A 72,089-nucleotide genomic window follows, 5' to 3' on the forward strand; every position below is an offset into this window, starting at 1 on the left:
CATCCACATAAGAGTCACAGCAAAATATTTTGTATGATCTCTTATACACTATTTTAGGCCCATCTTTCGGAACTTTGGCTTTCCTGGATACAGTACCCAATGGGTACGGATACAGCTTTAGAACAAAGTTCTACAGTATAAGTAAAAATGTGATCGATACATGTGGATGATCTTGTTCCTGTAGTGATTGTAAACACCCTGGTAGGTTAATAACCTGAACCAGATCACAGGCACTGGTTACAGTGAGAATCTTCCTCTTGAGCAGACAGCTTGATGAAAACCAGTCAATATTCAGGTCCCCAAGAAGGTAGACCTCTGTTTACATCACATACACTATCAAGCATTTCACACATATTATTTATATACTGACTGTTAGCACTTAGTAGCCTATAGCAACACCCCAAAAGAAAAGGCTTTAGATGTGCCAAGTGAACTTGCAACCACAACACTTTAATAACACTTGACATAAGATATTCTCTAAGCATTACAGGGACATGGCTCTGAATATATACAGCAACACCTCCCCCATAAGCATTTCTGTCTCTTCTATAGATGTTATATCCTTGTATTGCTACTGCTGTATCATCAAATGAATTATCTAAGTGAGTCTCAGAAATAGTTAATATATAAATGTTATCTGATGTTAGCAAGTTATTGATTTCATGAACCTTATTTATAAGGCTACATTTATTAATATGGGCTGTTTTCAGCCCTTTTCTTGGTAGCTTATCAGAGATAGACATAATATGGAAAATAACAAACGAAGCTAAATAAAAATATATACATTCAGCAGTCCATTAATCAGTTGGTGTGTGTGTGTGTGCTGCGGGGTTGAATCTACGAACCCATAGGCTTGGCTCTCTCATCCCTTCCATGCTTTTGAGAGGAAGGGTGGACAATGAGCCTGTCATAGCGGATGTAAGCAATGTCCCCACGTGCTCTGGCAGCTTTCATGGCTGGGCTAAGTTCTTTCCTCTTCTGGCGCACAGCTTCAGGATAGTCCTCATTGAGGAAGATATACTGTATGTTCCTCTCAAGTTCTTGGCTCTTTCCAGAACAGCTACCTTGTCCTTGAACCTCAGGAACTTGACCACTATCGGCCTGGGCCTGTCACCTGGGCCGGTGTTGGGTTTTACAGTTCTGTGGGCGCGCTCCACCTCAATCTTCCTGTGGTCCATCTTCAGTTTCTCCGAGATAATTTCTCTCACTTTGTCCTCAGACTCCGTCCAGGTCTCATGTGGAGATTCTGCAATTCCGCCCACAACCATGTTGTTCCGCCTTGATTGTCCCTCGAGATTATCGGATTTCTCCGTCATTGTTATCATGGATTCACACACAGAACTGATATCCTTTCTCAATGACTTACAGATTGCTGTCATTGTCAGACTGGGGTGATGTGTATGCGGCAGTGAAGTCAGGCGCAGGACACAGAGGATCAGGAATGACTACTTTACTTCCAGCAATACGCACAAAAACAAAAGTCTCCAACACTAGAGGAGTAACACGCGGAGTGCGTAAAATAACGAGCTAGCAATGCCAAACATACGACAGGACAAAAGGACAATAACACACAAAGGCAAACATAACACAAGGGAACTTATATGTTACATAATCAATACAAAATAAGAAACAGGTGTACAAACTAGGCAACACAAGACACACACCGAAACATCGATCGGCAGTAGCTAGTACTCCGGGGACGACGAACGCCGAAGCCTGCCCGAGCAAGGAGGAGGAGCAGCCTCGGCGGCATCCGTGACAGTCATCTTGCCGTTCTCCTGTTTAAACTCATCGAGCTGACCCTGGGAGAACTGCAAACAGTTCTTCAGGTCCTGGTCCATTCTTTTATTAGTTGACTCCACCAGTATTTGGACAAAACACTTGAAGCTATTTTCTTGTTGTAGTAACAACTGCTTGTAGAACTTGTTTTGTTATTTTAAAAGATCCTTCACCTGTGACAGAGAGACACCACTGTCTTCAACGGTACTCCCGCCGGCTTTGGTCTTTGTCATGGTAGCTAGCAACATAGGTTACGCTGTAATTCCTTGCAGTTCCAGACAGGGCAGGTCGCAGGGAAGATTGAAAACAACAACAAACAGCAGGGATCTAGACAGCCACAAGCCCGGGACAATGTCAAGGGCTGATGTGGATGTGGTGTTGGAGTCAGGCGCAGGACACAGAAGCTTAGTCCAACAGACTTTACTTGTTAGCTACACGACAATTCAAAGTAACAGGCCTCAACAACAACGGAGGCGAGCGATTACGCATACTGTGCGCAAATACACAAAATACAAAAGAATACGCAAATAGTGTGTCCGTACTCTAAATACACCAGAGTAAAATACACAGCACCGACGGACGGCGGACAATTACACACAACTAACTACCAACAAAACGAGAAACTTATAGGGGACATAATGAACACTAAATGGAAACAGGTGTACAAGGAAGACAAAACCAAACAAACATCGATAACATTCAACGGTGGCAGCTAGTACTCTGGGGACGACGAACGCCGAAGCCTGCCCGAGCAAGGAGGAGGAGCAGCCTTGGCCGAATCCGTGACAGTACCCCCCCTTGACGCGCGGCTCCAGCCGTGCGCCGACCCCGGCCTCGGGGACGACCAGGAGGACGCGGAGCAGGGCGCGTGGGATGACCACTGTGGAACTCAGTCAGGAGAGATGGATCTAAGATGTCCCTCCTGGGCACCCAGCACCGTTCCTCCGGGCCGTACCCCTCCCACTCCACAAGATATTGGAGACCCCCCATCCGATGTCTCGAATCCAAGATGGACCGAACTGTGTACGCCGGAGCCCCCCCGATGTCCAGTGGGGGCGGAGGAGTCTCTCTTATCTCATCGTCCTGGAGTGGACCAGCTACCACCGGCCTGAGAAGAGACACATGGAACGAGGGGTTAATGTGATAATCAATAGGCAGTTTTAACCTGTAACACACCCCGTTCAATCTCCTCAGGACTTTAAATGGCCCCACAAACCGCCGACCCAGCTGCCGGCAGGGCAGGCGGAGGGGCAGGTTTCGAGTCGAGAGCCAGACTCGATCTCCAGGTGTGTACACCGCACCCTCACTGCGGTGGAAATCGGCGCTCGCCTTTTGTCGACGGATGGCCCGCTGCAGATGGACGTGTGCAGCGTTCCACGTCTCCTCCGAGCGCCGCACCCACTCATCCACCGCAGGAGCCTCGATCTGGCTCTGATGCCATGGTGCCAGAACCGGCTGATACCCTAACACACACTGGAAAGGGGTTAGGTTGGCGGAGGAGTGGCGGAGAGAGTTCTGTGCCATCTCTGCCCAGGGGATATACCTCGCCCACTCCTCCGGCCGGCCCTGGCAATAAGATCTCAGAAACCTACCCACATCCTGGTTCACTCTTTCTACCTGCCCATTGCTCTCTGTGTGGTACCCCGAGGTAAGGCTCACCGAGACCCAAAAGCGCTCCATGAACGCCCTCCAGACTCTGGAGGTGAACTGGGGACCTCAATCAGACACTATATCCTCGGGCACCCCGTAGTGCTGAAAGACGTGGGTGAACAGTGCCTCAGCGGTCTGTAGGGCAGTAGGGAGACCCGGCATTGGGAGGAGACGACAGGCCTTAGAGAACCGATCCACAACGACCAGTATAGTGTTATTCCCCTGAGAGGAGGGAAGGTCTGTAACGAAATCCACAGAGAGGTGAGACCATGGCCGTTGTGGAACGGGCAGGGGTTGTAACTTCCCCCTGGGCAGGTGTCTAGGCGCCTTACACTGGGCACACACCGAGCAGGAGGAGACATAAGCCCTCACATCCCTAGCTAACGTTGGCCACCAGTACTTAGCGCTAAGGCAGTGCACTGTCCGGCCAATACCTGGATGTCCAGAGGAGGGGGACGTATGAGCCCAATAAATCAGACGATCCCGAACCTCGAGCGGAACGTACGTCCGACCCACAGGACACTCTGGGGGACTAGGGTCGGAACGCAACGCCCGCTCGATTTCCGCATCGACCTCCCATACCACCGGTGCCACCAGACAAGACTCCGGCAGTATGGGAGTGGGCTCAATGGACCTGTCATACCGCCGGGACAGGGCGTCTGCCTTACCGTTCTGGGACCCAGGGATGTAAGTTATTTTAAATACGAACCGGGTTAGAAACATGTTCCACCGAGCCTGACGAGGGTTCAATCTCCTAGCTGCCCGGATGTACTCCAGGTTACGGTGGTCAGTCAAAATGAGAAAAGGGTGTTGAGCCCCCTCAAGCCAATGCCTCCACACCTTTAGGGCCTGTACCACGGCTAACAGCTCCCTGTCCCCTACGTCATAATTTCGCTCCGCTGGGCTGAGCTTCTTGGAATAAAAAGCACAGGGGCGGAGTTTAGGTGGCGTGCCGGACCGTTGCGACAGTACGGCCCCAATACCGGCCTCTGACGCGTCCACCTCTACCTGGATTGGTAAAGCGGGGTCCGGATGCGCCAGCACCGGAGCCGAAGTGAACAGGTCCTTCAGTCTCCCAAATGCCCTGTCCGCCTCCGCTGACCACTGCAAACACACCGGGCCCCCCTTCAGCAGGGAAGTTATGGGAGCTGCCACCTGTCCAAAACCCCGGATAAACCTCCGGTAGTAATTGGCAAAACCCAAAAACTGCTGCACCTCTTTAACCGTGGTTGGGGTTTGCCAATTACGCACGGCTGACACACGGTCAACCTCCATCTTCACCCATGACGCGGACAACCGATAACCCAAAAAGGAGACAGACTCCTGGAAAAACAGACATTTCTCTGCCTTGACATACAAGTCGTATTCCAACAGCCTCCCCAACACTCGGCGCACCAGGGCTACATGCTCGGCTCGGGTAGAAGAGTACACTAGAATGTCGTCAATGTACACTACCACACCTTGCCCATGCATGTCCCGGAAGATCTCGTCCACAAAGGATTGGAAGACTGAAGGAGCATTCATTAACCCGTATGGCATGACGAGATACTCATAATGACCCGAGGTGGTACTAAATGCGGTTTTCCATTCATCTCCCTCCCTAATGCGCACCAGGTTGTAGGCGCTCCTGAGATCCAGTTTTGTGAAGAAACGCGCTCCGTGTAATGATTCCGTCATACTCACAATCAGAGGGAGTGGATAACTGTATTTCACAGTGATCTGATTGAGACTATGGTAATCAATACACGGGCGCAACCCTCCATCCTTCTTCTTCACAAAAAAGAAACTCGAGGACGCAGGGGAAGTGGAGGGCCGTATGTATCCCTGTCTCAGAGACTCGGCTATGTATGTCTCCATAGCCACCTTCTCCTCTTGAGACAGAGGATACACATGGCTCTGCGGAAGCGCTGCTCCTGTCTGGAGGTCTATCGCACAATCCCCCTGTCTATGAGGAGGCAACCGCGTCGCCCTCGTCTTGCTAAACACGAGTGCTAAATCCTCATACTCAGGGGGAATGTGCATTGCGGACACTTAGTTCGGACTCTCCACCGAGGTCGCCCCCACGGAAACACCTAGACATCGCCCTACACACTGGGCAGACCACTCCTTGAGAGCCCTCTGTTGCCACGAAATGGAGGGATTATGGGTAATTAACCAGGGAAGCCACAGCACCACAGGATACGCAGGAGAGTCGATCAGATATAACTGAATAGTTTCCTCATGACCCCCCTGCGTACTCATCTTCAGTGGTGCTGTGACCTCTCTAATCAACCCCGATCCCAACGGGCGGCTATCTAGTGCATGGACAGGGAAGGGAGCATCAACAGGAAGGAGGGGAATCCCTAACCTTACACAAAAATTCCGATCAACAAAATTCCCAGCTGCGCCTGAATCGACTAGCGCCTTACGCTGGGAATGAGGTGCAACCTGAGGAAATCTTACAGGTATACATAAGTGAACAACAGAGAGCTCTGGGTAAGTGGGGCGCCTACTCACCTGAAATGACTCCCCAGTGCGTGGCCTGTTGTCCCGTCCCCCTGGAGACCCTCCCCAGCACCTAGCCGCAGTGTGCCCTCCACGGCCACAGTTGCTCCATAGGGCTCGGCTCGGAGGTGCTGGAGGGTGGAATGGACGGCCCCACTCGGGACGTCCGCGGGTGGCCAGCAGGGTGTCGAGACGGATGGACATGTCCACCAACTGGTCGAACGATAGGTTGATGTCCCTGCAGGCCAGCTCTCGACGAACGTCCTCCCGTAGACTGCATCGATAGTGGTCGATGAGGGCCCGCTCATTCCACCCTGCATCCGCCGCTAGAGTCCGGAATTCCAGGGCGAACTCCTGTGCGCTCCTCTTCCCCTGTCGGATGTGGAATAGACGCTCCCCCGCCGCTTTCCCCTCAGGTGGATGGTCGAATACTGCCCTGAAGCGGCGGGAGAACTCCGCGTAGGTGATGGTGGCGGCGTCTATTCCCCTCCATTTGGCGTTGGCCCACTCCAACGCCTTGCCGGAGAGACAGGAAATGAGGGCGGAAACGCTCTCGTATCCCGAGGGCGCCGGGTGTATGGTGGCCAGGTAGAGTTCCACCTGCAGGAGGAACCCCTGACACCCGGCTGTGGTGCCATCATACGCCCTCGGGAGCGAGAGCCGAATCCCACTGGATTCCGGAGCTGGGATGGGAGGACTGACCGATGGTGGTGGTAAGGTTGGAGGAGGTGTGGGCACTCCTCCGGTCTCCCATCGGCGCAGAGTGTTGATCACCTCACCGAGGGCAGATCCGAGTTGCTGGATCCTGGCGTCTTGACCGCTGACTCGATCCTCCAGCGACTCGGGTGCTGCTGCTGCTCCTGCTGACTCCATAGAGGTGTGTAATTCTGTCAAGGGCTGATGTGGATGTGGTGTTGGAGTCAGGCGCAGGACACAGAAGCTTAGTCCAACAGAATTTACTTGTTAGCTACACGACAATACAAAGTAACGGGCCTCAACAACAACGGAGGCGAGCGATTACGCATACTGTGCGCAAATACACAAAATAAAAAAGAATACGCAAATAGTGCGTCCGTACTCTAAATACACCAGAGTAAAATACACAGCACCGACGGACAGGCGGACAATTACACACAACTAACTACCAACAAAACGAGAAACTTATAGGGGACATAATGAACACTAAATGGAAACAGGTGTACAAGGAACACAAAACCAAACAAACATCGATAACATTCAACGGTGGCAGCTAGTACTCCGGGGACGACGAACGCCGAAGCCTGCCCGAGCAAGAAGGAGGAGCAGCCTCGACCGAATCCGTGACAGACAATCCATGGTCCTATCCACAATGGCTAACTGCGTTGCGGGCTGCGTTCAAGCCCTCAAGAAAACCCTGCTAGTTTGATAGGCAGCTAGCTAGCAGCTAGGCTAGCTGCTACGCCAAATAGCTCCTCAGACCCGGCCATGTTTGGCAGGATCACAGGACAGAGAGTAGCAGTCCCAGCAACTGATGCCAACTGCGTCGCGGGATCCAAACTCAAAAGGTAGCTAGCTACTAAGAAACTTTTCAATACACTTTCAAAACAACAAACTTTCCAAAACAACAAACCGAGCTGTTCTGTTAGTGCTGTGTATGAGCTGTGACTAGTTCTGTTGGTGTTGTGAATGAGCTGTGGCTAGTTCTGTTGGTGTTGTGTATGCGCTGTGACTAGTTCTGTTAGTGTTGTGTATGAGTTGTGACTAGTTCTGTTAGTTCTTGTAGCTCCTTTATTCAACCAAACCCCTAATTATACTTTTTATGTGTTCCCAGATTCTAGTTGAAAAGCCTCTATGACCACGATGAGCTGGAGCTTTCTCACGCGTCTTCTGGAAGAGATCCACAACCACTCCACCTTTGTGGGGAAAGTGTGGCTCACGGTGCTCATCATCTTCCGCATCGTGCTGACTGCCGTGGGGGGCGAGTCCATCTACTCGGACGAGCAGACCAAGTTTACCTGTAACACCAAGCAGCCCGGCTGTGACAACGTGTGCTACGATGCCTTCGCCCCACTATCGCATGTCCGCTTCTGGGTCTTCCAGATCATCATGATCTCTACCCCCTCGGTCATGTACCTGGGCTATGCCATCCACAAGATAGCCCGTACCTCTGAGTTGGAGCGCCGGAAGTTCCACCGCCGGAAGAAGCACATTCATGCTCAAAGGTGGAGCGAAAGCCACCCACTTGGGGAGGTGCTGGAGGAGGATGAGGACAACGCTGCAGAGCCCATGACCTACCAGGAGGAGGTGGTGGAAGCCCATGAAGTCAAGCCTGAGCCGGCCAAACCGCAGAAACATGACGGCCGCCGGCGGATCATGCAAGAGGGCCTGATGAGAATCTACGTCCTGCAGCTACTGTCCCGGGCCGTGTTTGAGATCGGCTTCCTGGCAGGCCAGTATCTTCTCTATGGATTCCGTGTTAATTCATCATATGTGTGCAATAAGGTGCCCTGTCCCCACAATGTAGACTGCTTTATATCTCGGCCGACGGAGAAGACCATCTTCCTGCTCATCATGTACATCGTCAGCTGCCTCTGCCTGCTCCTCAACGTGTGTGAGATGTTCCACTTGGGCATTGGAACATTCCAGGACACTCTCCGCAAGAGGAGGAACCAGGGGTGTCGACGGCCTTCGTACAGCTACCCGTACTCCCGTAACATCCCCGCCTCTCCCCCCGAGTACAACTTGGTCATGAAGTCAGACAAGCCCAACCGGATAATCCCCAACAGTCTAATTATGCACCATGAGCAGAACATGGCCAACGATGCCCAGGAACATAACCAAGAGTGCACCAGTCCAGATGACAACATCCCCTCGGACCTGGCCAGCCTGCACCGCCACCTACGGGTGGCCCAGGAGCAGCTCGAAATGGCCTTCCAGACCTACAACACCAACAAGAACCAGCCCACCTCGAGGACCAGTAGTCCTGGAAGCACCATGGCAGAGCACAACAGGGTCAACACAACCCAGGAGAAACAAGGAGCCAGGCCGAAATCAGCCACTACAGAGAAAGCTGGGACCATTGTAAAAAACGGAAAGAGTTCTGTATGGATTTAGGAATTATTAACTTCACGTGGCACAGTAATCTTACTGAAAAGTCATTTTCAATCTCCAGGACCATATTCTGTGGATACTGGAAGACATGAGATGAGAAAAGATATTTAAAATCTTTGGAGCGTGAATCGATTGCACTGCCTGAATAGATTTAACTTTGTCACCAGCAGAAACCAGCAGTGTGATTTGTCTGATCAGGAGCACACAAAATAGGCACTATCTACATGTGATATCAGAACAATGGTCAACAAAAAAAGGAAAAACAAACATGAAGATATCACTAAATACAGTAGTAATGTATCCTATCATTAGGTTGTCTTTTTGTGCTTTAAATACCATAGCTTGAACATAATTAATATATGCATATGTTGCTTAGTCAAACATTTCTTATTTTAGCTACTTATATAGGGAGATACAAAATGAACCAATATATTGTGAATTGTTTTTGCTGGGATTATTAATTTACCCTTGCTATTGAACTGGATTAATTTGACAGAATATATATATATAATGTCTTTAAAACTATAACAATATGCAAGTGTGTCTTTTTAAAATTGTGGTCTAGTTAAAAGCAATGCTGTGGTAAGCACTGTTTAATGGCACCACGATTGAATCCTGATGATGTTTAAGAAAAGGACAGTGAACCAAATGTGAAAAGTAATCTAGAAATTCCTAACTGTTCAGATTTGCACTTGGAACTTTTTAACTCATTTTGAGTTGTATTAAGACATTTTAAAATATATGCATGAATCATTTATTTGAGGAAGAAATGCTGGATGTAGTATGTATGGGTTTTGTTGAAAGAAGAGATGTGAAATGTTATAGGACAAATGGTGTTTCATCAGCAGGAGTTTGAGCTACACTGTTCTCTGTAGAGTAAGATTTTGTTTCACTCCACTTTTCAAAGCTTTGTTGTGGAAGATTACATTTTTATTTAGCATTCTGCAGTGTCGGAATAAATTATTTAAAGAAGAAGGGGGAAAAAAAGGTAAGTAGGTTGTTGTATAAAAAATTTGAATGACCAATTTCTGATAATTTCTGCTGTTTTTGTGGGGCAGAAAATGAATGAATTTACTTTGCTACATTTGTACACATTTTACATATACAGTACAATGCACATAGTAGAAGATGTACACTGTGTGAACAAAACATTAAGGACACCTTCCTAATATTGAGTTGCACCCATTTGCTAAATGACTCAAATGTACAAATGTAAATGTGTCGAAAGCGTTTCACAGGGATGCTGGCCCATGTTGACTCCAATGCTTTCCACAGTTATGTCAAGTTGGCCTTTGGGTGGTGGACCATTCTTGATACAAAGGGAAACTGTTGAGCGTGAGCATTTCTCCCCAATTTCGTGATTACGATCTTGTCTCATCGCTGCAACTCCCCAACGGGATCGGGAGAGGGGAACTTCGAGTCCTGCGTCCTCCGGAACATGACCCGCCAGCGTGTTATAGGACCATTTGTTGATACAATGTATTGTCTAGGGAGCCCACTGGTGTTTATCTTAGAATGATTGATAGATGGAATATCCTGCCTGGGGTATAAGATGGTAACATCAGGGTGGGGAGTGTCCACTGATGGTTATCAGATGTTGTTGAAGACTTGTGTAACATAGACTATAAGAACTGAGACAAATTGTGAATGAGAGACTGATGAAGTGTGTACAGCCTCTGCAAAAAACAAAGCCTTTCATGCAACTTTTTTCAAATCATCATTATTAGAGTTGCATCATGCAGCCTTAGAATGTATTAAAAATCTAAACATACATTAAGACCACAAGATGTCACCAAATTATTTTCCCCAATGTTTTCTCTGGTTGCAACTGCTCTTCCTCAACAAAAAATTTCCTCTGTGTCATCTCAACTTTTTGAGATATTTCAACAAAACGAGTTGATCTTATTTTTTGAAATTTTGAAAAAGTTGTAGATATTTTCCAATGAAGTTAGATCTATAATTGTTTTTTAAATATACAAGTAAGAAAGCCTTAAGATAAATAATCCACTTGTTTACAGAGAAAATTGTTGAGTAAAGTAGTAATATGTTGGATGAGTGTGTAGGGGCAACCAACCCCCCCTACTAGGGGGTAACTGGTCCCTGGGGGCTAGTTACCACTTTATGGTTATGAATTTGTTTCTACCTGTCATTTAGACAATGACTAGCCCAGTTAGATTTAGTTTATAATAACTTGCTAGCTAGCAACTTCACTAGCAGTAAAAGCTAGCCATATAGCTAGTTAGCATAAGCTGCTAGGAGTGCTAGCTAGCAACCTTACTACCAGATCGTCTGAGGTAAAATACATTAAAAAGTTAACGTAACTTAATTGCAGTTGTAAATGTTCCACTAGCTGTACAGTTAGTGTTACTTTATAGCATTTTAGCTATTTTTCACAGCATTTCATGTCATATAGCTAGATAGCTAGCTATGTTTTTAAGAGAGAGCTTTTCAATTGGCATCTCTCCACCTGTTTTCAGTCACATGTGGGGACTGGATTCAGTGTGAGCAGTGCAGGATGTGGTCTCATGATTTGTGCTCTTATTTTACTGGGGATATCTTTATTTGTGACCTACAGTGGGGAGAACAAGTATTTGATACACTGCCGATTTTGCAGGTTTTCCTACTTACAAAGCATGTAGAGGTCTGTCATTTTTATCATAGGTACACTTCAACTGTGAGAGACGGAATCTAAAACAAAAATCCAGAAAATCACATTGTATGATTTTTAAGTAATTAATTTGCATTTTATTGCATGACATAAGTATTTGATCACCTACCAACCAGTAAGAATTCCGGCTCTCACAGACCTGTTAGTTTTTCTTTAAGAAGCCCTCCTATTCTCCACTCATTACCTGTATTAACTGCACCTGTTTGAACTCGTTACCTTTATCAAAGACACCTGTCCACACACTCAATCAAACAGACTCCAACCTCTCCACAATGGCCAAGACCAGAGAGCTGTGTAAGGACATCAGGGATACAATTGTAGACCTGCACAAGGCTGGATGGGCTACAGGACAATAGGCAAGCAGCTTGGTGAGAAGGCAACAACTGTTGGCACAATTATTAGAAAATGGAAGAAGTTCAAGATGACGGTCAATCACCCTCGGTCTGGGGCTCCATGCAAGATCTCACCTCGTGGGGCATCAATGATCATGAGGAAGGTAAGAGATCAGCCCAGAACTACATGGCAGGACCTGGTCAATGACTTGAAGAGAGCTGGGACCTCAGTCTCAAAGAAAACCATTAGTAACACACTACGCTGTCATGGATTAAAATCCTGCAGCGCACGCAAGGTCCCCCTGCTCAAGCCAGCGCATGTTCAGGCCCGTCTGAAGTTTTCCAATGACCATCTGGATGATCCAGAGGAGGAATGGGAGAAGGTCATGTGGTCTGATGAGACAAATATAGAGCTTTTTGGTCTAAACTCCACTCGCCGTGTTTGGAGGAAGAAAAAGGATGAGTACAACCCCAGGAACACCATCCCAACCGTGAAGCATGGAGGTGGAAACATCATTCTTTGGGGATGCTTTTCTGCAAAGGGGACAGGACGACTGCACCGTATTGAGGGGAGGATGGATGGGGCCAGGAATCGCGAGATCTTGGCCAACAACCTCCTTCCCTCAGTAAGAGCATTGAAGATGGGTCGTGGCTGGGTCTTCCAGCATGACAACGACCCGAAACACACAGCCAGGGCAACTAAGGAGTGGCTCCGTAAGAAGCATCTCAAGGTCTGGGAGTGGCCTAGCCAGTCTCCAGCCCTGAACCCAATAGAAAATCTTTGGAGGGAGCTGAAAGTCCGTATTGCCCAGCGACAGCCCCGAAACCTGAAGGATCTGGAGAAGGTCTGTATGGAGGAGTGGGCCAAAATCCCTGCTGCAGTGTGTGCAAACCTGGTCAAGACCTACAGGAAACGTATGATCTCTGTAATTGCAAACAAAGGTTTCTGTACCAAATATTAAGTTCTGCTTTTCTGATGTATCAAATACTTATGTCATGCAATAAAATGCAAATTATTAGTTAAAAATCATACAATGTGATTTTCTGGATTTTTGTTTTCGATTCGATTCAGTCTCTCACAGTGGAAGTGTACCTATGATACAAATTACAGACCTCTACATGCTTTGTAAGTAGGAAAACCTGCAAAATCGGCAGTGTATCAAATACTTGTTCTCCCCACTGTATGTACAAATTAGAATTGTGCAATAGCAGAGCATAGAGTTAATTAGTTAAGTTATTGTTATTAAATGTTATATTCCAATGTTATTTAATGTTATTAGTTATATTTCATTCCAATATTATATTCCAATTCATCTTTTTTTTAAATGAATTAAAAACAACTATTGAAAACCTTTTGCTCCCGAATGTCATTTTAAAGACTGCTGGGATTGAAAATCTTGCATTATTCAAGTAATATTTGGTGCAATTGTACATAATGGATTGTATGGAAAAGGAACAACAAAGAAAGAACAAAGAAAATGAATGTGCAGGTGAGTTAAAAAGAGGGACTCATAGTGCGGATATTAATGGTGACATGTGCAACACGATTCCCCCCCCACCCCCCATATTTTATTTAAATAATTAAAATAAGACAACTATTTAGCTTTTAAGTATTACTTACTAAAGAATTTCTAAATAAAACGTATTAAATTGATTTTAACACAATGCTACCGGGGTAACTGGCAGTCACCCAATGGGGGGGTAGTTACCCCAGTACTTTTCTAATAACAACATTTCATGAAATAACTCAAAAAGTGTACACTGTAGCCATTTATTTCCCTTGATAGTTTATTCACCTAAGCATGACCTTCATCCACATACCATTTTTTTTCTTAGGGGGGCTAGTTACCCCCTAGTACCCTAGCCCAACCTTTGTATCACAACTAAAGTTACATAAATAACTAAATTAAGCATATAGGAGTACCTGTTTCTTTGTTAACCACTCAACACAGAATAGCCGCATGTGCAGACTCCCTCAAATCGTTTGGAGAAAATATCTTTGATGGAAATGTTTATTGGTTGTGCTTTTCTAATAACCAATTTCTGTGTTCTATTCATGTGCTTTTCTAACAACCAATTTATGTGTTCATGCAAGTGACTGATTGAACGAATCCTCACTATCAGTATCTGCAATTTGGCAGTACCTTGTTTTGAGAAAGGGATATCTAAGTTTCAAGGTCTCAGCTTAGAGAAGAAGCCTTGTGAGGTATTGGTCTGTCACATGCATGACCCAGTATTGGTCAGTCACATAAAGGAAGCAAACGTTAATTATGAATTAATTATGAATGATGAATAAGCTAAATCATGCAAATATAACTTGTCTGTATATAAGATAACTAATGGGCCCCAGGTAGAGCTCCTGAACGACATGTGTACTTGGTACATTGAGTTGTTTGGAACCTCTCCAGCATGCTGATAATAAACAATTAATAATTTAAGATTGACTTTGAGGGTCCCTGTGTAGAATTTCCATGATCATTTGGTGTCACAAACAATTATTGATTCTGCCTGCGGAGCTTTCCAGTGGGGGTCTGCGATGAAAACCGGTGGCGCATTTCATGAAGCGTGAGGGAAATTCCCGTCTGACCAAAAGACGACGAGATCCTCCCAGACCCTTACTGTGAGCTGCCCAGGAGGAGACACATCATCTGCAAACAATTGAGGGACGGCAACTGAATTTCAGTAAGTCAATTTAAATGAATCCGAATAAAATAAAAAATACATTATTAAAATAAAAAATCTGGCGAGTAACGCATAAAAAAGATACCCATAGTCTTATAGAGAGAAGATTATTCACTAGTCTTATGAGAAGACTAGAGCGAGGGCATAACGGTACCATGGAAAGCCCCACTGACAGTTGTCTGTAGTCATTTATTGAAGAAGTATCTACGTGGTCTGCAGCCACTAACAATAGCACGTGACGTTATTAAATATGTATAGGAGATACATATGGTGCATAGCAAGTAACGACAAGAAAATCGTTGAAGATGCACATGGGGTAATAAGGGAGATTACTGAGTGTGTTTGGGAATAGTACTAAGTGAATGTGGATGTGAAACTTGTGTGATTGTGAGATATGACAGATTAAGCTGATTGAAATTTAGATAATAAATGGATTGAAATTATTACTATTAAGATAGAAATTTGGATGATAAGATTGATTGAAATGTGGATATTAAGATGATTGAAATTTGGATAACAAGAGATTGAAATATGGATAATAAACTGATTGAAAATTGGATAATAAGAGATTGAAATTGAGCTATAAAGTACTGAGTGAATGAGAGCTGTCAGGGGACTAGCTCCAGTGTGCATGTGGAGTGAATGTGAGCTGAGTTTTCCAGTTCTGTGTGAGAGAGTTTTTCAATCTATAACGTTATCTAGGGGTTCTGTCCACCACCACCCAAGCTTCCTGCCATCCAGGACCTCTATACCAGGCGGTGTCAGAGGAAGGCCCTCAAAATTGTCAAAGACTCCAGCCACCCTAGTCATAGACTGTTATCTCTGCTACCGCACGGCAAGCGGTACCGGAGTGCCAAGTCTACGTCCAAAAGACTTCTCAACAGCTTCTACCCCCAAGCCATAAGACTCCTGAACAGCTAATCATGGCTACCCGGACTATTTGCACTGCCCCCCCACCCCATCCTTTTTACGCTGCTGCTACTCTGTTAATTATTTATGCATAGTCACTTTAACTCTACCCACATGTACATATTACCTCAACTACCTCAACTAGCTGGTGCCCCCGCACATTGACTCTGCAACGGTACCCCCCTGTATATATAGCCTCCCTACTGTCACTTTATTTTACTTCTGCTCTTTTTTCTCTCAACACTTTTTTTGTTGTTGTTTTATTTGTCCTTTTTTTTTTTTTTTTTTGTTATAAATGCACTGTTGGTTAAGGGCTGTAAGTAAGCATTTCACTGTAATGTCTGCACCTGTTGTATTCGGCGCATGTGACCAATACAATTTTATTTTATTTTATTTTATTTGATTAGTCCAGACTGTGAGTGAGGAGGTACCTAAGGTTGTCGGAGGATGACACCTAGTGGGTCGTTCTGGAACTGCGACCCCCCTCCTGTAACATATTGATACACTATCCAAAGTGTAATGAATAATTCACCATGCTCAAAGGGATATTCAATATCTGTTTAAAAAAATATATATATCTACCAATAAGTGCCCTTCTTTGCGAGGCATTGGAAAATCTCCCTGGTCTTTGTGGTTGAATCAATGTTTTTAATTCACTGCTCGACTGAGGGACCTTCCAGATAATTGTATGTGTGAGGTACAGAGATGAGGTAGTCATTCAAAAATCATGTTAAACACTATTATTGCACATGGTGAGTCCATGCAACTTATTATGTGACTTAACGTCCAAAAGCGGAAGTCGCGTCACAGGCTCTCTTTCCATTTCCCCTGAAAACCAGATGCATGAGGTTGTTGCCGACCAGCAGAGAGTGCCCATAGACAGGCAAAACATTTTTTTTAAGGCCCAGTGTTTTATATATATTTCCACACTATGTGGTTGGAAAAAGACCCGATACCTGTATTTTGGTTACAGGGTCTAAAAATGCAGGCTTCATGACTAGGTCTCGAGGTGGGATTTAATATACCATGTTTTCTTACCCCCTACCGCTTTCAGATATACAAAAAAGCAGGTAAAAAAAAGGTGGGATGGTAAAAAACAAGTGGGATATTTGTCTGTGTATGAAAGGGATATAACACTTATACCACAACCAAGCATATAAGCATATTTTATTATATTTACAGGAGGAAAAACACAAATATTCAATGCTTGACGTTACCATGTTATAAAAACAGCAATGATTATTTTATTGCAACTTTTTGACTTAATCATAGGCTGTCCTTGAGGGTCGGAATATGAGTGAACCAGACTAAAAATATAATAAAGTTGGTTTTGAACATCTGTTAGTTTCTTTTGTTGTTGTAAGATTTTATGATTATTTTTTAAACAATACAAAAAATACACATATATCACACAAAAATCAACTACATCACACCTGCCCAGACCCACATGCTCACACCCCCCAGCATCACTCTCCGGCCACATGGCCTCCAACTGCACCATTTTGTTTCTCTCCATTGCCCACACACTTTCAACATTTAGATAATAAAGAATTTGACCTTTCCATTGTGTTAATGATGGAGGATTGGTTGATTTCAGGTTAAGTATATGTTTTTTAAAGAAGTTGACGAGAAAAGTATCGTCCAACGCATTAGGTATCTCACTGCACCCTCATATGCCATGTCGTTAAATATGCGGACAGACGGATTAAAAGTAAAGTACATTGTAATACTTCTGACAGTCAACTTTATAACTCCTCCTATAACTTTTGAACTTTATAACATTCCCAGAAGGCATGGATCTTTTAGTCATTGTTAGTTTTACAATTAATGTGACTTAATTGTAGCACATTGACTCTGCAACGGTACCCCCCTGTATATATAGCCTCCCTACTGTCACTTTATTTTACTTCTGCTCTTTTTTCTCTCAACACTTTTTTTGTTGTTGTTTTATTTTTACTTTTTTTGTAAAAAAATAAATGCACTGTTGGTTAAGGGCTGTAAGTAAGCATTTCACTGTGATGTCTGCACCTGTTGTATTCGGCGCATGTGACCAATAAAATTTTATTTTATTTTATTTGATTAGTCTGGGACTACTAGCACAAGTGTTATTGAGCACAGGGTTTATTATATGTCTGAACACGGTACCTCAACCCGTCAGAGAGGCTTCAGTGCACACCAGTTCTCTGCGGTGGACTCTGATCAGGCTCACCCCCTTTAACAGGAAGGAGCGGGATAGCCATTTCAATAGGGTCATCAAACACGCACTCATCACCGACAGTTGAAGGTGTCTGTGTTGTTTTGGGTGCTGGCTGTGGGAGTTTAACCATCGCTGGAGTGGCCTAATGTAGAATGCCCAGCGGAACCAACAGTGAAGCCACGGTCAGTCGGTCGAGTAACTGTTGGCCCTATAACACCGACATGGCTCGTCCGAGCCGGATACGGTTGAGGTAGGACAGGATTTTGTTACTCTCACCTGAGGGAGACGTGCCCTCATGAGTCGATTCTATGGACATCCCGAGGTAGATCACCTTCCGTGAGGGGGTCAGGTGACTCTTCTCCTCGTTTAGGGTGAGGCCCACAACTCGATTGTGGTTCAAGAGGGTCCTCGTGTCTGTTGTGGCCTGTTCTCTGGATGGGGCAGACTATCCAAACGTCCAGGTAAGGCAGTTACTCCTCCAGTAGAATGTGCCACCACAGCAAAAGGCAAAGGCCGGCAGGCCAGCCGAAATGCTGCAGTAACAGTGTCCACCATGCAATGTGAGAGTCTGGTTGGATAGGCTCTCGCCCAAAACTCTCTCACCATAGTTAACGAAAACTGATAAAGCTTTCGTATTGCCTGCGTCTGTGAAAAGTGTCCATTGCCCGAGTCTGTGAAATGTGTCCATTGCCCTAGCCTGGCACAACACACTGGGGGAAGCCCTTAGTTCACCTGCAACAGCGAGAGGGGTGTGTGTGGACAACTGTAACGGCCGGTTAACGTATCTGTCAGACAGAACCCTTGGACAGAATGAGGGGTTTGGAAGTAGGTTGACACTCCTTCATCTGAACTCATTCGGAAAAATTCAGTCAACCAGGGCTTCAACAATAGAAGATCCTGAGACATTTGAGGCGCCAGAACTATAGCGGTGGCCAGAATCGGAGTTGGAGTTCGTAGCCTTCCATCACTGTATTCAGTGCCCATGATAACTCCACTTGCCTCTCTCAGTTTGGCCTTTGGGCCTGTGAGAAGCTGCCAATGCCAGCGGCAAGCACCTCAGTGTGACTGCAGAGTGCCACCCATCTTAGTCCGCTGCCTGTGTGCAAGAACACCTCGCATTTCTCAAGGCAAAAAGCCATACTGGAAATGGTAGTTTCACTCTGTGGGAAGAAGAGATGGGTAGTATACCCTGTAGTATAACAAATTAATATGGCAACCCCAGCTACACATTGTGTAAGACCAGAAGTGTAATCTAGCTGTTATGTGAGTTTCTAAGGGAACTGTCTTTACTGTAAACTAATGTAACAAAACTATAGTAAACCCAGCTATGTACTGAAACCCTCAGTGTAATAGATCTGAGATGTAAGTTTCCAGGGGAAACTAGGATAGTTACTGTCTTAACTGTAAGTACAACAGAACTAGTAACCCCAGCTACACACTGTGCAAGACTGCAGTGTAATAGCTGAAAAGTGAGTTTCCAAGGGAAACTAGGATAGTCACTGGAAACTAACATAGTTCCTGTATGTAGCCTACTGTAAGTAGTGTAACAGAAAAACTATAGTAAACCCAGCTACACACTGTGTGAAAACAACAGTAGTGTAATAGAGCTGTCAGTTTCCAATTAAGGGATAGTTACTGTCTGTACTGTAAAGTAGTGCTACAGAAAGAAGTATAGTAAACACAGATACACACTGAAACCCTCAGTGTAATAGAGCTGAGATGTAAGTTTCCAAGGGAAACTATGATAGTTACTGTCTGTACTGTAAAACAGTGTAACAAAATCCATCGCAACCCAGCAACTGTGTGAAAAAAACACCAGTGTAATCTCACTATGGTTGGGCTAACATAAACTCAGCCCAATACTGGAAAATGAAGCCAACAGTGTAATATTACTGTGTCTATAGTATACACTGTGCAATACTGTAAAATAGTATAGAATGGACCTACAGTATAAGCCTTAGTTTATGAGACTATCTGAAGGAGAGGAGACGTGAATGGCTGTACATTTTACTTGTGGAAAAGATTAAGCCAATAGTTTAAACTGCCTGACCGTGAAGGGGCAGAGCATTCTACCTCACACACGTGTATAGCTTATTCTTGGTTTATACGTGTGGGTCGGCTGTAACTCACGGCACATTTATAGCATATCTCTTGCTATATACAGTACCAGTCAAAAGTTTGGACACACCTACTCATTCAAGGGTTTTTCTTTATATATTTTTTGCACACTTTTGGCATTCTCTCAACCAGCTTCATGAGGTAGTCACCTGGAATGCATTTCAATTAACAGGTGTGCCTTCTTAAAAGTTTATTTGTGGAATTTCTTTCCTTCTTAATCAATCAATCAATCAATTTTATTTTATATAGCCCTTCTTACATCAGCTAATATCTCGAAGTGCTGTACAGAAACCCAGCCTAAAACCCCAAACAGCTAGTAATGCAGGTGTAGAAGCACGGTGGCTAGGAAAAACTCCCTAGAAAGGCCAAAACCTAGGAAGAAACCTAGAGAGGAACCAGGCTATGAGGGGTGGCCAGTCCTCTTCTGGCTGTGCCGGGTGGAGATTATAACAGAACCATGCCAAGATGTTCAAAAATGTTCATAAGTGACAAGCATGGTCAAATAATAATCAGGAATAAATCTCAGTTGGCTTTTCATAGCCGATCATTAAGAGTTGAAAAGAGCAGGTCTGGGACAGGTAGGAGTTCCATAACCGCAGGCAGAACAGTTGAAACTGGAATAGCAGCAAGGCCAGGCGGACTGGGGACAGCAAGGAGTCACCACGGCCGGTAGTCCCGACGTATGGTCCTAGGGCTCAGGTCTCTCAGTTGGCTTTTCATAGCCGATCATTAAGAGTTGAAAACAGCAGGTCTGGGACAGGTAGGGGTTTCGTAACCGCAGGCAGAACAGTTGAAACTGGAATAGCAGCAAGGCCAGGCGGACTGGGGACAGCAAGGTGTCATCATGCCCGGTAGTCCTGACGTATGGTCCTAGGGCTCAGGTTCTCAGAGAGAAAGAGAGAACGAGAGAATTAGAGAGAGCATACTTAAATTCACACAGGACACTGGATAAGACAGGAGAAGTACTCCAGGTATAACCAACTAACCCCAGCCCCCCGACACAAACTACTGCAGCATAAATACTGGAGGCTGAGACAGGAGCGGTCCGGAGACACTGTGGCCCCATCCGAAGAAACCCCCGGACAGGGCCAAACAGGAAGGATACAACCCCACCCACTCTGCCAAAGCACAGCCCCCGCACCACTAGAGGGATATCCTCAACCACCAACTTACAATCCTGAGACAAGGCCGAGTATAGCCCACAGAGGTCTCCACCACAGCACAAACCAAGGGGGGGCGCCAACCCAGACAGGAAGATCACGTCAGTAACTCAACCCACTCAAGTGACGCACCCCTCTTTGGGACGGCATGAAAGAGCACCAGCAAGCCAGTGACTCAGCCCCTGTAACAGGGTTAGAGGCAGAGAACCCCAGTGGAGAGAGGGGAACCGGCCTGGCAGAGACAGCAAGGGCTGTTCGTTGCTCCAGAGCCTTTCCGTTCACCTTCACACTCCTGGGCCAGACTACACTCAATCATATGACCTACTGAAGAGATAAGTCTTCAGTAAAGACTTAAAGGTTGAGACCGAGTCTGCGTCTCTCACATGGGTAGGCAGACTGTTCCATAAAAATTGAGATCTATAGGAGAAAGCCCTGCCTCCCGCTGTTTGCTTAGAAATTCTAGGGACAATTAGGAGGCCTGCGTCTTGTGACCGTAGCGTACGTATTGGTATGTACGGCAGGACCAACTCGGAAAGATAGGTAGGAGCAAGCCCATGTAACGCTTTATAGGTTAACAGTAAAACCTTGAAATCAGCCCTTGCCTTAACAGGAAGCCAGTGTAGGGAAGCTAGCACTGGAGTAATATGATCAAATTTCTTGGTTCTAGTCAGGATTCTAGCAGCCGTATTTAGCACTAACTGAAGTTTATTTAGTGCTTTATCCGGGTAGCCGGAAAGTAGAGCATTGCAGTAGTCTAACCTAGAAGTAACAAATGCATGGATTAATTTTTCTGCATCATTTTTGGACAGAAAATTTCTGATTTTTGCAATGTTACGTAGATGGAAAAAAGCTGTCCTTGAAACAGTCTTGATATGTTCGTCAAAAGAGAGATCAGGGTCAAGAGTAACGCCGAGGTCCTTCACAGTTTTATTTGAGACGACTTTACAACCATCAAGATGAAATGCGTTTGAGCCAATCAGTTGTGTTGTGACATGGTAGGGGGGGGGGGGGTATACAGAAGATAGCCCTATTTGGTAAAAGACCAAGTCCATATTATGGCAAGAACAGCTCAAATAAGCAAAGAGAAACGACAGTCCATCATTACTTTAAGACATGAAGGTAAGTCAATACGGAAAGTGTCAAGAACTTTGAAAGTTTCTTCAAGTGCAGTCGCAAAAACCATCAAGCGCTATGATGAAACTGGCTCTCATGAGGACCACCACAGGAATGGAAGACCCAGAGTTATCTCTGCTGCAGAGGATACGGTCATTAGAGTTACCAGCCTCAGAAATTGCAGCCCAAATAAATTCTTCAAGTAACAGACACATCTCAACATCAACTGTTCAGAGGGGACTGTGTGAATCAGCAATTCATGGTCGAATTGCTGCAAAGAAACCTCTACTAAAGGACACCAATAAGAAGAAGAGACCTGCTTGGGCCAAGAAACACGAGCAATGAACATTAGACAGGTGGAAATTTGTCCAAATTGGAGATTTTTGTTTCCAAACGCCATGAGACACGTTGTCGGTGACCGGATGATCTCCGCATGTGTATTTCCCACCGTAAAGCATAAAGGAGGAGGTGCTATCGTGTGGGGGTGCTTTGCTGGTGACACTGTCTGTGATTTATTTAGAATTCAAGGCACACTTAACCAGCATGGCTACCACAGCATTCTACAGCGATACGGCATACCATCTGGTTTGGGCTTGTGGGACAATCATTTATTTTTCAACAGGACAATGACCAAACACACCTCCAGGCTGTGTAACTATTGTGTAACTCCAGGCTGTGTAGCTATTTTACTAAGAAGGAGAGTGATGGAGTGCTGCATCAGATGACCGGGCCTCCACAATCCCCCGATCTCAACTCAATTGAGATGGTTTGGGATGAGTAGGTGTGTCCAAACTACTTTTGACTGGTAGTGTACGTGGGGGTGCTGGTTGGCAGGATTTAAGGGAAAGTGTATTTATAATCGCATTTAGTCCTGCAATGGTCACCTCTTGTTAAGCTAGTTACTTTGCATAGCTCATTCACCATGGAACACACAAGAGTCTAGGCAAGATGGCTGCACCCTGTGAGAGTTGAAACATGGCGCACCTCGCAACACCTAGCTCACTCTTAGGAGAGAACTTCTGGTGGACCGACAAGTCACACAGACAACTAAGACAAACTCTCAGGGCCGCAATGCTGGTAGACCAACCAAGTATCATCCAGGTTGGTACACTTTCACATGTAATAAAAACAAGGACGAAACCCGAGTTGGGGGACAGCAGAGCACCCTGACGGAAAGGCTAGCTCGCTAGCTGCTCCAAGCTATTTGATAGCTGCGGGTATACTTCTGCGCTTATACACTCTAACATTGAGCCCTTACAAAGCGAATCCTCTCTGGAATTAACAGAGAAAAGGAAGAGGTGGAAGTAGCGTGGCACCAGCTATTTAAGGGGGTTAGCCGCAGCACTACCCGGTACACGGGACTAATCTGAAATTCTTACTCAAAATGTATCCTGCCGCGCAGAAGGATACCATATTGGAGTGATCCAATATAGTGCCACATAACTCAGGTAGGCTTATCATCTTTCTACAAGATGGCGGAAGGAGATGATGGCGGAAACTGAGATTTTGTTTGAAACTGCTAGTGAGTCAGGTGAAGCTAATAGTACAGAAAGTGAGAATGAGTAGGTTACAGTGGCGAATAAAAAGGGAAACAAGATAATTAAAGCTGTGGTGGAAAATACGATACCATTAGACTCGTGAGGGTTTTGGATCAATGCTACTTGGGAAATCCGTTTAATGTCTTGAGGAAAATCTGGAATATGTTGGAGGAAAGTGTGTAATCGGTGAGAGTCACAAGAAGTGGTCTTATTTTGATTTTTTGTGTGTCTGCGGAGCAGAAGAAGCGTGTTTTAAGACTCAAAAAGATATCGTAGGGGAATGTTTCCTGTATGGATTTTCGTAACAAGACGTCTATCAACGTGGGTTATTTCTGGGGTGGCACAAGAAACAAAGGCAGAGGATATTACTGAAGACATCGATGGAGTGGTTGGTGCACGTCGACTGACCTGTATGGTGGATGGAGAAAATAAATTAACTTCATCCATGCTACTGTTCTTTGATGAAGAGTCTCTCCCTTCTCATAAAGTTAGGATTCATGAGATACCCTGTAAGAGCTTTTGTGCACAAGTCCCTTCAGTGTCATAAATGTCAAATATTTGGTCATGTGTCAAGTGTGTGCAGAAGGGAAGAGAATCGTATGCCAGATGAAGTGAAATGCTGCAACTGTTGAGGTGAACATGCGCCTGAAATCCTGGAGTGCCCTGTTAGGGTGAAGGAGAATAAGGTGGCAAGGGTAAGGAGTGTCCAGCGTGTCTCCTATCTGGAGGCGGTGAGAAGATTGGAAGGAACGAGTGGCGGGGAAGAAGCAATGGTAGTAGAGCCATAAATGCAAAAGATGAGTTTGTTATCAAGCTGTCACATGTTTGTTTGCGGACCGCCATTATATCATAGAAGAAGAAGAAGTTGTCACACGAAGCATCCCGTCTGGGACTTATAGTATTTAGCTAACGCATTTTATATGAAATGTCCAGTTGCGTTTCTTTGCACACGTACCAAGCGATGCACAGTCTGGGAACGGTTTGCTTCAGCAGGGCCGCAGTTGGTCCAAACGCTGTACTTCGACTCTACACATGCCATTTCTGTGCTCGAAAATGTTCAGAACGGTACTAGTGGACAGGTGCTTGGAGCCCAGCTGGATGGACCAACATCAAGAACTACAGCCAGGAAGCAAGTAAGAACAATGAGCTGGGACAGTGTGTTTGTTATTATCTTCCACACAAGGGCAAGATACAATATCATTTCTTCAAGGTATTGTAACCAATGACATGGAGCTCTTTGTTGAAGTGGAACATAACATTTTTTATGTGCAAATGTTGAACGTATTTTATGCTGTTACTGACTTGTTTACACCAGAACCTCCTTTATGGGCGTGGCTTGCTTATCGAGCCATTGAATTACACACTAAAGTCAGTGTGCAGCAGTTAGATAATGTTTCAATTAAAGTTAGCTAATAGAAACCCAGGCATGATATACATCTGAAGCACCTCCATATGATGGCTGACATGTTCTTTCTTCTATTGTTATTTAGATTGAAAGAAGCAGAAGTGGGTTGTGGTATTCTGGTCGAATGTGACACCACTATAAAGACTCAATTTTGAAGAATTTGAAGGTGTATAAATTCCGCCGTCAGGTGAAGATCAGCCCCTGTCCAGAGCTTTCTCTATGGGCTGTGTTGCCTCAGGGAACAGCCCCAAGCCAGGGGAAGCCCAAGCCAGATCTCACTGCCCCAGATAAAGCTCTGATGTGGGAGGAAGATCCGAGAACTGGAAATGATTCCATTGGGTTAGCCAGTGGCGATTTTAGCATGTAAATCTTGGTGGAGCAAATTCTATTAAATTTTTTTATGCATGCCAGCAAAGCCACAACACAACACATCACAACACTAAACAACACATTAATTGCACTATAATGGTGACAAACGTTGCCCACAAACTGTTAGGGCCTACATAAAGCTGTCCCAACAGCAGAGCTTTTATTTCAGCACCATGGAGTGAATCCTTACCACTGCTACACCTGGCTATCAGCGGAGCCTTGTCTGGCAGTGAAATAGTTCATTCAGCCTCATTTACTGCCTTTTAAAAAACATAGCTGATATGGCTAACTTGCTTAAACAAATGTGGTTTCTACTGACAATTGAGATGTACAAACTATGGCATAAGGGGTCGACGAGCAGATAAAAGGCAATCCGTAATTTCAATTAAGACTTTAATGAGTGAGCTAGGATGGACTTGGTCAATATAACTATCTGTTCAGCACTTTTGAAATGTACAGCGACAGAATTCAGAACATGGGCCATTCTTGCAGTATTCTCCCTGTACACGAAGTCAGAACTGTAGGATAAATAAAGGGGACATATAAGCAGACAATGAAAGCTCTAATATTCAATTATGACATTTCTCTCAAAGGGGCTATAGGCTACATGTGCACCACCAACAGCTAACACCTTGCTACACAACATACACTTAGTATTACTATCTTAGCTACAGTATTCACGTCTCCCTGGCATATTACATCATTTATGCAGCGGCATACAATACATTTTTGGAGTCACCTTGTTGTGCTGTGCTCACTTCAACAGGAAGGTGGCACGACGGTCCTTCGTGGGCAAATTTTGTCATCAAACTTTGTCATCAAAGTCTGGAATTCTCTGGATTTTTGGTGCTTTCAAGACAACTGAAATAAACAAGGTCGAATCATGACGTCTGTGATCTTCAGGTCGGAGCTCTAGAAAGAGGCCCGAGATCCCAACTTGGAATTCCGAGTTGGATGACCGTTCAAAACTTATTTTCCCAGTCGGAGCTCGTTTTTTTCAGAGTTCCCAGTTGAACTCACTGAAGTCTGAGATTTCCCAGTTACGAGTTTCCAGTTGTTTTGAATGCGGCAGAAGTCATGCTGGATTGACGGCATGGCCAATGTCGAATGTTTATCCTTTTAAGCATGGAAAAGAGACCTTTAAACCCAGACTTGGACCACACACCCACTCCACTGAATAGCAGGCTAGTGATTGCTTTGCAACGCTTGCAGTTAGCCAATAATTCTTTCCAAATCACTCGTTATTGAATTCCAACTTGTTGTGTAATGTTTATGTCCAATGGCCAATGAGCACCGATACGTTTTATCTATAATTTCTCTTCATAATTTCTCTTCATATGACAAGGATTGAAAAGGATTTGCCAGTACATTGTCGACTTGATTCATGAAGATGACTGCTAGATTGCTAGCTAAGATTTTGAAAGTATGATGTTGATATGATCAGTCCAATCAAAACTGTCACATCTGCTCCTGCAACACCCTCTACTGCTCATCCTGTGGCTCCTTGACCTGCCGCCACTCCCCCAGTACTCTCTCCCTCTCTCTCTCTGTGTGTGTGATTGTGTGGGTGGAGTCAGGTGTACTGGAGTCAGAACAGATCCCCACCAGCTTCAACCTGTTCCATAATCAAGACCTCTACAAATACTCCGTCCTGCCACTTCCACACTACTATTCAGATCCTGTTATTTGTTGTGCCTGTTTTCCTTGCCTGACGCTGTTTTCCTCTCCGCTACAGTTCTGCCCGCTCTGACTCTGGTCCCTGTCTCCAGTCCCACGTCTCATCATCCTGCTACTCTGTCCTGGATTCCCCACTCTACTACTCCCTTGAATTCCCCTACGGACCTGCTCACCCTGTCTCAACCCCCCTCGCTCCAGCCGCAGCCTCCACACCTGGTTTCCAGCAGTTTCCCCTGATCTGCATTCCATCTCCCCCCGTGTCTCAATAAATACCTTGGTTCCTTCATCCCAATCTCCTCGTCTGAGTCTGCTCTTGGGTTCCCCTGTTCCACTCTGCGTAACAGTACGATCTGGCCCAAGAGATGAACCCAGCGGACTCTGCTACTCTCCACCAAACCCTCGTCGGCCAAGGCACCCTGCTCGAGCAACATGACCAAGCCCTGAAGACGCTTCTGGAGCACATCAAGGAGTTTTCACAGAGCCTGTCTGACCTACAGGGCCGACCCTTCGCCCAGAGCTCACAACCAGTTCCAAGACCTTCTCCTCCGCTCCGAGAGCCATTACAACGGCAACCTCGGAGCCTGCAGAGCCTTTTTGGTACAATGTTCACTAGTATTTGAGCAACAGCCCTACTCTTATGCTAGCGAACGGGCCAAGATTTGCTATCTGATTGGCTGCCTCTGTGGAGCACTGCTTTCCTGGGCCACGGCGGTTTGGGAGAGACAGTCCCCCATCTGCTTCTCCTACTCCAGATTCACCGAGGAGATGAAGAAAGTCTTTGACCACCTGGTCTGCAGTAAGGATGCTGCTAAACGACTCCTGTCCCTCCGTCAAGGCCCCCATAGTGTTGCTGAGATTGCATGTGAGTTCCGCACCCTCGCCGCTGAGAGCGGCTGGAATGAGGAGGCCCTTCAGGGAGTATTCCGGAATGCGCTCACTGAGAACCTCAAGGACGAGATGGTGTCCAGGGATGAGCCTGATGGACTTGATGAACTCATCTCTCTCGCTATCCGCATCGACAACCGTCTCCGGGAGCGTCGGCGGGAGAGGGTAGGTAGGGTTACATGTCCCATAACATCTGCTTCAGTGCCTTGTCCTCCTTCTCCGACTGCATCCCATCCCCGGGCTCATCCAGATCCTGAACCCATGCAGCTTGGCTCTCCAGAGGAGAGGCAACGACGAATCGGCGCTAGGAGCTGCCTATACTGTGGCCAGGTTGGTCACTTTGTCTCCACTTGTTCCCCCCCGTCCAGCAAAAGAGGGGGGCTCGGCAGTAGTGGTGGATATACCGTTGAGCCAAACCAGACCCCTGCTTGAAGGCAGCCTTCTGTGGCAGAGCCAGGCTTTTCCTTTGTCTGCTCTCATCGATTCGGGCACCGACGAGAGCTTCCTGGACCTAGGTGTCGTTACCCAGTTGGGCCTGGACACTGTCCCACTCAATTCACCCCTCGATGCCAACCCTCTGGACAGCTCCTCACCCGTGTCTGTGAGAAAACCGTCCCGGTCATCCTGCGTCTCTCTGGAAATCACCAGGAAAAGATCAGTTTCCACATAATCAACTGTCCTTACTCTCCCCTGGTTCTTGGCCATCCATGGTTAAAGCTACACAACCCACAGATTGACTGGACCGCCAGAAAGGTAATCACTTGGAGTTCATTTTGTCACTCTAATTGTTTACATTTTGCCCTTCCCCCTGCCTTGTCTGTGCCCCAGTTCATTCCAGAACCTCCGGACCTGTCATCAGTTCCTCCCGAGTATCACGATCTAGGTCCTGTGTTCAGCAAGCACCACGCCATGTCGCTCCCGCCTCATCGGCCGTACGACTGCGCCATTGACCTCCAGCCTGGAGCTCCTCTACCCAGTAGCCGGTTGTTTAACCTCTCTCGTCCCGAGCAAGAGGCTATGGAAAGGTACATCCAGGATTCTCTGGCTGCAGGACTTATCAAGCCATCTTCCTCCCCGGTGGGTGCTGGGTTTTTATTTGGGAAGAAGAAGGATGGGTCTCTGAGGCTGTGCATAGACTTCAGTGGGCTGAGTAATACCACTGTTAAGAACACGTACCCCTTGCCACTCATCAGCTCTGCTTTTGCTCCCCTCCATGGTGCCACTGTGTTTACCAAACTCGACCTCTGGAATGCCTACCACTTTGTCCGCATAAGAGAGGGTTCGAGTGGAACACACCACTTGGTCACTTTGAGTATTTGGTCATGCCTTTTGGTTTTACTAACGCCCCTGCTGTTTTCCAGAACCTAGTCAATGACGTGCTGAGGGATGTGATTGGACGCTTCGTTTTTGTCTATTTAGATGACATCCTGATTTTTTTCCCAAGGACCCTGAGGCTCACCAGCAACACGTTCGCCAAGTTCTTCAACGGCTGTTGGAGAATAAGGTTTTTGTTAAAGCTGAAAAATGTGAGTTCCATGCTGCCACAGAGTCTTTCCTGGGTTATATTATTGCACAGGGACAGTTGCGTATGGACCCCTCCAAGGTCATGGCAGTAACAGAGTGGCCTGCGCCCTCCAACCTGAAGCAGCTACAGCGTTTCCTGGGGTTTGCAAATTTTTACAGACGTTTCATCCACCACTACAGCCGTCTGGCAGCACCTCTCACCTCCACCTCCACTTCGTTCCACTGGACTCCTGCGGCAGAGGCAGCATTCCTGGAACTCAAGCGTCGCTTCACCTCCGCTCCGGTCCTTACTCAGCCCCTCTCAGAACTCCAGTTCATCGTGGAGGTGGATGCCTCTGACACCGGGGTAGGTGCTGTTCTGTCTCAACGGTCCCCCTCTGATCAGAAGGTCGACCCATGTGAATTCTTTTCCCGTAAGCGCTCACCTGCAGAGAGGAATTTTGACATTGGAAACCGGGAACTCTTGGCAGTTAAGCTGGCTCTGGAGGAATGGCGTCACTGGCTGGAGGGCTCTGAAACGCCCTTCATCGTGTGGACTGACCATAAAAACCTGTCCTACATCCAGACCGCCAAACGTCTGAACTCCCGGCAAGCCAGGTGGGCCTTGTTCTTCGGTAGATTCAATTTCACACTCACTTATCGCCCCGGTTGAAAGAATACCAAGCCTGATGCCCTCTTTCACCAGTTCACCACCGACAACACGGGTACCGAGCCAGAAGCCATTATGCCATCCACCTGCATCGTTGCCACCGTCACCTGGGGGATCAAGTCCCGTATCTGCCAGGCTCAGCAGAACCAGCCTGACCCGGGTAACGGTCCTAGTAATGCTCTGTTTGTTCCAGATTGTGTTCGCTCTGATGTTCTTTAGTAGGGCCATTCTACCCTCCTAACCTGTCACCCTGGTATGAACCGGACCCTCGCCTTCCTGCGTCCGCGCTTTTGGTGGCCCACCATGGAGAGAGATGTCCGGGATTTTGTCTCAGCCTGTTCGGTTTGTGCCCGGAACAAAACCTCCACTAAACCCACTTCCAGTCTGCTCCGCCCTCTTCCCATACCCAGTCGCCACTGGTCACACATAGCTCTGGACTTCGTCACTGGCCTTCCCCCATCTAACGGTAACTCCGAAATCCTCACCATTATTGACAGGCTTTCCAAAATGGCTCACTTCATTCTCTTCTCCAAGCTCCCTTCCTCCAGGGAGACTGCGGACCTGTTAGTATCCCATGTGTTTCGTCTGCAAGGCATCCCCACTGACATCGTTTCCAACAGAGGACCCCAGTTTACCTCCAAGGTATGGAGATCCTTCTGTTCAGCTCTTGGTATCAATGTCAGTCTTCCTTCTGGATATCACCCCCAGACCAATGGCCAGACCGAACGGGCCAACCAAGAGATGGAGACTGCCCTACGCGGCGTGACTTCTGCTAACCCTTCCTCCTGGAGCGCTCAGCTACGCTGGTTGAATATGCCCACAACACCTGTTGTCATCGTACCTGGAGGAAGGGCTGCCCTTCTTCGTGCCTCCGACAGGACCCAGTCCCAAGCCAACCATCGTCGGGCCTCAGCTCTAGTCTACACCCCGGGTCAAAAGGTATGGCTCTCATCGAAGGACCTGCCATTGAAGGTGGCATCGAAGAAACTTTCCCCCCGATTCATTGGTCCCTTTGAAATTGATCGTGTCATTAACCCCTCTGTGGTGCGCCTGAAACTCCCAGCCTCTCTCAGGATCCATCCTACCTTCCATGTATCCCTGATTAAACCTGTCTGCTCCAGTCCCCTGTCTCCTCCTGCAGCAGCTCCTCCACCCCCTTGGCTCATCGATGACCATCCTGCCTATACCATCCGGCGGCTTCTGGACGTGCGCCGTCGGGGTCGTGGCTGGCAGTACCTGGTGGACTGGCAGGGATACGGGCCTGAGTAGCGCTGCTGGGTGCCCCGCCGTCACATTCTGGACCCCTCCCTCTTACGGGATTTCTATACCTCACACCCAGATAAGCCTGGTCGGGCGCCAGTTGGCGGGGGGTACTGTCACATCTGCTCCTGCAATGCCCTCTACTGCTCATCCTGTGTCTCCTTGACCTGCCGCCACTCCCCCAGTACTCTCTCCTTCTCTGTGTGTGTGTGTGTGTGGGCGGAGACAGGTGTGCTGGAGTCAGAGCAGATCCCCACCAGCTGCAAACTGTTCCATAATTAAGACATCTACAAATACTCAGTCCTGCCACTTCCACACTGCCAGATCGTAATCTCTGCTCAGTCAGTCTACGGTTCTAGCCGTTATTCAGATCCTGTTGTGCCTGTTTTCCTTGCCTGATGCTGTTTTCCTCTCCGCTACAGTTCTGCCCGCTCTGACTCTGGTCCCTGTCTCCAGTCCCACGTCTCGTCATCCTGCTACTCTGTCCTGGATTCCCCACTCTACTACTCCCTTGAATTCCCCTACGGACCTGCTCACCCTGTCTCAACCCCCCTCGCTCCAGCCGCAGCCTCCGGTTTCCAGCAGTTTCCCCTGATCTGCACTCCATCTCCCCCTGTGTCTCAATAAATACCTTGGTTCCTTCATCCCAGTCTCCTTGTCTGAGTCTGCTCTTGGGTTCCCTTGTTCCACTCCGCGTAACACAAAACTACGGTAGATATAACATGATTTGACGTAATTCTATCTGTGGCCAATGACCTTGAGCTTTCTTGGATGGGCACTTCTTACGTAACTTTGGCAGCACCCAACAGGCTTGAATTTTTTAGCTCTCCCCTTAGATTTTACGGTGACGTAGTGTGAGTGACAGAAAACTGAGCCAATCTCGGCGCAACTAGAGAACATTACCAACCCCTACGCTCCGTATTTTCCTCTGCCTGCCCCACCACCAGAGAAACTACTGAACTAGGTGAAAAGACCTGCATTTTGGAGCTGCCTTACTCAATAAAGCAAAAAAGAGACCATGTTTGTATGTGTCTTTATTAACTCAATGATTGCCCCACCTGCCCTGAATGACGGGTCACCACTGGTGTCAGCAGGGCAACACAGAAGAGTACCACAGGCACCGCTATGCAATAGTTAGGACTATCCAACTAGTGGTTTCATTTTAAATGGTGGAAATGTTTGCATACCTCATCTCATACTGTGTGCTGTAGCTTGTTGTCAACTACTGGGTTGTTGTCATGCCATATACAATATGGACGAGATGGCTGCAGGTTACGGTATGGTAAATGGCTAGCATGGCTGTTGAATTCAAGTTATTCCCGTAATAACCCTATAATGTTTCTCTGTACTGGTTTCTCCTAGGACTTCCTGAGGGAGTGAAGGACCTTCCTCCCGGGATGGCTCTTCCTCTGGAGTCCAACCTGGTCTCCATGCAGGGCATCAACTTCAGTAAGGGCTGTTACATCGGCCAGGAGCTAACCGCCAGGACTCATCACACTGGGGTATTACGGAAGCGTCTGATGCCGTAAGCATGTTGGCACCAGCCGAAAGCCTGGAGGAAGGAGTGACTCGCTACAGACCAAGTCTGGCAGGTCAGCCGGGATGCACAGGGCCGGGGTTGGAGAGCTGGGCCTGAGCCTCATCCCCCTGGCTCATGACAAAGAGCCATTAACACTCAAGGCTTCTGAAGACACCACAGACTCTGGAGGCATCCGTGCCAGACTGGTGGCCAAAAGACTCTAAAGCCAAATGAAGATGGAGGTATTTGACCCCAACAATATGAAACCCACACATGTTCAAAGGAACCATATCATATTTACATGGATAGGGTCCGTGAAGTTAAAATGTTCTTATTCCAAATCACCTAATACAGTATTTCACTGGTACCACTACCAACCATGTCTATAACATCTATGAATAGTTTTACTTTGTTTGCAGTATTGAAATTGCCTTAAATATTGAGTTCCTGAAATTATAATTTGTCTATTTTCCTTGACACTATGCTGTTTGCCAGTTGTGCACTGTTTGCCAGTTGCTAGCTATTATCCGAAATATGACAACGTATCACTGGTGTAATAAACATACAAGGACACAAAGTATGGATGTTTGTCATTTTATCAACATCTCATTCACAACATACAAAACACCCATAAACTCACACAGGATGATTTTTTTTTGTTCAAGACAACATCAGGCAAGTCATTTAGGCTACCTCTGAAACCAAAGCCTTTTCAATTAAATGTATTGATAAAGATGCTCAGAAAGGGATACTGAGTGGCCTATTCCTGGTAAAGGGAGTGCTGCCCTCTAGTGGAGTGCATGGTTTCTCTAATCTGCTGCAGCAAACTTTCAGGTTGCGAGCTCAGAGTTGAATGATCAAGTCTCTTAAAGTCTTCGTTGCAGAGCATGCATTCTAGAATGTGAGCCACCCTCTGCAGGTCAAAGGCAGCATGGTGAAGCCCCAATGTGGCCAGGGTCTCTGAAAGGTGACGTGGGTAATTTGAGGAGTTGTTTCCAGAGCAAGAACTCAAGAAGGACATGCGGTTGTCAGCGATTATCTTCAGGAAAGAGGCAAACTCCACGTAATCAATCCCAGAGCAAGACTTCATGATGGCCTGTAAAACAAAATACAAAATCAGATATTACAGAAAACATTGCTTAATACATCTGCTTTTGTCATACAATGCCTTCGGAAAGTATTCAGACCTCTTGACTTTTTTCACATTTTGTTTCGTTACAGCCTTATTCTAAAATTGATTAAATAAAACATGTTCCTCAGCAATCTACACACAATACCCCATGATGACAAAGCGAAAACAGGTTTTTAAAAATGTTTTAAAATGTATTTTAAAAAAAACATTTACTTAAGTATTCAGACCCTTTGCTATGAAACTTGAAATTGAGCTCAGGTGCATTCTGTTTACATTGATCATCCTTGAGATGTTTCTATAACTTGATTGGAGTCCACCTGTGGTAAATTCAATTGATTGGACATGATTTGGAAAGGCAAACACCTGTCTATATAAAGGCCCCACAGTTGACAATGCATGTCAGAGCAAAAATCAAGCCATGAGGTCGAAGGAATTGTCCGTAGAGCTCAGAGACAGGATTGTGTCAAGGCACAGACCTGGGGAAGGGTACCAAATAAATTCTGCAGCATTGAAGGTCTCCAAGAACAAATTGGCCTCCATCATTCTTAAATGGAAGAAGTTTGGAAACACCAAGACCCTTCCTAGAACTGGCAACCCGGCCAAACTGAGCAATCGGGGGAGAAGGGCCTTAGTCAGGCAGGTGACCAAGAACCCGATGGTCACTCTGACAGAGCACTAGAGTTCCTCTGTGGAGATGGGAGAACTTTCCAGAAGGACAACCATCTCTGCAGCACTCCACCAATCAGGCCTTTATAGTAGAGTGGCCAGACGGAAGCCACTCCTCAGTAAAAGGCACATGACAGCCCGCTTGGATTTTGCCAAAAGGCACCTAAAGACTTTCAGACCATGAGAAACCAGATTCTCTGGTCGGATGAAACCAAGATTGAATTCTTTGGCCTGAATGCCAAGCGTCACGTCTGGAGGAAACCTGGCACCATCCCTACGGTGAAGCATGGTGGTGGCAGCATCATGCTGTGGGGATGTTTTTCAGCGGCAGGGACTGGGAGACTAGTCAGGATCGAGGCAAAGATGAACGGAGCAAAGTACAGAGAGATCCTTGATGAAAACCTGCTCCAGAGCGCTCAGGACCTCAGACTGGGGTGAAGGTTCACCTTCCAACAGGACAACAACCTTAAGCATACAGCCAAGACAATGCAGGAGTGGCTTCAGGACAAGTCTCTAAATGTGCTTGAGTGGCCCAGCCAGAGCCTGGACTTGAACCCGATCGAACATCTCTGGAGAGACCTGAAAACAGCTGTGCAGCAACGCTCCCCATCCAACCTGACAGAGCTTGAGAGGATCTGCAGAGAAGAACGGAATAAACTCCCCAAATACAGGTGTGCCAAGCTTGTAGAGTCATACCCAAGAAGACTCGATGCTGTAATCACTGCCAAATGTGCTTCAACAAAGTACTGAGTAAAGGGTCTGAATACTTATGTAAATGTGATTTCAGTTTTGCATTTGTAATAAATTAGCAACAATTTCTAAAAACCTGTTTTTGCTTTGTCATTATGGGGTATTGTATGTAGATTGATTAGGGGAAAAAACGATTTAATACATTTCAGAATAAGGCTGTAACGTAACAAAATGTAAAAAAAGGCAATGGGTCTGAATACTCTCCGAAGACACTGTATGTCTATCTCCAAATGTCTTATATACCTGGCAGTGCTGATGCCATGAATCCATAGTGTTCCTCCATTCCTCTATCTCCCTCTGGACAGCAGACAGCTCATTCTGAAGGAACTGCCACATAATGTCCACATTGCAGCCATTCAGCCAGTTATGGTTGATGGAGATGGTGTCTTCCTGCAGGATAATGAGACAGAAGTCAGGTTACTTACAGTTCAAAATTAGCCATATGAACCATATACAGTACCAGTCAAAAGTTTGGACACACCTACTCATTCAAGGGTTTTCCTTTAAATTGTCCTATTTTCTACATTGTGGAATAATAGTGACGACATCAAAACTATGAAATAACACATATGGAATCATGTAGTAACCAAAAAGGTGTTAAACAAATCAAAGTGTATTTTATATTTAAGAATCTTCAAATAGCCACCCTTTGCCTTGAGGACAGCTTTGCACACTCTTGGCATTCTCTCAACCAGCTTCACCTGGAATGCTTTTCCAACAGTCTTGAAGGAGTTCCCACATATGCTGAGCACTTGTTGGCTGCTTTTCCTTCACTCTGCCGTCTGACTCATCCCAAACCATCTCAATTGGGTTGAGGTCAGGGGATTGTGGAGGCCAGGTCATCTGATGCAGCACTCCATCACTCTCCTTCTTGGTAAAATAGCCCTTACACAGCCTAGAGGTGTGTTGGGTCATTGTCCTGTTGAAAAACAAATGATAGTCCCACTAAGCCCAAACCAGATGGGATGGCGTATCGCTGCAGAATGCTGTGTTAGCCATGCTGGTTAAGTGTGCCTTGAATTCTAAATAAATCACAGACAGTGTCAGCAGCAAAGCACCCCCACACCATAACAACTCCTCCTCCATGCTTTACGGTGGGAACTACACATGTGAAGATCATCCGTTCACCCACACTGCGTCTCACAAAGACACGGCGGTTGGAACCAAAAATCTCCAATTTGGACTCCAGACCAAAGCACACATTTCCACTGGTCTAATGTTCATTGCTCGTGTTTCTTGGCCCAAGCAGGTTTCTTCTTCTTATTGGTGTCCTTTAGTAGTGGTTTCTTTGCAGCAATTTGACCATGAAGGCCTGATTCACACAGTCTCCTCTGAACAGTTGATGTTGAGATGTGTCTGTGACTTGAACTCTGTGAAGCATTTATTTGGGCCGCAATTTCTGAGGCTGGTAACTCTAATGAACTTATCCTCTGCAGCAGAGGTAACTCTGGGTATTCCATTCCTGTGGCGGTCCTCATGAGAGCCAGTTTCATTATAGCGCTTGATGGTTATTGCGACTGCACTTGAAACTTTCAAAGTTCTTGAAATTTTAAAGATTGACTGACCTTCATGTCTTAAAGTAATGATGGACTTTCGTTTCTCTTTGCTTATTTGAGCTGTTCTTGCCATAATATGGACTTGGTATTTTACCAAATAGGGCTATCTTCTGTATACCTACCCTACCTTGTGACAACACTGCTTGGCTCAAACGCATTAAGAAGGAAAGAAATTCTACAAATTAACTTTTAAGAAGGCATACTTGTTCATTGAAATGCATTCCAGGTCTCTACCTCATGAAGCTGGTTGAGAGAATGCAAAGAGTGTGCAAAGCTGTCATCAAGGCAAAGGGTGGCTATTTGATGAATCTCAAATATAAAATATATTTTGATTTGTTTAACACTTTTTTTGGTTACTACATGATTCCATATGTGTTATTTCATAGTTTTGATGTCTTCACTATTATTCTACAATGTAAAAAATAGTAAAAATAAAGAAAAACCCTTGAATGAGTAGGTGTGTCCAAACTTTTGACTGGTAGTGTAGGTGCATAACTGGTAATGATTTGTAAAAAAAAAAAAAAAAAAACGATTGATCAAGTGTACCATTTAATTTGTCCCACATCCAAACTGCAGTACTTACCAAATTATAAACCTGATGGTGCCAACCACTGGGCACAAATATGATCTCCCCTGCTTCCTGAATGATCTCTAGTGGTTGGCATGCCTCATCACAGTGTGGGAACTGCCCCTTGTCTCGAATCTCAGGGGAAGTGACGTCATAAGCAAGGTTGCCATGGCTGTCTCGTAGAAACTCTTCTTGGCCTGGGGGATACAGGAGCCATTTCTTCCTGCCACAGATGTTCGCTGACCAGCTGTAGGAGCGGAACACATCAGCGTGAAATGGCGTCCTATAGCAAAAAGAGAGAAAAGCAAGCACATGATGTTAGAGGAGACAGAGATTTAAGAGGATATCCATTATAGGCTCTATAATTAAATCTGTTTTGTTATACCATGAGCCTTTGGGTCCCATGTAGACGAACCGGTAGTCGTCCACCTCCAAAGTATCCCAATACTCATTAAGCCAGTCAGAAGAAAAGAAGACTGGGGTAGTGTAAACATTGTGTTCAGGAAAATCCCTGTGGCAGACAGAGGACGGAACCATTGAGCCATTCAGTATATACAGTGAGGGAAAAAAGTATTTGATCCCCTGCTGATTTTGTACGTTTGCCCACTGACAAAGACATGATCAGTCTATAATTTTAATGGTAGGTTTATTTGAACAATGAGAGACAGAATAACAAGAACAAAATCCAGAAAAACGCATGTCAAAAATGTTATAAATTGATTTGCATTTTAATGAGGGAAATAAGCATTTGACCCCTCTGCAAAACATGACTTAGTACTTGGTGGCAAAACCCTTGTTGGCAATCACAGAGGTCAGACGTTTCTTGTAGTTGGCCACCAGGTTTGCACACATCTCAGGAGGGATTTTGTCCCACTCCTCTTTGCAGATCTTCTCCTAGTCATTAAGGTTTCGAGCCTGACGTTTGGCAACTCAAACCTTCAGCTCCCTCCACAGATTTTCTATGGGATTAAGGTCTGGAGACTGGCTAGGCCACTCCAGGACCTTAATGTGCTTCTTCTTGAGCCACTCCTTTGTTGCCTTGGCCGTGTGTTTTGGGTCATTATCATGCTGGAATACCCATCCACGACCCATTTTCAATGCCCTGGCTGAGGGAAGGAGGTTCTCACCCAAGATTTGACGGTACATGGCCTCGTCCATCGTCCATTTGATGCGGTGAAGTTGTCCTGTCCCCTTAGCAGAAAAACACCCCCAAAGCATAATGTTTCCACCTCCATGTTTGACGGTGGGGATGGTGTTCTTGGGGTCATAGGCAGCATTACTCCTCCTCCAAACACGGCAAGTTGAGTTGATGCCAAAGAGCTCCATTTTGGTCTCATCTGACCACAACAATCATTCAGATGTTCATTGGCAAACTTCAGATGGGCCTGTATGTGCTTTCTTGAGCAGGGGGACCTTGCGGGCGCTGCAGGATTTCAGTCCTTCACGGCGTAGTGTGTTACATTTACATTTACATTTGTTTTCTTGGTGACTATGGTCCCAGCTGCCTTGAGATCATTGACAAGATCCTCCCGTGTAGTTCTGGGCTGATTCCTCACCATTCTCATGATCATTGCAACTCCACGAGGTGAGATCTTGCATGGAGCCCCAGGCCGAGGGAGATTGACAGTTCTTTTGTGTTTCTTCCATTTGCAAATAATCGCACCAACTGTTGTCACCTTCTCACCAGGCTGCTTGGCGATGGTCTTTTAGCCCATTCCAGCCTTGTGTAGGTCTACAATCTTGTCCCTGACATCCTTGGAGAGCTCTTTGGTCTTGGCCATGGTGGAGAGTTTGGAATCTGATTGATTGCTTCTGTGGACAGGTGTCTTTTATACAGGTAACACGCTGAGATTAGGAGCACTCCCTTTAAGAGTGTGCTCCTAATCTCAGCTCGTTACCTGTATAAAAGACACCTGGGAGCCAGAAATCTTTCTGGGTCAAATACTTATTTCCCTCATTAAAATGCAAATCAATTCATAAAATTTTTGACATTCGTTTTTCTGGATTTTGTTGTTGTTATTCTGTCTCTCACTGTTCAAAACCTACCATTAAAATTATAGACGGATCATTTCTTTGTCAGTGGGCAAACGTACAAAATCAGCAGGGGATCAAACACCTTTTTCCCTCACTGTAAATATTATTATTTTACATACTGTACAAAACGTTCCAATCATTTCGCTTGCTGCTCATCCTTCAGAGGCAACATAAAGGTGAATTCAATACCTTGACATGTGCCAATCTTTCAGATAGAGACATCCTTTTGGTGACGAGTGTCCGTTCTGTATGTACTCTCTCCAGTAGTGAATAAATTCCTTGAAAGGAATCATTTGTTTGGGGTTTGCATTGTATTCTTTCGCATTGCAGTTTGCAACAGGAACCGGAGTCTCATCTGCAAGGGGAAAAAAGAGAAATACTTTGAAAACACAATTTACAAAGTGGGTAATCAGATAATTACACAAATAATGAAAAATGGCTGTCAAATGACAGATCAGAACAGTCAATCCATAGGCTCATTCATTTGACACCAACATTATAATCAAAGTAAAGGACATTGTAATAGATATGTAGCTAACAACACTTATTCACCAAATTGCTGCAGCAGTTTCTGGAAGTTTGGCTTCCCCTCTTCAGTGACCCACTGTTTCCTACATTTCCAGTCTTCAGTAAATTTCCTCGAGAACATGCATGGGTGGTTAGGAAGTAAGTACTTTTTAAAGAATTTGGAATAGCTCAAATCCTTCTCTATGTAATCCACAAAGTGTGAAGACCAAAATTGTTCATAGGATTGCCTTGATATTTTGACAAGGCTGCAGCAGTTATGATAAGACTCCCTGTCCATGATAATGGATGATGTAAACAAGTCCTGGGTGTAACGTTAAGTAGCTAACTAGCAAGCTATAGCTAGCAATCGAAACAAGCGACGTACCTAAATTATAGTGACATTATTTGTCATATTAATTGCTCTTCCACCATTGTTATTGGATTTGCATTGCAAAGATAAGTCAAAAATGTGGAGAAGCTGGAACGTTCATTCGAGACTAAAAATAGATTCTAATTTGACAGGCTATGCTATTTTGCATTTTAGGGGACCACATTTATCGATGCACATGCCCAATATTTGCTTTCATTTTATTGTAATTTTTTTTGCACATGATTGTTTCCGTACTGTTTGCTAATTCAACTGTTGAATATTATAAACACAATTTCTTTAGTAAATATAAGCTTTGAAATTAGACAATAATTTGTATCTACACATTTTAAATAGCAGGATCATTGTTTCTAGACGGACTGTAAATATGTCTGTACTAAGGAAGTTACGTTTCTTCACGTCCGAACAAATCACTCGTCTGGGAACCAATCTGCGAAAAGCTATTTTTCTGATATTTTATTTATTTTTTACAATTATTAATGTTACAGCTTAAAATATATATTAACAGTTTCCATACAGAGCAACTGCACTCGAATAATGACTACTAGCTTTTGCACAATCGATAATATTATCGCCTTACGCAAACATTACAGAACGGTAGCTACTGATTTCCTTTTATAGTCATAACCCTGCAGGAGCTCACGTGCCAGGTTTGTTTAAAAAGTAAACAAAAACATCAAACAATGTTGAATGATCGCTAGTTACCTATTTTGTTTATTTGAACACGAATGCAATTTACTCCAAATACATGTTTTCTTATCTTTTTTTATTTTAGAGTAAAGCTTATGAAGAGGGCTGCTAGCTAGCTAGCTTCCTGACGTTATGATTTTGCATGTTTTGCTAGCCAGCTAGCAAGCTTAGTATAGACATAGTGGCACACTAGTAAAGTAGCTAGTACACAGTAACATATGTATCTAGCTGTACTGTCCATATAGTAGGCCTAAATAGCTAGTCCAAAATACATTGATTACCATGACAGCTAGCTACTTATATAACATAGCTTTACTGCCAGGTTGATTTAAATTCCTAGCTAGCAGTTTCAAGCTTTAGTCTCTAATCTTTTAACTCGATTAACATATTGACCTTGATTCAAATATTATTTACAATACAACATTTTAACTTATGTTCACCCCTCTCTTCCTAGGTGGGCATCTGAAGCCAAGCCAAAATGACTTGCCCAACCCGAGACATCCCCATCCACAGCTGGCCAGCCTCCTACTACATCAACATTGAGAAGCGCTGGGATGCCGGCACCCTGTCCCTGACCCGCACCATGCTGCGCTTCACCTCAGACCAGAGCAAAGAGAACCTGGTCGGCTTCCGCCTCTCCAGGATCATGGAGATCAAGATGGAGTCGTCCAGCTTCATCTTCAGCACTCTGACCGTGTTGGAGCAGGGGAATATCAAGCACTGGTTCGGCTCGCTGCGGCCCAACCGGGTGGTAGTCTACAATGTCCTGGAGCATTTCTGGAGGGAGAGGTTGTTGTCCCCTTCTGCTGAGGTTCAGGGGGCCGAGGCACAGCCGACCAAGGGGAGGGAGCTGATTAACCTGGTGGCGGGGGCTCAGAGACGGCTAGAGGACACAGGGAATGTCCTCCACCACCAGGGAGAGCAGTTTGATAACGTCATGCATGGCCTAGGAAAGATCGACTCTGATCTGGGCGTGGCAGACAAGTAAGGAGGATATTGATATTGTATTCTACCTCTGGGCCCTGTCAGTCCATTGTTTTATAGTTTATGTTTTCAAATATTGTAGCTAGTCATGGAGATTTTCTGAAGTTTTGATGCCTTTCTATCCACGTGATGATTAAATATACATTATTCTATAGTAGTGATTAATTATTTGAGATTGGATAGCTATTATCCAGAACATGTTTACCCTTCTTGATTTGTGTGAACCTTCACTGAATTGGATGCATTCCTCAAACTTCTGTCACCATTATCTCTGCAGGCTACTGTCTGAACTGGAGTCTCCCCCTTGGTGGCCTTTTGGCAAATTACCCTGGAAGAGTCAGCAGGATGTCAAGGCTGAGCATGCTGCTAGAGAGGCCGCTTGTAAGGGAACAGGAACAGGCAAGCACAGAGTGATCACCAGCATACCAGCCATCCTCTCCAGAGGTGGCGACTCAGACCTGAAGCCTGGCTGCTTGATGGTGATGGTTTCCTCATTAGAAGTCCGAGACACAAACTATGTGCTCCTCCACCGCTTTCAGAGGGATGAGGTGGATGACATCCGGGTACACAACCCTTATGAGATCAGTGTGAGGCAGAGGTTCATAGGGAAGCCAGACATATGCTTCCGACTCCTGTCGGCTAAGATGCCGGAGGCCATGTCAGTGCTAGAGATACAGTATAAGAAGAAGGTGGAGTACACGAGTGAGTACTCTGCCTTCATGACGACCCCAGCTACGACCCCATGTGACCAGGATCAAGGTTCAATATGGAATGCAGGTAAGAAGTGTAGATTACCCTCTGTAGTCCCAGTCAGGGGTTCTTCTTTGTTTATTTTGCACTTTACAATGGTTTGTGTTTGGCCACCAAGTGGCAGTAAAGATCTGGGTTTTAGCATAGCATATTGTTCAATACACATCTTTGAAATTACTTTAGGCTCTCTTGAGGCTGATATCTCATTATACACTCTAGCCTATTGATTTATTACATAGCTTATTGATTTATAACACAATTCTGCTGCATGCCATGTTTTGTTGTTGTTACGAGCTTTCCCCATTACATTATCATAGGGATACTGTTACGCCAAAAGATGATAATGTGTTTGTTTGAGTTGCCTTCTCACTATATCTCTGTCCCCCTCCCGTGGCAGCAGGCCTGCAGCAGTACCAGGAGACAGAGGTCCCCATGACGGTCCCAGCAGGAGAGCTGTCCCAGGTGCAGGTGCATGTCCTTAAGCCAGAGGTCACTCAGGCTGAGGCTCAGGAAATCCGACAGGTGAGATACTATATCGGAATCTGGCTTCTAATGCCTCTTCCTGTATACTAAAGCATTTTATCCTATGGATCAAATGCTTTATAACAGTCTGAAGTTATACTTCCCTAACATTTTCTAAATTTTTGCATTCAGATAATGTTTATACATGTCTTGTAGACATCTGTTTTGAATGTAGAGGAAATGCATGATTGAATAACCATGTTATGATGCATTAAATGTATGCCGTTTCAATAGCAGGTTTTAAAGAACAAGCATAACTTTTCCTATGGCCTATGCAAATCATGAGAAGTTAAATGCTCTAGTTCCATTCCAAACCAGAGATTCAGTGTAATGATTTTTATTTTACGTACTATATATTTTATATATTAGTCGGTAAGACCACAAACCAAACTCCCATTGGGTTACAAGAGAGAGGAGAGAGGGAAAGAGACATGGCCAGTTATTTGGTCTGACTTTTCTGGTCAGTGTATAAAGTATTTCCATTCGAAGTCTCATAATGTCGTACAGAGTGAGCTCCATGCATGGTTTATGGTTGCAAGACATAAACAGTGACGCAAATGCAGTCAATAATTTTTCATTTAACACATTATTATGGGTTGCTCAGAATGCTATTTTCCATGTTAAACCTCTTCAAAACACAACATTTTGTGTATGTCTTAGACCACATATGTAATTGGTTGGTAGTCCGTTACAGGTATGTTGTCATTTTCATAATCCTCCTGAAACACAGGCTACAGTCTCCAGCCTTGGGTGTTTCTTACTGTCCCATAAGCAGTTTTATAAAGCTGATTTGAATCTGAGGTTGAATGAGGCTTTTGTGGGAACTGTGTTTACAACGGAATAGTTAGTTAGGTATTACAAGTTAAGTATTGACCACTTCAGAATGGTATCAATATGATTGTATCTCAATATAATTGTATATATAATCATTTTCAAACAAATCGATCATGTTAGTGACATTTTTCTCAATTAGTCTGTTTACAATTCAGGGACATGTGTATTGTTTCTCTATCAATGGCTTATTATTTTGTGCTGATAAGTCATAATGGTTCTTTTGAACTACAAAGCCTACCACTTTCTCAAGTGGTAAAGTAGTAGACTTTATGACGCACCTAATTTATGTAATGATTAGTGAGAGGCCCTGGTTGAGAGTCACTTTTAACCTTATTTCCTACCCAAGTGTACAGCAAATAGCCCCTTTTGTCAAAATATATTTGATACCTGCAGATTATCAGTTGGTTTATTGTTCAAATCAGTTAAATATTTACAGTTCTTTATGTCCTAAACACATTTCCTACAACTCACCTCACCATTCATCAGTTTAATTAGGTTATTAGCCTACTTTTTTAACTTGAGTGTATTTTACCTACATATGACTGTGTATGTTGAAAAAAAATACAAATACAAATTTTCAGCAGTGGTGTGATAATATTGAACTTCAACAGTAGAATTTAGGTCAATTGTACAGTATATGGCACCAGAATCCCGTAATCACACCACAGTATGTTTTGAAGTATTTATATCAGTCTATTTATCATATTTTCCTCCCAAACTAAAGAAACCTTAGAAAGTGAATGCATGCAGTTGTCATTAAGGAGTGCGTTGAAATAATATCTGTCTGCTCATTGCTGTCTGAAGCAGTTCCTGTGCACTGTTGCTGTGTCCGCGTTTACTGGCCGCTGAAAACTGACATAATGTCAATGGGTGTGTGTGTGAGCATGTGTAGGATAACATAATATTAGTTTAGAAACCACGTGTTGGGGTTTGGAGTGAGTGTTTATTAAGTTTTGCTTGGCACAACAAGGTTTATTTAAGTTGTTCCATTTACCATAACATACACAGTTGTTGGAGCGTGGAGATGGAGTTGCAGAATTCCCTGAACACACAGAAAGTTGAAATAACAAAATGTAATTGACTTCTTTGTTATCGATGACCTCAGGAGACCAGATGAGACCTCTGTAAAACCACCATGTGCTTGAGTATTGTAAACTAGTCACATGAATATTGTGTCACATGGTGATTGTGTCATGACCTAGTGATGCAAGTACAGTTATTATAGATTGTTTTGGTTTTGTTGGCAGGCCCTTCGTTGTTTTTCAATTTACAGCTAACATTCATTCTGTCTTCTTGGCTCCGACAAGCAGTGGAAGAAGAATTATGGCTGAGAGAAAAGTGTTATTCCTCCTCTCTGCTCATCTCCACTTTCTTTTCCACTGACTGACTCACTCACTGACTGACATAACGCCTAGACAAGACACTCCCCCACCCCTACAAGAATCAAGAGATTACTCCCACAGACCTGGGTCAAATACATATGTCAAATATTTGAGCTGAGCTTGATTTATTTTACCCTGTACAATGGAACAGAGGAAATAGATTGAAAAGTGCCAACCATTAGCTACATCAAGCATGTGTGTGTGTGTGTGCCTATATGGCTCTCAGATGCTGATGCAGCTGAAAAACCTGGCTCTGGAGGCTGAAACTGAGCTGGAGAGGCAAGACGAGGCCCTGGATATTCTGACCACCTCTACGGACCGGGCCACCATGCACATAGACAAACACACCTGCCGCATGAAGAGACTGCTGTAACTCACACACACACCAGCCAAGCGGCTAACTACAGCGCTATCCAGAAATGCACTGTGAGTTGCTGTTACCTTACGACAAATGTATTCTCTAAGAAAGATGTTGTTCTGTACCTCTACTTTTGTGGTTCCATAACCATTTAAAAGCAGATTTTACCTTCTGCTTGGTTGTAACGAATATCTGAGTCTCAGGTGTAGTCATACACCCTTACAGTTGAAGTCGGAAGTTTACATACACTTAGGTTGGAGTCATTAACCCTCCCGTTGTCCTAGGGTCAAAATGACCCGCCACTGTGTTGAACCAACTTTATTTAATTTTTATATTTTTTGGATCATTTGTGAGGAGGCAGTGATACTTTCTTTAAAGTCTCACTGCCTCCTTCTCACAAATTATCCCCCCCCAAAAAAAAAAAAAAAAAAGTTGGTTCAACACAGTGGCGGGTCATTTTGACCCTAGGACAACGGGAGGGTTAAAACTTGTTTTTCAACCACTCCACAAATGACTTGTTAACAAACTATAGTTTTGGCAAGTCGGTTAGGACATTTACTTTGTGCATGACACAAGTACTTTTTCCAACAATTGTTTACAGACAGATTATTTAACTTATAATTCACTATATCACAATTCCAGTGGGTCAGAAGTTTACATACACTAAGTTGACTGTGCCTTTTAAACAGCTTGGAAAATTCCAGAAAATCATGGCTTTAGAAGCTTCTGATAGGCTAATTGACATCATTTGAGTCAATTGGAGGTGTACCTGTGGATGTATTTCAAGGCCTACCTTCAAACTCAGTGCCTCTTTGCTTGACATCATGGGAAAATCTAAAGAAATCAGCCAAGAACTCTGAAAAAAAATGGTTGACCTCCACAAGTCTGATTCATCCTTAGGAGCAATTTCCAAACGCCTGAAGGTACCACGTTCATCTGTACAAACAATAGTACGCAAGTATAAACACCATGGGACCACACAGCCGTCATACTGTTCAGGAAGGAGACGCGTTCTCTCTCCTAGAGATGAACATACTTTGGTGCGAAAAGTGCAAATCAATCCCAGAACAACAGCAAAGGACCTTGTGAAGATGCTGGAGGAAACAGGTACAAAAGTATCTATATCCACAGTAAAACAAGTCCTATATCGACATAACCTGAAAGGCCGCTCAGCAAGGAAGAAGCCACTGCTCCAAAACCGCCATAAAAAAGCCAGACTACGGTTTGCAACTGAACATGGGGACAAAGATCGTACTTTTTGGAGAAATGTCCTCTGGTCTGATGAAACAAAAATAGAACTGTTTGGCCATAATGACCATCGTTATGTTTGGAGGAAAAAGGGGGTACCTTGCAAGCCGAAGAACACCATCCCAACCGTGAAGCACAACTTATTGTGGGAAGCTTGTGGAAGGCTACCTGAAACGTTTGACCCATGTTAAACAATTTAAAGGCAATGCTACCAAATACTAATTGAGTGTATGTAAACTTCTGACCCACTGGGAATGTGATGAAATAAATAAAAGCTGAAATAAATCATTCTCTCTACTATAATTCTGACATTTCACATTCTTAAAATAAAGTGGTGATCCTAACTGACCTAAGACTCCCGAGTGGCGCAGTGGTCTAAGGCCAGGATCTCTAGCTGTGCTAGCTAGAGATCCTGGTTCGAATCCAGGCTCTGTCGTAGTCGGCCGCGACCAGGAGACCCATGGGGCGGCGCAAAATTGGCCCAGCGTCGTCCAGGGTAGGGGAGGGAATGGCCGGCAGGGATGTAGCTCAGTTGGTAGAGCATGGCGTTTGCAACGCCAGGGTTGTGGGTTCGATTCCCACAGGGGGCCAGTATGAAAAAATAAAAAATAATGTATGCACTAACTAACTGTAAGTCGCTCTGGATAAGAGCGTCTGCTAAATGACTAAAATGTAAATGTAATACAGGGAATTTTTACTAGGATTAAATGTCAGGAATTGTGAAAAACTGAGTTTAAATGTATTTGGCTAAGGTGTATGTAAACTTCCGACTTCAACTGTACGTCATTGTAATGTGTAAAATATAGAAATCAATGTTCCTCTCAATGTGGTAATTACCGACCAGTCCACCAGATGGCATTTACACCAAGGTAAGGAAGTGTTCACTCCCATCAGCACGTTGTAGAGATATTATCCTCTTAGCACTGTGAAGAACCATGAATAGATCCATACCTGGTTGTTGTTGACGGATGATCAAATCCCTGGGTCTGTCACATAAGTATAGCATGGTTTCTGAAGTTGTACTTAAATCAATGTGAGGAATGATTGTCACACTGCTACTAAATGTGTGTTTTTTCCTTCTTCTTTTTCAGTTGCAGGTGTCAGTAAAGCCATCCCCTCCCTCCCTGCACATGGTTTCCCTCCAGCTCCAGGTGTTGCATGTCCCCATGTTACTGCGTAGTAAGTGATGCATTGAGTGGGATCACTGTATTATAATCCAGTTTGCAGTGGGTATGTAACAAAGTCCCTTGAAACTGTGTCCTTTGAAACTCTCAGAATACTATGCAGACCCCTGCAAACTGGATTACTATACTATACTATACTCTGTCACTACCTATTCTATAATGTACAGTACATAAAAAAGCAGGCAGCACCTCACAATCTCACTAACATTGACACAGGATTTAGGGATATTTGTATAATCTTATTTGTTTCAATGACTTGCATATTTCTATGCTGTACTCTATGTTGTACTGTAATTTATTTATCGTCTATCTAGCATTGATAAACTGATTTAAACCCGAAATATCTGGTAAATCATGTTTTTCTCCGTACATTTCATGCCTAAAGTTCCCCATGCTAATGTACTGTAGAGAGCAGAGGAAGTATTTGAGTGGTGTGTAATTATCCAATAAAATACATTTACATAGAAGACAGACAACTGGCTTAAGTAGTACAGTACAACCCCTCCTGGTCATAAAAGGCAATATAGTTTACATTATTAATTAAAGAATGATAATGAATAGAAAACAAAACAGGCAACAAAAATGTCTTAACACTCAGAGAAAGGCGAAGCAAGGCAACACCCAATAATAACAAGGTTCACATGTGACAAATTGGCATGGAGAATGTCAGAAGATTCTCCATGCCATGGAAGCGGAAGCTATTTAGAAGCGGAAGCTATTTACTATTGAAAGTAGTGCTGCATGCGAGTGGGTCCCTTTGTAAACAGGCCTGTTATTATAACATCCTGTTGGCAACAGGAGATGGTTTGGCATCTGCTCACCACCCCTGTGGGGGCTGCGGGCAGGGGCCGCTAGCTTTCACGAGAGAGGGGGACCACCAGGAGCCAAGAGCCCAGATTCATTAGATTTGGCTGCAGGTGATGGGGTGGCAGTGCTCTCAATTATGACTCCGGATGAAGCTGAACTGCTGAACAGTTTTTTTAAAGAAGACTGACGACCTCTCAAATGTCTCGGCCCAGGTCAGTCACTGGGACTTGATCCTACAGTAATGGTGTAATAGATTTATAATGAACACTTGTCATAAGTGTTACATGACAAGAAAAGTGTTGCCAGAGAAAAGGAGGGTTATACCAAATACTTATTCTAGTCTGATCAAAGATGGTAAACTGGAGATCGTTTATTTCTTTGATGATTTGAGCGATAAACCGTTACATTCATTTCGGAGTCTTGGTGTTCCGTACTCCAGAAGCATACCACATGGTTATGTGAATTCCTAGCGAGGAAGGGAGTGTGAATACATACTGGCACGGTTTCTAAGCAGCCTTGCAATAAAAGGAAGTGGTGTCGGTCTCGTTTGACCACAGATACATCAGATCCGGCTTTGCCTTTCTAGGGGATGGTATGGAGAGTGGAGACACCATGCAGGCCTTGACATCCACGTCTGTTTACTAGATAGTCCCTGTGGTGAGGTTGTTCTTTCCAACAAGGAACGTGTCTCAATTGATGGCCAATCAATCAAGTTCGTCTGGGAAAGAGCTTCGCAAAGGCTGTGGGATTCTGTCAGGGCACATGTGGGTTGTTCAATGTTCTCCAACTCCAAAATAAGGAGCCATGTGGTTGTTATACAAAGTCAGAGTTGTCATTTCCCCTTCGGCTTTGAGGTGGATGTTGTTTTTGCTTTTTGGAAAACTTCTATTTCAATTCAGAAATGCATAGTTATTTACCATTGTCTAGCTGGGCAAATTTACCCCTAATTTCACAAAATATTCAACTGACACGTTTTCAGTTTATCATGTATATTAAACTCTGTCATTGTTGGTAAAGGTTTTTATGTTTATCTTCATTAATGTAATTCATGGGAATGGATTCTGAGTTCTCTAATTGGAAATTAGAGAAATACACTATTATTTTATTCCGGTGTAGCAATACACTATTAGAGCATGTCTGTGTGTGTGTCTGTGTGTAATGGTTGGACTCTTGACTCACTTCCTGGCTGCCCTCTTACTGGTGCAGGTGTTGCTGCTGCTGGGTTCATTTCCACATGCAGAGGGAGGTTCCAGTTTCAGGAAATCAGGCCTGTTGGTTCATCTTGGAACTGGGAGGAAAAGTTACTGGAAGGTGGTTGAGTCCATCCGGGGGGCGGATTGGATTCACTCTCTATAAGAGAATATAGAATGTTTAGGTTGAAAGTGGATTCTGGTGTACAAGTGTGTTTTTTTTTTTTTGTAAATGTTTTTTATTAAACGTAAATGAATAGGCCTACTGGGATTGATACATACACTGGTGTACACGTTCTACAATAAGTGTTGTACTTCTCTGAACACTTACAGTACATCAATTAAATTGGATGTGTTTTCAATCCATTATTATAATATCTGTCTATAGCCAAGTTTACTTTGGTTGTTAATGTGATAAGCATTGGCTAGAGCGTTGCTCTTTTTGTGTACATGTTGTTGCTGAGGATTTGGCTCTGAATTAATTTCACTTCCCATTGGAAGATGCCCTCTGTTTGACTGGTAATCTGGTACTTTCCCAGATGCTGAGAGACAGAATGATATCATACGCCACTTGCACATGTTATTGTTATCTTTTCTTTGGTCTTCGGACAGAGGTGCACTTTGTTGGATTTCTGTTTCTCTTTATTCAGAGAGCAACTCCTCTCATCTCTGCTAGAGGGAGTTAACTGCGAGTCGCCTTGGCCAAAGTAAACTCCAACTCAACTCAGATGAGGGGTCTAGTCTATTACTCCATAAGCATGGGTGTGAACGGCACATGCCTACTGTATTGAGCAGCTGAAATAGTTGTGTGTGTCCACTGTCTTGCATATAGCTCACTATTTTTTAGATGAATATTAATCTCATTGACTTGCACTGAATGTAGTGTTGGGTAGTTTTTAGCTAAAAAGTGAAAACCAATCTGGGATTGGTGAACCATGGTTAAATATTTACACAGTAAACATCTTACTGCGTACATGATTCTGATTGTTCTCAAGGACCTGTGCCACTGTTCATGAATTAAAATAAGGAAAGTTAATCATTGTTTTTGAAGGACTGATAACGGGTAGATTTAATTTGAGATAGTATCCTAATGACTGTCCCCACTGGGCACAGACGCCATTTCAACGTCTAGTTTTGATTTACATTTGGTTGAGTTGTCAACTAATGTGAATTCAAGGTGAAATCATTGGATTTAGGTTAAAAGTTGGGTGAAAAATATTAAATTCCTTTACGGTGATGACTTTTTGCTAATCCAATCAGTTTTCCACGTTGATTCAACGTCATCACATTGATTTTGTTTCTTGAAATGATGTGGAAATAACGTTGATTCAACCAGTTTTTGCACAGTGGGTCTCCGTTATGGATGATCATGACACTTGTTGGCTGTGAAGGGAGGGCAAGCACCCTGATATTCAGTAGAGGGCAGCAGTGAGTTTCTTATGCAAGGTCATGTTGGGCTGAAGTTGTTAATTGATAGACAATTATTAGACCTCCCGAAGTTTCAGTATTTGGGCCTGGTGTTGTAATGTAGTTTATATCAGTAAGGCTGGTCTGAAGGTTCGATGCCAGCTGCCCCGCATAGGGATACCTGCCATTAAAGCATCTGGCTCCGAGGATCTTCGCTCGAAGACGAGGCCATTCTCCAAACTATTTTAATAAACGTTCATATTGCGTTTTGCTCTATCTGAAGTCATCACGATGAAGTTGTGATAGACTTTGTAACTTCACAGAGTATATATGATAAAACCGATGCTTCACTCTGAACTAGATTTTTCAATGGGCTTCTTATTGAGTTACCCTTATTTGACCTGTTTCAGGAAGCTAGGCATATGTCACACGTCACTACTTCACAGGAGAGGCATTTGAACGTCATTTTTACATTTTTATCAAAATGCGTTTTTTGGCAGAAATGTCTTCTCGAACGTGATCTTTCATGTGCCTTAATAACAAACTTTTATACCATCTGTAAATATGAATAACATTTTGAAATTACGAGCTTAGGTGGTTTAGCCTCGGAAAAAGACAGGAACCTTCCCGCTAGCCATGATTGGCTGAGATAATGGATGGGCTGGACATCCCGAGAGATGAGTTTGGATTGGTCTGCCATGTAGCAGGCTTCTGTCTATAACATGAGCTACTCAGTATGTGTAGATAATCCTTGCTACCGCAGCTTTTTTGAAAGATGTAACGTTAGCCATGGAGAACTGCAAAAGTGTTGCTACTGCTCTCAACAACATTGCTGCCCTGAATTTAACAGGCGCTGTCGACAAAGATCAGTGGGAAAAAGTTGTTATGGACAGTGTGAACCAGAGCGACTTGACACAACGGACCAAACAAGCTGAAGGTATAAATAAAACAGAAACTATACAGGACCTCTTACTTAGTTAATCTGGGGTTCCAGTCTGCTGTGAAGCATTCATCCATGTACACAGGTAATGGTCTAGCTACATTTTCAGATATTATATATAATTTTGTCAGAAAGTCATTTTCATTGCAAGTTAAAGCTTACTGTTTGCTAGCTAGTGAACGATAGCTTGCTGGCTCGCTAGCTAATGTTACGTGTATAATATTATTTGTATCTCAGAAAGCATTTGCTGTGCTAGTTATAGCCGAATGTTAGCTAGCTAGCTAACATTTAACCAATACTGAACAAAAATATAAACGCAACATGCAACAATTTCAAAGATTTTACTTAGTTACAGTTCATATAAGAAATCAGTCAATTGAAATAAATAAATTAGGCCCTAATCTATGGATTTCACGTGACTGGGAATACAGATATGCATGTATTGGTCACAGATACCTTAAAGAAAAGATAAGGGCGTGGATCAGAAATCCAGTCAGTATCTGGTGTGACCACCATTTGCCTCATGCAGTGTGACATCTCCTTTGCAAAGAGTTGATCAGGCTGTTGATTGTGGCCTGTGGAATGTTGTCCCACTCCTTTTCGATGGCTGTGCGAAGTTGCTGGATATTGTCAGGAACTGGAACACGCTGTTGTACACGTCGATCCAGAGCATCCCAAACATGCTCAATGGGGGACATGTCTGGTGAGTATGCAGGCCATGGAAGAACTGGGACAGATCCTTTCGACATGAGGCTATGCATTATCATGCTGAAACATGAGGTGATGGCAGGGGATGAATGGCACGACAATGGGCCTCAGGATCTCATCAAGGTATCTCTGTGCATTCAAATTGCCATCGTTAAAATGCAATTGTGTTCGTTGTCTGTAGCTTATGCCGGCCCATACCATAACCCCACCGCCACCATGGGGCATTCTGTTCACAACGTTGACATCAGCAAACCGCTTGCCCACTTGACGCCATGCACGTGGTCTGCGGTTGTGAGGCCGGTTGGATGTACTGCCAAATTCTCTAAACCGACGTTGGAGGCAACATCTCTGGTGGACATTCCTGCAGTCAGCATGCCAATTGCACTCTCTCACTCTCTCTCAAAACTTGAGACATCTATGGCATTGTGTTGTGTGACAAAACTGCACATTTTAGAGTGGCCTTTTATTGTCCCCAGCACAAGGTGCACCTGTGTAATGATCATGCTGTTTAATAAGCTTCTTGATATGCCACACCTGTCAGGTGGATTGATTATTTTGGCAAAGGAGAAATGCTCACTAACAAGGATGTAAACAAATTTGTGCACAGAATGTGAGAGAAATAAGCTTTTTATGCGTACTACAGCATTTTATGCATGGTGGCTAGCTATGACAATCCTTTGTACTGTATGAGTTGAAATTATGGTTCATTTTTTTACCATTTTCTACCAATAAACAAAAGACTCTACCAATAAACAAAATATTCCATGACCCATCAAGTTAGCCAGGTGTGTCTGGGTGTGATTACGGCCATTTATTGTACTTCATGAACATGTGTACATGTATAGACAATAGTGACCCATCCACTTAGCTAAATGTGGCTGGGGGGTGGTTATAGTATTTATTTCACATGACCCATCAATTTAGACAAGTGTGTCTGGGTAAGCATCATCTAACCAAAACATTCAAGGCCATTTTCTCAAAAGTGGGGTTACAAGTTTATCAACTTTCAAAACAGAATTACTTTCCCCATTGTTCCTCAACTGCAGTGTATGACATACCATTTTGTAGGACTGAGTCTAATTTTTTATCCAATGTAAAAAACACAATTTCAAATTTTGCAACATAAGACCGAATCGAGGTTGTTGGTCACTTATATTGTAAGCTAAAAAATCTACCCCCAATTGGACAGTCACTGCTCTTTCTATAATAAAAATCCACCCCATCCTCATTTCTACTCTTTCATATTATGAAACATTTACTGTGAACAGGGTAATGGAAATTGGAAACCATTTCCCCCCCCCAAATATCTAAACAGGTCTTGTTTTCTTTCTGAACGTAACGTTATGACTATAACAATTGTTCCCTGAAGGAGGGAAACGAGGTGCAACATGCAGTACTTTGGGGAGTCACACTCCCATGACTTCGGTTGAAGGATCTACAATCACAACTGAAAAGGCCAATGAAATCTGCGCCTCACTGGAAGCCCCTCCTACCACAGGTGATAAGCATGCGGCTCGGATTCATTCCTTCAATTTAATACCGCTCTTCATCGAGCCCAGGAACGGGAGCAGTGACATCCAAGCGATAAAACCTCACAAAAGTGTGTGGTGATACCCAACTCGCCGCAGTACAAATTTCTCCCATAGTCAACCTTTAAAAAATGCCCAAAATGCTGCTAGACCCCTGGTGGAGTGGGCGTGTACACCGCTAGGTAACCCTTGCCCCTTGCTGCTGTATGCCAGGGAGATAGCCTCCACAATCCAGTGGGAGAGACGCTGCTTAAAGCGCAAACTGTCGCAAGCTGGATTAGCAAAACAGACAAAAGGTTGTCACATATCCTGATATCCCGTGTCCGTTCAATGTATGTGCATAAAGCTCGCACCGGACACAGGGCAAGTAACCTTTGTTGCTCTTCAGAAGCAAAATGAGGTGAAAAGGTAAATAGCTCAAAAGTTAAGGACCTGTAAGACATAGCCATGAAGGCCGCATTTGGACGCAATGTCACCATGAGAGTCGCCCGGTGCGAACTGAGTACAGGAAGGGTGTACTGATAACGCGTGGCGGTCCCCAAAACAATTAGTCAAGACCAACACTATGAGCAGGGAGGTTTTCTAGGGGAGGATCTTCAGATCCACGGACTCCCGAGCCTCAGTGGGGGAAGCACACAGTGCCTCCAAAACCAGCGCCAAGTCCCATGTGGGTGCAATAGGTTTAGAGACCGGTCTGAGACTACGTACACCTTTCAGGACCCGCATCACCATGGGATGAGCCCCGGTGAGGTTCCATGAATTGACCTAATTGACATGCAGTGCGCTCCGCACCAGTGTCCATATCCCCCGAATTGAGTTCCCTTCGTACAGCGCACCCCACCCTCAGGGGGATATTTCTGTCGTGATCACCTTTGCGGGATTCAACTCAGCCCATGGGAGCCCCCTGACAATAGCAGAGGGTCCCACCACTGGTCCATGGCCAGTAGGCCTGATGGGGAACCTGAAGCGAACATCTTAGGCTGCGAGATGCATCCAGGTGAGTGGCTAGCACTCAGCGCTGGAAGGGCCGTATCAACTATAGCCCCACGGGAACGACTTCCATCACAGAAGCCATCATCCCCAGTAGGCATAGGCACTGGCGAAAACACACTGTGTGAACCAGACTAAATTTGGCTAAGCAGAGCCGGAACCCGGACATCCTCCGTGGTGATAGAAAAGCATGATACGCGAGTGAGTGTGCTGAGATGGAGTCAGACAGCTCTTTTTCTTATGAAGCCTAGAGACTGAATACGGGACAGTAGCATGGATGTGTGTAACACTGCTTGCCCCCTTGATTCCGCCACCACCAGCCAATCGCTGTAATAGCCGGCGGCTCATGAGCATTCTGAGTTTGTAAAATATGAGTTGCTTGCTGAGGGAAGGTAGGTCTAGAATGGGACGCAAAGTCCCGCCCCTTTTTGTAACCAGGAATACCGGCTGTACCAGCAGTCCCGGATCTTCGACATAGGAACCACTTGGATTGCCTGCTTCTTGAGACGGGAGGATATTTCCTCCCTCAAAACGGCCACTGAGTCCTCAGTCAACGTGATGACACTGCAGAAGCGTAGGGCACGCACAACAAATAGTAGTCTGTACCCTGTTGTCACTGTTCGCATGATCCAGTTCGCGTGCCCCATTTGTCGGAGCAGACGGAGACTCCCGTGAAGTGCCATCTGAAGGGGCAGGAGAGATTGGTTCTTCTTCAATTTCCACCACTCTTGACAACCGTGTGTCTGAACATGGAGAATGAACACTTTTAATCGAACTCACATACAGGAGACATCACTTTTAACACGCGATCAGTGATGTACCCCGATTGGCCATGCCACTTTGGGATACTGTTGTCACAACAAGCTTTCATTGGTTTAGAGGGGAAGATGCATTCCGGTAACCGGCTGGCACCCAGCTCTGGACCGCACGGATTAAAAATATGGAGGTTACTCTACCGACCAGTCATAGGTACTGGCGACAAAGCGCCTTGTAACCTAGCTGAGAATGAGACAGACAGCACTGAAAAACTGACCCCTTCTGTTCTAATTTAATCTAATTTGTTGAGCTGGAGACAGTTCATTTGGGGGGCTCATATGAACCATAGAGACTATGTGTGGGATAATAGCATGGTCATGTCCAACCCTGCTGGTTCCCTCGACTCCGTTACCAACAACTAATCGCCTATATAGCCCATAACCTGTATCACTAGACACCTCATAGGGACTAGTGAGCTACAGGCAGGAAATCAGGAATGATACCAGTAATTTGCCACCAATGGGGGAGGGGCGCCCCCTTGTGGTCAGTGACCCAACTTGTCACTCTCACCCCTGATATACCCCTTGAACACCGTGGAACGAGGGGTAACAGAGGGGGCAGCATTAAACATGGACAAGCTTCCAACATATGTTGTGCTTCCGTGAAGACTGTATAGCCTGCATGAGGCCTTCAGCACACAACGTCCAGAGGGTGAGCATGCTCTACCACTATGGGACAGTTTAGTTGGTGCGATGTCTCGTTTTCCAATTGTTTGTTTTAGTAGGGTGAATCGTTCCTCTTCACACCGAGGTGAAGAGCGGAATAATTGAAGGAATTAATGAATGAATCCAAGCCTCACGCTTATTACCTGTGGAAGGCGGGGCTTCCAGCGAGGTGCGGATTTCATTGACCTTGTCAGGCGTGATTGTAGATCCTTTAATCAAAGTCTTGAGAGTGCGACTCCCCATAGTATGTTGTACTGAAGTTGACTCACTGAAATGGAATGCCTCACACTTTTCCTTGTGACTGCTGAATGAAAACACAATGGTTGGGAGTGAAGCCTACCTTTGGCAAAGTTTGAGGAGCTAGGGACAGGGTCTTTTTGTAATGACTGGATTATGTATTCATTAAAATCACGTCTATACTGCTCCCCAAACAAGTTGTCAGGCTGGGAGCCAGCTCACACCGCATCAGTACTTTTACGAGTGGGCCCCCCAGAAACCTTCAGTGAGACTGTTTTTAGTGGCTCTTGCTGCAAATGGAAACACTTAGCTCCTACAATAAATTACCCTGCAGCCAGTGATGGTGATGCCACACTGCACAGACCCCCAGCCCTGCCACTCTGCCCAGTCAGAGAGACACACACACATAGCAGCAGTGTTTGGATTGCGCAAAACAGCCATTATGGATGGTGGAATGATGATGTGCAACATCAGGTCTTCTCAGAGGCAGAGATGGACAGAGTTTCATGGTAACTGTGCTACTACAGTACATTTGAAAATGTGTTTTATGAACGGACATAAACAAGAAAAGCAACATGAGAATGGGGTTGTTGTACTAGGGTGTAGTGTCCTCTGGTGAAGTGTGATAAAGGCAAGAGATAACATAGTGCTCTCTCTGGGTTGAGATTGGGTTCGTGTCAGGATAGAGTTGAGTGTTTGGCTCTTGATTTTCTGGAGGGAAATAGATAAACAACCATTAGTGTTGGTGGAGGTCACTACTCTAGGGCCCTCAAACTCAACTCTGGACCTCGAAGCTAGTTCCACTGTGTATTTCCATTGTTCCCCTCTAATCAGGGACTGATTTAGACCTGGGACACCAGGTGGGTGCAATTACTTTTCAGGTAGAACAGAAAATCAGCAGGCTCCGGACCTTGTAGGGTAGGAATTGAATGCCACTGCTCTAGGGCAATACCCCCATCTCACCAAAGTACTGCTATTCAATGTAGATACTACATTCTGCATCTGCTTTGTATGATTAAAATATACATGATAAAACTTCTATAGGCTATTGTCAAATCGAGTGGCCCTTTTTCAACCAACCAATGCCACATCCTCTTTCTACCAGACTCAGATGGGGTCAAGTTCAAACATTATGACAACACACTTAAAGGTACTTTACTTTAAACTGCTGTATTAGATGTCCAGGTGCAAAAGGAAATAATAGTTACAAAATAAGTGTTGCCTTTGCCTAAGAGCACCTACCAAAATAAATAATTGTAATTATCATGCCTGCTGGTGTTAACTTGTTTGACCACCTAGTGATGTACACTGAACAAAAATATAAACGCAACATGTAAAGTGTTGGAACCATGTTTCATGAGCTGAAATACAAGATCCCAGAAGTTCTCTCAAATTTTTTGCCCAAATTTGTTTATATCCCTTTTAGTGAGCAGTTCTCCTTTGCCAAGATGATCCATCCACCTGACAGGTGTGGCATATCAAGAATCTTATTAAACAGCATGATCATTACACAGGTGCACCTTGTGCTGGGGACAATAAAAGGCCACTCTACAATGTGCAGTTTTGTCACACAACACAATGCCACAGATGTCTCTAGTTTTGAGGGAGCGTGCAGTTGGCATGCTGACTGCAGGAATGTCCACCAGAGCTGTTGCCAGAGAATTTTATGTTAATTTCTCTACCATAAGCCACCACCAACGTCATTTTAGAGAATTTGACAGTACCTCCAACCGGCCTCACAACCGCAGACCACGTGTATGGCGTTGTGTGAATGAGTGGTTTGCTGATGCCAATGTTGTGAACAGAGTGCCCCCTGTTGGCGGTGGGGTTATGGTATGGGCAGGCATAAGTTACGGACAACGAACACAATTGCATTTTATTGATGGCAATTTGAATGCACAAAAATACTGTGACGAGATCCTGAGGCCCATTGTGAGCCCCATTTTTTTTTAAAGGTATCTGTGACCAACAGATGCATATCTGTATTCCCATCTGTCATGTGAAATCCATAGATTAGGGCCTAATTTATTTATTTCAATTGACTGATTTCCTCATATGAACTGTAACTCAGTAAAATGAATGTGTAATGGCCTTGGTTATAGCTAAATATAAGAGACTTCTATCCGTAGGTTCTTTTCAATGTGTTACCACATTTAATAACATAAATGCCAAGTAACAAACGACATGTGACTGTATGCTAAGGAGCCATGTTCCCAACTGCCCTCATGCTCTAGCGCATGCGCACAAGTAACAATATGAATTAACCCATTCATCACACAATGAAATTGTTTCATGTTACATTTATATTTTTGTTCAGTTTGATTGCAGCTGACCAAACAGATTGTTGTTGAAATGTTACCCCGCTGTTATAGCTACTTTGTGTGTTCACCGAGAGGGCCGGCGGCGCAACCATAACAAACACAGCTGAATGTGGGGTTTACATTTCAGCTGGATGATGGTGCACGCAGCATCTGGGTGGGACTTGGGAAAAGGGAGCTCGGCCATCTTCTGTGCTATGTCTGGCCACCGGCCAGCTTGGTAAGCAGGGCCCTGACAGTACGACCGACCTGTGAAGTCATTGTCCAGATGCACTTAAAAATGTCCAAATGCAAATAATACATAAAGAGACAGACAGAATCATTTACAGGTTGTGCACAACATAATGAATGCAGGGACTACAGGAGTGTGCTTGACAAAGTAAAGCCATGCCAGACAAAAGGGTTTCAAATTAAATGAGGGTGTGGACCGACAAGGTCAGGTCAGAGAGACTGTGACGTGGGCCTTTAAGAACTTCCAGAAGGACGCTGCCGGCCTGGGCCTCACACTGTTGGCTCTGAGGTGCAGGCCTGGGTTCAAATTGAATTAGTTTTCATTCAAATACTGCCAGCGTTTGATCGAGCCTGTCTGGAGCGCAAGATGGGCAGGATTTTGCACTTTGGACACTTATTCATTGACTCCATTGTGCCAGGCAAACCCAATTAAGCGCAGCTAAAGTATTTGAAAGTAAACAAATACTATTTGATCCCAGGTCTTTGAGGTGTCAACGGTTGCATAGAGCCAGCCTTGAACAAGAGGCTAAGGATAAACACCAATCACTCTTATACCAACAACAGGTTTAATTGAGGAAATGTAGTGACACTCCTGCTATGATAGTTGTGGGAGTAATTTGTTTAGTTGCACTTGGTCCTTGGCTCAGAATCTATTGGCACTCTCATTTTCCTTAGTCAGATTTTTACAAATGAGCTTGTTGTAATCTTTTGACCTTATTCCTCCCTCCCGAGTGTTTCTTGCTATGGTTTTCACGGTTTTCTTAGAAGCTCAGATGATGAAAATATTCCCATTACTGTAACTTGCCATCTATTTGTGAACATCTTTCAAGTTTTAACACAAATTGTGACAGGACACAGTAGAGTGACCATTGACCGAGTTGCTCAAGAAGGAGACAGCAGAACACATGGTACACAGATGGATTCCGTGCAGGTCTTTCTCTGTCCTTCTCTCCCTGTCCTTCTTTATATTCTTTATTTTATTAGGATCTCTTTTAGTCCTCATTTGGACTAATCTTCCAAGAGTCCTTAAATATTAAAATACAATTTATAATACAATCACATTTGTACATATAACAGACTGTTACAAACAGACATATTGACCAGATAAATATTCTAACAGTCTGAATGATCCTGCACAACCTTCCAATGTATTATATTTAAATGGTTCTAAAGTATTGTTTGAATTTATATGTTGAAAGGTTTCTGGTTTGCTCAGATAAATTATTTAATTTCTTTATTGCTCTCAATCAAAATGTTATTTTGCCTATTGCTCTTTTCTGTCTGGATAATACATAGATGGTGGACAATATATTCCTAGTATTTACTGAATGTCTGTCTCTTACCAACTGAATACTGTTGTGAATGGAGTTTGGCCGTTTTAAATGGTGTACATTGTGAAATAAAATAAGCATGTTTTTTTCAATTATCTTGTTGATTGATGACCAACCAAGAGCATTGTGTATGACTACAACATAATAATCATATCTCCACCTTAAAACAATCCTAGCTGCTTTGTTCTGTGCAATCTGCAGCCTCCTAATTTCATCTTGCTGATGCATTTCTCCAGACCACAGAACAGTAGTTCACCTTACTCCCAATTAATACTTGGGTTGTTAAGCATCTTTCCCGGTAAATATGTAGCTATCCTTCTGATCATGCATGCAGTTTTAATATTTTTTTTACATAGATTAATTATTTGAGATGACCATGACAAGCAGTTAACTCAATTTGTACTCCCCCCATACTTCATTGCATCCCATGCTGTGTTGGCATTTTTCCTGGTGGAACAGACCAACATAACCTTGGTTTTCTTGGTGTTCAAAACAAGTTTGTTCCGGAAAACCCACTCCCTGATATTTCCCAGATCTACTTGTAGAGCTTGCTGTACCTGTTGAACCGATTGTCTTGCTGTATAAATTGTAGTATCATCTGCAAATATAGTTGCTTGAGTTTCAGATTAGGCATAAGGAAGGTCGTTGGTGTATTTTAAGTAAAGAAGTGGCCCAAGGCAGGTGCCCTGTGGTATTCCACAGTTTAAAGCATGAGGGGAAGTAAATGGCCCATTGATATGTGGGCTGTTTCCTGACAGTTAGATATGACTGTACCCAATTCAATGCTCCCTCCTTAAACCCATAATGCAATAATGTTGTCAAAATTATTTAATGATCCACTAAATCAAATGCTGCACTAAAATCTAAAAATAGTACACCCACAAACCTGCCATTATCCATAGCATTGAGCCACTGGTCAGTCATGTCAACCAATGCAGTGGTAGTGGAATGGTTTTTGCGATAAGCATGCTGATTGGCTGTGATCAGATCATTATTTTCCATATACTCACATATTTGTCTACTCACAATACCCTCCAATATCTTACTGAGTGAAGGAAGTAGACTAATTGGTCGACTATTGGCAAGAGTAATGGGTTCTTTGCTGTCTTTCGGGATTGGACACAGTTTAGCATGCTTCCATACATTCGGAAATATCCCCTTTTCCAGTGACCAATTAAATATGTATTTCAGTGGAGCTGCAATCAGGGGAGCAGCATAGCGATGTAAAACATTGTCCATAATGTGTAGATTTACATTTTAGCAGACACTCTTATCCAGAGCAACTTACAGTTAGTGAGTGCATACATTATTTATTTTTCATACTGGCCCCCCATGGGAAACGAACCCACAACCCTGGCGTTGCAAACACCATGCTCTACCAACTGAGCTACATCCCTGCCGGCCATTCCCTCCTAATTGTGCACCTCCCCATGGGTCTCCTGGTCGCGGCCGGCTACGACAGAGCCTGGATTTGAACCAGGATCTCTAGTGGCACAGCTAGCACTGCAATGCAGTGCCTTAGACCACTGCGCCACTCGGGAGACATTACCTTTGGGTAATGACTTCAATAGGTTTAACACCTCCTCTACTGACACCATTTGTAGTCTAAAAGAGCAGTTTTGTTTTGATCATAATATGACCATCAATCCATTGAATAATTGCTTGTTTGGAAGAATGGGTGTTTACATTATTGCTCAGTAAATACATTTTCTTTGTAAAAATAAAAATTGTTCTTCCGTCAACCTCCACACTAGATGGGCATGATGAGATAGATGTACCAAGTAAGCCCTTAACTTTATTCCATACCTTTTTTGAATAATTTATTGAATACAATCTATAAAAGCATTTTAGTAAAATAAAGTTTTTTTCTTACGATTTAATTTAACTGCATAATTATGTAGTGTTCTATAATTATATTAATCAATTTCTAGTTTAGATTTGGCTGCTAAGACTTTTTCCATATTTCTTTGAGAAAATGCCTCACCCAGTTCATCAGTTCTTTCTTTATCTCCCCTCTCTCTCTCTCTCTCCCCCCCTCTCTGCACCTCCATCCGTCTGTCTTTCTCTCTCTTTTTCTCTCTCTCTCTCCCCCTCTCTGCACCTCCATCTGTCTGTCTTTCTCTCTTTTTCTCTCTCTCTCTCCCCCTCTCTGCACCTCCATCCGTCTGTCTCTCTCTCTTTTTCTCTCTCTCTCTCACCCTCTCTGCACCTCCATCCGTATGTCTTTCTCTCTCTTTTTCTCTCTCTCTCTCACCCTCTGCACCTCCATCCGTCTGTCTTTCTCTCTTTTTTTCTCTCTCTCCCCCTCTGCACCTCCATCCGTCTGTCTTTCTCTCTCTTTTTCTCTCTCTCTCTCCCTCTCTCTGCACCTCCAGCCGTCTGTCTTTCTCTCTTTTTCTCTCTCTGTATCTCCACAATCCGTCTTTCTCCCACTTCTTTTTTTGCTCTTTTCTCCTTCTGTGGGTTTATTTCCATAACTGCAAGGAATTTTTGGGCAACACCTATTTTGTGGAAACCCCTCCCGCAATCCCAAACGGTTTGTCCACGTAACCTCAGGGGAGCAGCCAGTAACTATGTAATTGGAGAAGATTGAGTACACACACACTAGACTAGCCTGGTGAGCCTAGTGAGAGGCTGAAATAAAGATGACCAGATGTTTACCCAGTCTAGTCCTACCATATGGGAGTGATGTGGAGGATACTGTGTGCATATGTGGTAGCGGGAGAGAGTGAAGAGGGGTGTGAACCTTTGACCTGGAGTGTTCATTACAGATTGAAAAAAAAGAAAAACCCTCAATGTCTATTGACCATAGAGCTAATGGAAAACAATGACGTGCTACGTCATCTGTCGGTTGGTTGGTTTTCCTCCTGAGGAAATGTAGTGTTCCTCTCAGGATATCAGTCAGGAATCCCCTCCTTCACTGATGGAAACCATGGAGCCGTCAAAACAGTTGCTCTGTAATTCCGCATGCGGCCTGGTTTCAATTAAAGCATTGAATATCAAAGACAATCACTCCCATTTTAATGTGATTTTTTAAATGTGTATCCAGTTTATTTTGATGGAAGATTTGTGGGTGGAGCACTTGCTAATTGGTATGGAAAACTTGCACCTGTGGTTGACCAATGTTTTGAAAGTCAGAAACATTGAATATTTGTGCTCTTCTGGTCTCTTTTGAGGAGGAGTTCGAGTTTATCCGAAAACATTTTCAGACAGCAATCACATCTGAACATGTTAGGCAGTCAGACAGACTAGGGTGCTTCTGCTCCAGCTCAATTTGACCTGTCAGATAACCTACTATATACACTGAGTATACCAAACATTAGGAACACCTTCAATTCATCGGGGCATGGACAAGAGTAGAGTCCATGCAAGTGTTCCACAGGGATGCTGTCCTATGTTGACTCTAATGCTTTCCACAGTTGTGTCAAGTTGGCTGGATGTCCTTTGGGTGGTAGACCATTCTTTATACACAAGGGAAACTGTTGAGCATGAAAAACCCAGCAGCGTTGCAGTTCTTGACACAAACCGGTGTGCCTGGCACCTACTACCATACCCCGTTCAAAGATATGCATTTGCCTTGCCCCAGGTTGTGGAACAAAACATGAAAACAAACATAGAAAACTATAGTAATCAGGGGTGAGGGCCACCTGCCATTAAGGGACAACTGTGCTGTCAGACTCCCAGTACTGCCCCTTGTGCTAAGCCCTGTGTCACCACCACATTTGTGGTAATAATGAATGAATGAAAATGCCAAGTTCTTCTTGATTAGATCATTTCGTGTCAGAGTTGAGTAGTAGCAGATTGAGGAAGGATCATGTCACTGTTTTCATAGCTCAAAACACAACCTTGCGAGCAAAACATTTTGACAGTGGCATTTTTAGAGTTAATTTCCTGCAATTCTACACATTTTGCCATGGGGCGTAGATTTGTTTTTGTTTGTTTTAAAGCAAGTTTGCTGCAATTCTACACATTTTGTCATCGGGTGGAGAGAAGATTTCTCAATTTCATAACACATTTCATGCAATTCTACTCATGTTGCCATGGGGCGCAGAGAAAAAAATGCAGTTTTACAGCTAATTTCCTGCAATTCTACTAATTTTGTCATAGGGTGGAGAGAAATGTTTGCAGTTTTGAATATGATATCTGAGTTTGAGTGACTAACAAAATCAATGGGGGCCCCTTGGTCATGATTACTACACGTTTAGATAGCTGGCTAGACCTACTTACCAATCTTCATTTTTCTTGCTGACATGGGCTAATTGAGGGACAGTCAGTGACTGACATAAGAGATGATAAACTGATGATGCACAACCAAATTTCGAAATTGCACCATGTGTATTCTACTATTCTAACTCTCAACAGTAAATTGAAACCCCGACTGAGTTCCTAGTTTTTGGAAATTGATCCGCGAGCCAGTTGCCCATCCCTGGTCTAGTACATAAATGATCAACAATAGCGACATGTCCATCCATTACTATAGTCTAATATTGGGACACTTAATATAGTCTGTAATGCACAATACTTGTGTCATAAAATAAAACAGAAATCTGCAACTCTACATCTTCTACTGGGGTTGTCACAGTGAGTGAGTTGTTTTTGTTTTCTTCCTTTGCATGCGTTCGACAGGGAAGGATCCATCAAGACATTCTTTCCATTCTGGGGGAAGAAGAGGTGGAATCACTCCATATACAGTGCCTTCGGAAAGTATTCACACCCTTTGACTTTTTATTCTAAAATGTATTAAATTGTTTTTGTTCCTCATCAATCGATATACAATACCCCATAATGACAAAGCAAAAACAGGTTTTAAGAAATGTTTGCTAATTTATTTAGAAAAAAAATGGAAATATTACATTTACTTAAGTATTCATACCCTTTACTCAGTGCTTTGTTGAATTACCTTTGGCAGCGATTACAGCCTTGAGTCTTCTTGGGTATGACGCTACAAGCTTGGCACACCTGTATTTGGGGAGTTTCTACCAGTCTTCTCTGCAGATCCTCTCAAGCTCTAGCAGGTTGGATGGGGAGCATTGCTGCACAGCTATTTTCAGGTCTCTCCAGAGATGTTTGATTGGGTTCAAGTCCGGGCTCTGGCTGGGCTACTCAAGGACATTCAGAGACTTGTCCCGAAGCCACTACTGCGTTGTCTTGGCTGTGTGCTTAGGGTTGTTGTCCTGTTGGAAGGTGAGCCCCAATCTGAGGTCCTGAGCACTCTGGAGCAGGTTTTCATCAAGGATCTCTCTGTACTTTGTTCATCTTTACCTCGATCCTGACTAGTCTCCCAGTCCCTGCCGCTGAAAAACATCCCCACAGCATGATGCTGCCACTACCAAGCTTCACCGTAGGGATGGTGCCAGGTTTCCTCCAGATGTGACGCTTGGTATTCAGGCCAAAGAGTTTAATATTGGTTTCATCAGACCAGTGAATCTTGTTTCTCAAGGTCTGAAAGTCTTTAGGTGCCTTTTGGCAAAATCTAAGCTGGCTGTCATGTGCCTTTTACTGAGGAGTAGCTTCCGTCTGGCCACTCTACCATAAAGGCCTGATTGGTGGAGTGCTGCAGAGATGGTTGTCCTTCTGGAAAGTTCTCTCATCTCCACAGAGGAAATCTAGAGCTCTGTCAGAGTGACCATCGGGTTCTTGGTCACCTCCCAGACCAAGGCCCTTCTCCCCCGATCGCTCAGTTTGGCCGGGCAGCCAGCTCTAGGAAGAGTCTTGGTGGTTCCAAACTTCTTCCATTTAGGAATGATGGAGGCCACTGTGTTGTTGGGGACCTTCAATACTGCAGAACATTTTTGGTACCCTTCCCTAGATCTGTGCCTCGACACAATCCTGTCTCGGAGCTCTACGGACAATTCCTTCGACCTTATGGCTTGGTTTTTGCTCTGCCATGCACTGTCAACTGTGGGACCTTATATAGACAGGTGTGTGCATTTCCAAATCATGTCCAATCAATTGAATTTACCACAGGTGATCTCAAGTTGTAGAAACATCTCAAGGATGATCAATGTAAACAGGATGCACCTGAGCTCAATTTTGAGTCTCATAGCAAAGGGTCTGAATACTTATGTAAATAAGGTATTTCTGTTTTTTATTTTAAATACATTTGCAGACATTTCTAAAAACCTGTTTTCACTTTGTCATTATGGGGTATTGTGTGTAGATTTTTTTTCATTTAATCCATTTTAGGATAAGGCTGTAACGTAACAAAATGTGGAAAAAGTCAAGGGGTCTGAATACTTTCCGAAGGCTCTATATGTGTATATATATATTGAAGTATTTGATACACTGCCGATTTTGCAGGTTTTCCTACTTACAAAGCATGTAGAGGTCTGTAATTTTCCATAAAATCACATTGTATGATTTTTAAGTAATTAATTTGCATTTTATTGCATGACATAAGTATTTGATCACCTACCAACCAGCAAGAATTCCGGCTCTCACAGACCTGTTAGTTTTTCTTTAAGAAGCCCTCCTGTTCTCAACTCGTTACCTGCATAAAAGACACCTGTCCACACACTCAATCAAACAGACTCCAACCTCTCCACAATGGCCAAGACCAGAGAGCTGTGTAAGGACATCAGGGATAAAATTGTAGACCTGCACAAGGCTAGGATGGGCTACAGGACAATAGGCAAGCAGCTTGGTGAGAAGGTTCAAGATGACGGTCAATCACCCTCGGTCTGGGGCTCCATGCAAGATCTCACCTCGTGGGGCATCAATGATCATGAGGAAGGTGAGGGATCAGCCCAGAACTACACGGCAGGACCTGGTCAATGACCTGAAGAGAGCTGGGACCACAGTCTCAAAGAAAACCATTAGTAACACACTACGCCGTCATGGATTAAAATCCTGCAGCGCACGCAAGGTCCCCCTGCTCAAGCCAGCACATGTCCAGGCCCGTCTGAAGTTTGCCAGTGACCATCTGGATGATCCAGAGGAGGAATGGGAGAAGGTCATGTGGTCTTTTGAGACAAAAATAGAGCTTTTTGGTCTAAACTCCATTCGCCGTGTTTGGAGGAAGAAGAAGGATGAGTACAACCCCAAGAACACCATCCTAACCGTGAAGAATGGAGGTGGAAACATCATTCTTTGGGGATGCTTTTCTGCAAAGGGGACAGGACGACTGCACTGTATTGAGGGGAGGATGGATGGGGCCATGTATCGCGAGATCTTGGCCAACAACCTCCTTCCCTCAGTAAGAGCATTGAAGATTGGTCGTGGCTGGGTCTTCCAGCATGACAACAACCCGAAACACACAGCCAGGGCAGCTAAAGAGTGGCTCCGTAAGAAACATCTCAAGGTCCTGGAGTGGCCTAGCCAGTCTCCAGACCTGAACCCAATAGAACATCTTTGGAGGGAGCTGAAAGTCCGTATTACCCAGCGACAGCCCCGAAACCTGAAGGATCTGGAGAAGGTCTGTATGGAGGAGTGGGCCAAAATCCCTGCTGCAGTGTGTGCAAACCTGGTCAAGACCTACAGGAAACGTATGATCTCTGTAATTGCAAACAAAGGTTTCTGTACCAAATATTAAGTTCTGCTTTTCTGATGTATCAAATACTTATGTCATGCAATAAAATGCAAATTAGTTACTTAAAAATCATACAATGTGATTTTCTGGATTTTTGTTTTAGATTCCGTCTCTCACAGTTGAAGTGTACCTATGATAAAAATTACAGACCTCTATATACTTTGTAAGTAGGAAAACCTGCAAAATCGGCAGTGTATTAAATACTTGTTCTCCCCACTGTATATATATATATACACACACACACATACATACACTACCATTCAAAAGTTTAGGGTCACTTGGAAAATTCCTTGTTTTCGAAAGAAAAGCAGCTTCATTAAATAGTACCGGCAAAACACCAGTCTCAACGTCAACAGTGAAGAGGCAACTCTGGGATGCTGACCTTCTAGGCAGAGTTGCAAAGAAAAAGCCATATGTCAGACTGGCCAATAAAAATAAAAGATTAAGATGGGCAGTCTGAGATTTGGATTTTTCTTTGCAACTCTGCCTAGAAGGTCAGCATCCCGGAGTCGCCTCTTCACTGTTGACGTTGAGACTGGTGTTTTGCGGGAACTATTTAATGAAGCTGCCAGTTGAGGACCTGTGAGCACCTGTTTCTCAAACTAGACACTCTAATGTATTTGTCCTCTTGCTTAGTTGTGCACCGGGGCCTCCCACTCCTCTTTCTATTCTGGTTAGAGCCAGTTTGCGCTGTTCTGTGAAGGGAGTAGTACACAGCGTTGTACGAGATCTTCAGTTTCTTGGCAATTTCCCGCATGGAATAGCCTTCATTTCTCAGAACAAGAATAGACTGACGAGTTTCAGAAGAAAGTTATTTGTTTCTGGACATCGAACCCACAATTGCTGATGCTCCAGATACTCAACTAGTCTCAAGAAGGCCAGTTTTATTGATTCTTTAATCAGCAAAACAGTTTTCAGCTCTGCTAACATAATTGCAAAAGGGTTTTCTAATTATGATTTTGCCTTTTAAAATGATAAACTTGGATTAGCAAACACAACGTGCAATTGGAACACAGGACTGATGGTTGCTGATAATGGGCCTCTGTACGCCTATGTAGATATTCAATTAAATATCAGCTGTTTCCAGCTACAATAGCCATTTACAACATTAACAATGTCTACACAGTATTTCTGATTAATTTAATGTTATTTTAATGGACAAAATAATTGACATTTCTAAGTGAACCCAAACTTTTGAACAGCAGTGTATATGACAACGTGCGCCACTCTCCTCCCGCCTCTCCTGCCCTGTGGTTTTCTGGACCGGAGAGATCTATATTTTATGATGTTAAAGTTATTGTGGTGGTCTCTCATTTGTGTGGAGCCCTAATCCCCAAATTACAGGGGCAGTATCATCAAATATTCCTTACATCTGCAAACAGAATGAGAGAGCGGTTTCCCTTCTAGAAGACGGACAGAGGCTTGATATGGCCCACTGGTTAAGATGTAGTGTACACTGTGAAGACCACATATTTACTGTACATGATAGCTGCATCGGTGAAGTCTTTGTGGCTTGTGAGTTATGATGTAGGGGAGATACTCACTTAAGATACAATAAACTCAGCAAAAAAAGAAATTCGTAAAAATCCAAATAACTTCACAGGTCTTCATTGTAAAGGGTTTAAAGACTGTTTCCCATGCTTGTTCAATGAACCATAAACAATTAATGAACAGTCGTTAAGACACTAACAGCTTACAGACGGTAGGCAATTAAGGTCACAGTTATGAAAACTTAGGACCCTAAAGAGGTCTTTCTACTGACTCTGAAAAATTCCAAAAGAAAGATGCCCAGGGTCCCTGCTCATCTGCGTGAACGTGCCTTAGGCATGCTGCAAGGAGGCGTGAGGATTGCAGAGGTGGCCAGGGCAATAAATTGCAAGGTCCGTACTGTGAGACGCCTAAGACAGCGCTACAGGGAGACAGGACAGACAGCTGATCGTCCTCGCAGTGGCAGACCACGTGTAACAACACCTGCACAGGATCGGTACATCCGAACGTCACACCTGCGGGACAGGTACAGGATGGCAACAACAACTGCCCGAGTTACACCAGGAACGCACAATCCCTCTATCAGTGCTCAGACTGTCCGCAATAGGCTGAGAGAGGCTGGACTGAAGACTTGTAGGCCTGTTGTAAGGCAGGTCCTCACCAAACATCACCGGCAACAACGTCGCTTATGGGAACAAACCCACCGTCGCTGGACCAGAAAGGACTGGCAAAAAGTGCTCTTCACTGACGAGTCGCAGTTTTGTCTCACCAGGGGTGATGGTCGGATTCGCGTTTATCGTAGAAGGAATGAGCGTTACACCGAGGCCTGTACTCTGGAGCGGGATCAATTTGGAGGTGGAGGGTCCGTCATGGTCTGGGGCGGTGTGTCACAGCATCATCGGAATCAGCTTGTTGTCATTGCAGGCAATCTCAATGCTGTGCGTTACAGGGAAGACATCCTCCTCCCTCATGTGGTACCCTTCCTGCAGGCTCATCCTGACATGACCTTCCAGCATGACAGTGCCACCAGCCATACTGCTCGTTCTCTGCGTGATTTCCTGCAAGACCGGAATGTCAGTGTTCTGTCATGGCCAGCGAAGAGCCCGGATCTCAATCCCATCTCAATCCAATCCAGGAACTTGCAGGTTCCTAGGTGGAAGAGTGGGGTAACATCTCACAGCAAGAACTGGCAAATCTTATGCTGTCCATGAGGAGGAGATGCACTGCAGTACTTAATGCAGCTGGTGTCCACACCAGATACTGACTGTTACTTTTGATTGTGACTCCCCCCCTTTGTTCAGGGACACATTATTCAATTTCTGTTAGTCACATGTCTGTGGAAC

The 72,089-nt window shown here is 44.4% G+C and overlaps 3 protein-coding genes and 1 pseudogene across 7 annotated transcripts; 3 read left to right on the forward strand and 1 right to left on the reverse strand.

Moving 5' to 3' along the window:
- Positions 1 to 7,743: 7,743 nt before the first annotated feature.
- On the forward strand, positions 7,744 to 9,012 carry LOC311146353 (gap junction gamma-1 protein-like; the record flags this gene model as incomplete). Its single annotated transcript, XM_084182841.1, has 1 exon — positions 7,744 to 9,012. The coding sequence occupies one exon, from the start codon at positions 7,744 to 7,746 to the stop codon at positions 9,004 to 9,006; it is 1,263 nt and encodes a 420-aa protein (XP_084038967.1). The 3' UTR covers positions 9,007 to 9,012.
- Positions 9,013 to 24,773: 15,761 nt separating this feature from the next.
- LOC311146990 (putative transferase CAF17 homolog, mitochondrial) lies at positions 24,774 to 33,242 on the forward strand (annotated as a pseudogene). The gene is made up of 4 exons: positions 24,774 to 24,853; positions 25,211 to 25,472; positions 32,570 to 32,623; positions 32,852 to 33,242. The product of its transcript is annotated as a putative transferase CAF17 homolog, mitochondrial (transcript).
- A 345-nt stretch (positions 33,243 to 33,587) lies between these two features.
- Positions 33,588 to 40,771, reverse strand: jmjd4 (jumonji domain containing 4). Its single transcript, XM_084183471.1, has 6 exons — positions 40,267 to 40,771; positions 39,904 to 40,069; positions 38,066 to 38,191; positions 37,696 to 37,963; positions 35,800 to 35,946; positions 33,588 to 34,104 (listed from the first exon to the last, which is right to left on the reverse strand). The coding sequence occupies exons 1-6, from the start codon at positions 40,517 to 40,519 to the stop codon at positions 33,769 to 33,771; spliced, it is 1,296 nt and encodes a 431-aa protein (XP_084039597.1). The 5' UTR covers positions 40,520 to 40,771; the 3' UTR covers positions 33,588 to 33,768.
- snap47 (synaptosome associated protein 47) lies at positions 40,336 to 48,942 on the forward strand. Of its 4 annotated transcripts, none has more exons than XM_084183468.1 (6): positions 40,336 to 40,380; positions 41,754 to 42,283; positions 42,561 to 43,060; positions 43,431 to 43,555; positions 45,998 to 46,197; positions 48,469 to 48,942. In XM_084183468.1, the coding sequence occupies exons 2-5, from the start codon at positions 41,778 to 41,780 to the stop codon at positions 46,142 to 46,144; spliced, it is 1,278 nt and encodes a 425-aa protein (XP_084039594.1). In that variant the 5' UTR covers positions 40,336 to 40,380; positions 41,754 to 41,777; the 3' UTR covers positions 46,145 to 46,197; positions 48,469 to 48,942. The 4 variants fall into 4 exon arrangements, with proteins under 4 accessions (XP_084039594.1, XP_084039592.1, XP_084039593.1 ...); XM_084183466.1 differs by lacking the exon at positions 40,336 to 40,380 and adding an exon at positions 40,966 to 41,259; XM_084183467.1 differs by lacking the exon at positions 40,336 to 40,380 and adding an exon at positions 41,006 to 41,272.
- The last annotated feature ends 23,147 nt before the right edge of the window (positions 48,943 to 72,089 follow it).

This window comes from Coregonus lavaretus (genome assembly GCF_964263955.1).
Source record: "Coregonus lavaretus genome assembly, chromosome: 19".
NCBI lineage: Eukaryota > Metazoa > Chordata > Actinopteri > Salmoniformes > Salmonidae > Coregonus > Coregonus lavaretus.

Coding starts and splice junctions, on each gene's coding strand:
- jmjd4 (XM_084183471.1), bottom strand. CDS start 40,519: ATGGACAGGGAGTCTTATCATAACTGCTGCAGCCTTGTCAAAATATCA. Junction 40,070..40,266: donor GAAACTGCTGCAGCAATTTG/GTGAATAAGTGT, acceptor TTCCCCTTGCAG/ATGAGACTCCGGTTCCTGTT. Junction 37,964..38,065: donor ATGGGACCCAAAGGCTCATG/GTATAACAAAAC, acceptor TTTTTGCTATAG/GACGCCATTTCACGCTGATG.
- snap47 (XM_084183468.1), top strand. CDS start 41,778: ATGACTTGCCCAACCCGAGACATCCCCATCCACAGCTGGCCAGCCTCC. Junction 42,284..42,560: donor GATCTGGGCGTGGCAGACAA/GTAAGGAGGATA, acceptor TTATCTCTGCAG/GCTACTGTCTGAACTGGAGT. Junction 43,061..43,430: donor AGGTTCAATATGGAATGCAG/GTAAGAAGTGTA, acceptor CTCCCGTGGCAG/CAGGCCTGCAGCAGTACCAG.